The sequence below is a fragment of the Solanum stenotomum genome, chromosome 2, assembly GCF_019186545.1.
Source record: "Solanum stenotomum isolate F172 chromosome 2, ASM1918654v1, whole genome shotgun sequence".
NCBI classification, from domain to species: Eukaryota; Viridiplantae; Streptophyta; class Magnoliopsida; order Solanales; family Solanaceae; genus Solanum; species Solanum stenotomum.
In genome coordinates this window covers 18,480,211-18,551,441 of record NC_064283.1, presented here as the reverse complement: position 1 = coordinate 18,551,441, position 71,231 = coordinate 18,480,211, and the positions used below count along the sequence as shown (strand labels likewise).

The following is a 71,231-nucleotide window of genomic DNA, read 5'->3' as shown; positions in this document are numbered from 1 at the left end:
ATATTTTTATTGCTTTACTGAATTCACATTATTTTATAATTTTGTGAGCATGTATATCTATTTTATAGTTATTCCTCTTCATTCATATGCTTCGTCTGTTACTATGTTCAATGGAATGAACTTCTCTGAATGGCATGAACAAGTCCAGTTTCACTTAGGTGTGATGGATCTTGACTTGGCTCTACTGAATGACAAACCTACTGCCACTGCCATTACTGATAAGAGCAGTGAGGATAAGAAGTCTTTTCATAAATCATGGGAGCGCTTTAACAGATTAATCCTTATATTTATGCGAATGACTCTTGCTAACAACATTATGAGTACTATTCCACAAACAAAAAGTGCCAGGGAATACCTGAAGTTTGTGGGAGAACGTTTTCGTTCTACTGATAAGTCTCTCACTGGTACACTAATGTCTGAACTTACGACCATGAAGGTTGATGGGTCGCGCAGTATGCAAAATCATATCATCGAGATGACTAACATTGCAGAAAGACTTTCGACCTTGGGGATGAAAGTGGATGACACCTTCTTAGTTCAGTTTATTCTAAACTCATTGCCTCTTGAGTATGGACCATTTCAAATTAACTATAACACTATTAAAGATAAGTGGAATGTTAGTGAATTGTCCAGTATGCTTACTCAAGAGAAGTCAAGACTTAAGAAACAATGAGGTCATTCCATTAACCTCATCGGTCAAGGAGCTGGTAAAGGACTTAAAGTGAAAGCCAACAAGTTTAAGAAAAATAAAGCACCTGCTAAAGTTCCACAAGATGCTCATAAGGAACTCAAGGCCGATGCTTGTCGTTTTTGTAAAAAGGAAGGACACTATCAGAAAGGTTGCCTGAAACATAAAGCTTGGTTTGAAAAAAAAGGTACATTTAGTGTCTTGTATGTTTCGAATCAAATTTAGTAGAAGTTCCTAATAATACTTGGTGCCTTGATTCTGGTGCAACTACTCATGTATCCACTATGTTGCAGGGATTCACTACGATCCAAACTACGAATCCAAATAAAAAAATTTCTTGTTCATGGGAAATTGCATGAAGGCTAAAATTGAAGGCATAGGGACTTATCGTTTGATCTTGGAGACTGGTCATCACCTTGATCTATTACAGATTCTTTATGTTCCTTTGGTTTCTAGGAATTTGATTTCTCTTTCAAGACTTGATGTTTCTGGATTTGATTTTAAGTTTGGACATAGTTGTTTCAATTGATATAAGAATACTATTTTTTTTATGGTTTTGGTGTTCTTATTGACGGTTTATATAGATTGAAACTCGATAATAATTAGACGTAGATCACTAAATGAAAGTTCTGCTTATTTGTGGCATAAACGTTTGGGTCATGTATCCAAAGAAAGATTAAAAAGGTTAGTAAAGAATGAGATTCTTCCAAATCTGAATTTTATTGATCTTGATATATGCCTGGATTGCATTAAAGGAAAGAAAGCCAAGCATACCAAGAAAGGTGCCACAAGGAGTACTCAGCTTCTTGAAATTATACACACTGATATTTGCAGACCCTTTGATGTTCCATCTTTAGGTGGAGAAAAATATTTTATCACCTTTATCAGTGACTTTTCACGTTTGGAATTTATCTATTTGTTGAAAGAAAATCTCAAGCAGCGGACGCTCTCAAAGTGTACGTTAATGAGGTTGAAATACAATTAGATAGGAAAGTGAAAATTATTAGGTCAGATAGAGGTGGTGAATATTATGGAAAGTATAACAAATCAAAACAATGTCCAGGTCCATTTGCAAAATTCCTTGAGAATGGTGAAGTTAGTAGGAGTGTTGAACGACAAAGTGTGGAAATTAATGAGGTAAGGGTAAATATTTCATTGCCCATGAATGTACCTACTTCCGCACCAATCACAAATGTTGTTCCTCTTGTTGAAGAACACTTTAACAATGTTGAACAACATTTGGGTGAAACACTTCAAGAAAGAACTAACTCGCAAGTATCTGACACAAATAAACCACAAACAATGCCATTAAAAAAATCGGCCATTTCAGATGATTTTGTGATTTATTTACAAGAGTCAGATTTTGACATTGGAATTAATAAAGATCCGATTTCATTTTCACAGGCCATAGAAAGCACTTAGTCTGATAAATGGTTTGACACCATGAATGAAGAGTTAAAATCCACGGAATACAACAAAGTTTGGGATCTTGCTCAATTACCAGAAAGTTGTAAAAGAATTGGGTGTAGATGGGTCTACAAGACCAAACACGATTCAAATGGTAATATTGAACGATATAAAGTTAGGTTTGTTGCCAAGGAATACACTAAAAAAGAAGGCATTAATTATAAAGAGACCTTTTCATCGGTCTCAAAGAAAGACTCATTAAGAATTGTTTTAGCTTTGGTAGCTCATTATGATTTAGAGTTACATCAAATGGATGTGAAAACTGTTGTTCTTAATGGAGACCTTTATGAGGATGTTTATATGGACCAACCAGAGGGTTTCAAAATTAAAGGAAAAGAGCAAATGGTGTGTAAGCTAAAGAAGTCAATATATGGACTCAAACAAGCCTCACGACAATGGTATATAAAGTTTAATGATACTATAACATCTTTTGGATTTACGGAAATTATCGTTGATCAATACATATGCCAAAAAGATTAGTGGGGGTAAGTTTATATTTTAGTCATGTATGTTGATGACATTTTACTTGCTGCTAATGATTTAGGCATAATTGCGTGAGACAAATGAGTTTCTCTCTATGAACTTTGAAATGAAATATATGGGTGAGACATCCTATGTGATAGAGATAGAAATATTCCGTGACAGATCACAAGGATTATTGGTACTGTCTCAAAAGGATATATTGAAAGAGTTCTAGAGAGATTTAACATGAACAATTGTTCAGCAAGAATAGTTCCTATTAAAAAAAAATTGGGACAAATTTAATCTCATGCAATGCCTAAAGAATGATGTAGAACGAAAAGAAATGAAATCAATTCCTTTATCTTCTATTGTTGGAAGTTTGATGTATGTTCAAACTTGCACAAGGTCGGAATGCTAGGAAGATATCAAAGTAATCCTGGAATTGATCACTGAAAAAAACTACAAAGAAAGTTTGTGGCATGTCATGAAGCCACAATTCATGCATTATGGTTGCAGAACTTTATTTCAGGACTTGGGGTTGTCGACACCATTACCAAGACGCTAAAAATTTATTGTGATAATACTGCAACAATATTCTTCTCCAAGAACGATAAGTACTTCAAATGTGCCAAACATATTAAATTAAAGTACTTTACTGTCAAGGAAGAAGTTCAGAAACAAAGAGTGTTACTTGAGAATATTAGAACTGGGCCTAGCAAGAAGCATAATTTTGTTCCAAAGCTTCGTTTCATTCCAGCAACATGCAAGTCGAACCTTGATTTTCGGAGTTCGAAAAAGAAGGAGAGAAGCGGGGTAGAGGAATTGGTCAACTCATCAGGCTCATGACCTGAAGATTGTAGGTTCGAATCCTGTCCCCGCCTAATCAGTGAAACATTGTTCATTGGGATAGAAGGCTAGTCCCAACCCGTCTACAAAATGAGGCTATTGTTGCAAATCCGTTAACAAAAGGCTTACAACCAAAGACATTTAAAGAATATGTTCAAAGAATGGGTCTTGGTTGTACTTATGATTAATACATTTATGATGTTTTTTACACTCTGAGCTCAATTATGTGTTTCTGATATACATTAATGAATTTCTTGTTTCTCATAATGGTGTACACATTATTGTTTTGAGATATTACAAGATAAGTCTCTATGAGACATTATTGTGGACCATAATGTTATGTGTTTTTATAGCTTATGAACCTAGTATGATAAGTTGCTAATGTAGTACTATATGGAAGGAAGTATGTAGCTTAAAATTTATGTACAACCGCCATAACTCGCAGTAGTAGTTTGTAATATTGTGGTATGTATGATGGAGATTATAGAAGAGATTTATTATACGCGCAACTAATGTTTATGAAATATTAATGTTATATGGTCATTGGGCCAAGTGGGAGAATGTAAGAATTATTATTAATTATTATTAATTATTTCTTACTTATGTCCCAAGTTTACTTGTAACCCAAGTAATACCATAAATAATATTTAATAAGGAATAGATCTCGTTTGTACATTGGTTACTTGATGGACGTATCAGATTAAGTCACAACCTCTATAAATTGGTCCTCCCTCCACCCATTAGGGTTATCACATATTTTCTACAATAATTTCATCGCTGACGGTTGTGGTAACATAAAGTTAGGGCAAGGAGGTAGAAACCAATTTACGACTAACGCTTCCGCTTCTCTCTGTGATGATGTCTTCCGCATCAGGTATGTGCCCCTAACAATCTCTATGTAAGATTATCATGTTCAAGATCTTGAAAGTATTTAATCTTACATTTTCAACAATATTTTGATTGAATCGGTGAGAAAAGAAAATTAATAGTGTATTCAATTCACAAGGAAATATTAAGAAGCTTTTGTGAGAATCTGTTTTTCACGTGTGTTTTTCGAATGAGCTAGTTTGGTGAAAAATGAATATGAAAATCATATTTTATAACATAATTTTTTGTTGATATACGATAGAAAATGCCTTTGTTTCAAATAGTGAATATGGTAGATATTTTATTTTCTGTGAATTTCTTTAATCCTTTATAAATTTCTTCAACTTTTACGGTACTTTCTATATTTTGGTGTTATTATACAATTTGTATTAACTTATAATTAATTAAAAGGTCATGTCATGGGAATATTACATTTCATGTCTCGATATTATATAAAACGTCTTGCCTTATTTCCTTCTTCTACTACACTGCTCATGAGAAGTATAATTTGAAATTTTAGCAATATTGAGCAGTATAATTTGAAATTTTAGCAATATCAAAGTAGGTGACAATTAAAGAAAAAAGCCTCTTCATAAACACACACCTCAAAAGTAAATTTCGTGTGACACTTTTAAAATGTGATGAAAGGCTTTTTTCTATGCAGTGAAAAGTTAAAATATAGGCTTGCTCAAATGGTTGAGCACCTCCCAAAATAGAATGGGGCAAAAAAATTAGTGAAAAGTTAAAATATAGTCACATAATTAAGTAATAAGGATGGATATATAAATGGAATATCGAAATTCTTATATGCTATTGAGATTTTTGTGAGTAAACGCTAAGGAAAAAAAAGAAGCAAATCTAGCTATATACGGATTCTTTCTTCGTTTACTTTTACTTATCCTATTTAAATTTGATACATTTATTAATTAAGAATTTTTTTTATTGACATGACTATTTACCATATTATCTCTATTAATTTATGTTTAGTATTAAGGCTTGAAAAATGATTTATGCTAACTGCTAAGTATAAAACATGGAAAAATAATTGTCTTTTTTTCTTAATATCTAAAAACTGACAAGTAAAAAAATATCTAAAAACTGACAAGTAAAAAGGAAAATATATTTATTAGGGATATGGTACAAGTACCTCCCTAGACTATAACTAAAATCTCAGAGGCACACCTTAACTAAACTAAGGTCCTATTACCCTGATCTCGAACTCATTTTTTTTGTAATTTTGCACACCTTTTGGCTTACATGACATCCAAACTTCTCCTATGCGTTTCAACTATGTGGAGTCACGCAGTATCATACGTAAGCCAAAATGTGTACAAAATTACAATAAAAATGAGTTATGGGGGGGGGGGGGGGGGGGGTAATAGGACTTTAGTTTAGTTAATGTTTGTCTCAGAGATTTCGGTCATAGTCTAGGGGGATACTTGTGCGTTAATGAATAAGTAAAAGTTAACCGAGGAAGTAGTTTATGTTGGAAAACTATATGCATAGCGGAAGCATACCAAAGTTATATTGCTTACATGAATAATAGATAATCAATAACGTTTATGCTAGAATATATATAATCATGCTAGAACACATAAACTACTGAAATTTAATTCAAGAATTACATCTTGAAGCGTGAGCAAGTACCTGCAAGTGAATCCACAAGTTAGACAGACCTTCAAGCGAATCGACAAGATAGACAACAACTTTGCAGTCTTCTACAATGATTCCAAGTTCACATCCAAACTCTCTCAATACTTGGGTGGGCAAGTATCGTATAGAAAACCTCTCTTTTTTCCAGGGTTAGAAGAATCCCTAATTATAGAGATTTCTTCCCAGTCCAAAGAGGAGAGCCAAACGACACGTTTTTTTCTTCAAAAACAATATTACACGCTTGTTTTCTTTTTAAAAGAAAACTTGCGCTTGTCTCCCCTTTTCCCTTTAGAAATAGGATTCTGAGTTCTAGTTAAATATGAGCATTGTAGGGACCACATAATTAATTACTGAGGCTTCCTATTATGGAAATAATTTCAAATAATTAATTTGAATTATTCTTACCATGATAAATTACAAATCATTCCACTCCTCTATTTATATTTCGAAATTTTCCATTAAACACTTATGTAATTCTCCATGTTAAGATTACAGATAACAATCAATAAATTAAAGTACTGATTAAATTCAATGATTAATTTCCTTTAGAGCAATGTTTAACTTATTTCATGTGTCGGATTCATAAATCCACTTGCAAGGTTTGACACGATGAGAACTTACAAGCTTCTCAAAAAGACATATCATCAATCTCTATATCGAGACATGAATTCCATCAATCAACTTATTATTTCACCAATATATATTATTATTATCCAATCTACCAGACATATTGACCTATTTCAGAATATCACCTTTTAATAAATCAAAATGATAATTAATATATACAGATCATAATAGTTATATCATTATTGAGAATATAAATACATTTAACATTTTAGAGAATATGATTTTGTCAATCAGTCTAAAACAACTATATCTACTCGTTCCCGTTCAATACATACAAAATGCATAGCACAATAAGTTGGAACTATACCATTCTCATAATCAAGATAAACTATATATAATCTTGTGCTATAACCGTACCGATGACATGTCCAATTTTCATCTTAGATTATGAACAAAAAACTTTATATTTATAAGAACCGATGATTTAATCATCTGTGTATAAGCTAAAACTCTATACACTAATCATCTACTATATAAGTAAACAGACACCATAAACGAATATATAATCTATTAATTTTTTTTATTTAAACTGAATAAACAATTATTCTATAATAAATATTTTATCTAAATATATGGTTAATATTATATATCCCAACAGTTTAATCATACTTAACAAAACAGTATTCTTGTTTTTTGTTTTTGCTAGTCATTAAGGAATATATATAATAATCAGGTTGATTACTTATTATGATATTCTAGAGTTGATATAGTTCATCCATAGTGGAGATGTGTATAGAGACTGAAATATGGGGAAGATTAATTAGTTGGTCATGATTTGAATAGGGAAAAAGCGAACACCATTAATTTTAATGGAGAAATGTGGTAGGTTGAGGAAATCACACGACGTGAAATGGAATAGTATTTACACCTTTTGGAGGAACCAAATTAGATGGTCAATTTGTTGTTTGTCATCTCAATTTATGTGACATCATTTAATTTAATAAAAAAATTAAGAAATTTTTTTTTTTTTGTCGTCCAAAATAAATCTTAGATATTTATAAGTATAATCATTCATGAAGGATAAAAAAAAGAGTCATAATACTAAACATGATCTTTAACTTGGCTTAAACGGACAACTATGACCTTTAATTTATTTATTTTTTGTGCACAAATAGACACTTAATTAACTTGTATAAAATTGAACAAATAGACACATTTGTCCTACATGACATCCTACGTGTTCTATATGGCATCCTACATGTATTATGCCATGTAGGACATATGTATGTACTTGTTCAATTCCATAACTATTTAAGTGTTTATTTATGCATAATCAAAATTGAAGAGAATAATTATCCACAAAAATTAAATTAAAGAACATATTTATGTGTTATACTTAAAAAAAAAATTATGTCACATAATTGGAACAGTGGGAGTACTATTCTTAGATTCTTTTCTTGTAAACCTCAAGAACAGAATACCATTACAATCAGGAAGATACCTCATAATTAACCCTAGTGGTTTTTTTTTGTCTTTTACTTATTGTTCATTATCTATATTAGAGTGATTATTCTGGATTTGTGTTGCGTAGGGCCTTATTAAGGGGAAAACACTCTCTATGGAAAAAAAAATTCATATCCAGAATTCGAACCCGAGACATTTGGTTAAGAAACAAGTTGTCTCATCCACTATATCGTCACATCATTTGGTGGCACAATTAACCCGGCCTAGTTGAGTCAATCTAGCTCATATCTCCAAATGCTACAATTATCCCTTAGCATGTAGGTTTGGATAATGATGTGATATGTCATGGATGAAGTTGACTAAACCCTTGGTATGTATATAATGACTTAATTAGTTCTTCTCTTTTTTTCTAAAAAAACATTATTATATACAGTCTACCATTAACCTTGTGAAGATCATGCTACTTCATCCATGACATATCACATCATGACCAACCTTAAAGCATTGGTAAATGAATAGAGCCTGTTAAATAGGCAAGGTGGTAATAAATCTTGTATATGGACAGGATATTTGGCTAAATAAGTAACATAGGGTTCACCAATTCCACAAAGTAAAATAGTTGTCCTCTGACATAAAGGTGTTTTTAACTTTTCATTAAACTAGTAGCACTTTAATTATTTATTCACTAACTAATAGCGTCATCAGAATATTGTGGACCATGGAACACAATAGAGAGTTGATTTTAGAATAACTTTTCTCATACATGTACTAGTAGTTAATAATGGAGCACAAACAACAGTCAATTTTGAAGTGATATATTGTTATTTGAATGTAGCTTCGGATTATGCATGTCTATGTGATCTATTTTGACTTTAAAGAAACACCACCAAATCTTTGTACCTTTGATCGTTATATATTCTTCGTGAAACAATATATTATTGAAGATATAATCGAGTATCAATCAGGGTTGTGGTGGAATGGTAAGTACTTCTATATCTTTAACCAGTTCGAGTCCCTCTGTTGGATATGGAATTGTCTTTGTTAGGGAGCGTTTTACCTCAATATGGAACTTTCCAGGGTAAATCAGAATTTAGTTGGACCCTAATGTGAGTACCAGACAGGCAGACACCAAATGGGAAAAAAAATACAATCTAAGTAAATAAGAATTTGGCTCTCTTAACATATTTGTTATTTTTCTATATCCGTAATCAGATCTAAGAAAACAGAATTTGCAATTAAATAATAGCTTTAAATTAATTTTGAAATTAATAACCCTGCATGTTTGTAACATTAGAGTACTTTTGCCCTCCTTCAAACTTTTTTCTCTCTTTTCAACTTCTTTAACGTGGGATTTTTGTTTATACTCAACAAAGAGAAAGAACTAAGCATTCCATACACTAGACTGTGGAGGAAATCAATAAAAACTAGACTAACGTTTGGAAAAAATCAAATTGCGAACATGGAGCTATTATTAACATAATGTACCATGTGAACGAACAAAGATGACTTTGAGTCTACGCTCAAAAATAAAAGACTATTTCAAGCTTTTTCTCCAAATTTAACAAAAAAATGTTTCTATAAATGTATGGCATTAGAAGTGTACATATTTGTTCTTAGCCTTTCATAGGCTGCATACTTTTTTATGAGCAAGATAAGAAAATAAACTTGAAACTTGTTACATGTGTGCTTAAGTTTGAATGAGGAAATGGTAGGACTAATTGGAGAATAAAAACCTCCAAACGAGATAAGAATTTGATGAAGCATTACATCGATATCCAAATGAAAGAAGCAAAACAATGAATCACTACATCAGTATCCCTTGGTGACCTTTGTATAGTTGCATTCTAGGCACTAACTAAGTTGTACCACTACTATTTTGTGATTAACATTTTGTGGGTGGAGAATATTTCACTTTTTTATAAACTTGTAGAAAAATAGAAATAATAGGGAGGGTACACTTCACCTTTTCTACAATTTTTCTAGGATTGGCTACCTCAAATTCACGCAATGCATCATGAAGACAATATTACATTCCAAGTGCTCAACATGAGTCGAATAAGTTTTTTTTAAAAGAAGAAATATTTTGTTGGGTTGGTATGTTGGATACAATTGTTTGTTCACAATTTGAATTTTATTGTTTTAATTAAAGCGAGGGTTAACTTTGATCTTACAACTCTTTATACTCGATATTTCTTTCACTTACACTTTAACAACCTTAGCTTGTTTGTTGCTCTCTATTATTTCTCACTTGATCTCTTACTTTTTTCTTATTTTTGTTAACAACTAAAATATCACCTTTATTTATAGGTGGTGATGAAAGAATCTAATGAGAAATATTTACTATTTTCTTTTGAAATATTCCTAACTATATTTTTCTGGACTCGTACTAATTCTACTTATTTCTAGAACTAAAATTGTTCAACTCTTTAGAATTATTTAAACATTCTAGATTCTCCATTGTCTCGGAGATTAATTTGGTGATGCCTTTTTTTAACTCTATCTCTTGATTTATTCTTTATCGTCACTTTGAGCAATTCTCAAAACTTTGAAATCATCCTGATATTTAGTCACTTGTGAATCTTTTCTTTCATCGACTTTTTCTAATCACTACTCTTTGTATCTTCTTTCAAAGGTAGCCTATTAATAATGTAGACAATGGTATTCATGTTTTCTACCCAAAACCTTGTTGGTACATGCATTACACATATTTTTGCATATTTCTGCTAGATGTCTTTTTTTTTTTTTTCTAGCTACTCCATTTAATTTGTTTTGGCGTATTTAGACCAGTCAATTATCGCCTTACCATATCTTTTTGAAGATAGTCACTGAACTCACATGATGCGTATCTCCCCCTCCCCATTATCGTACATAGACATTTTTTATTCTCCTTCCAATAGTATTCTCCGTAGTATGTTGAAACTCTTTAAGATTTTATTTTAAGAAGTGAATTTACTAGTTAGTACCTTGTGAAGTAATCAATAAATGTTATCATGTATCAATATTTGTTGATGGTTGACGGATTTAATGGTCCAAATACACCTGAGTGCACCAATTTTAGTATCTCCTTGGCTTGATATATACTTTAATTTGGCGCTCTATATGAAAGATAATGTACTTTCCCATACTGGAATCCAACATAAGTAGGGTCTCTTCTAATCTCAAGCTGGGGAAGACCTTCTAATTTTGATTGGTTCATCATGATTGTTAGTTTGCTATAGCTCACGTGCATGTTATAGATCATATGTTCTATTACTCGGAGTTTTCTCCACATAAGTTATCTAGACTAACATGACATATATAGATTGACTCTAATATTCTTTTCTTCATGATTGACGAGATTGCAACTTTCAAATTTTGATATACTTTTACGTCATTCATCCCAAACATGATATAGTTGCCTGAGGTTGTTAGTTGCATCACATACAATAAGTTCTTCATACAAGGAATATGGTAGACGTTTTGAAGTTATTCTTGTCTTGAGTTTTTATGAGGCACGAAGTTGTGCCAATATGAGTTATTTGCAATTCTATAAATTATTTATTGTTACCACTACTCAACCACATTTATATTAATTCACATATTGAACATCTTCTTTATTTTTTATTGTCGATCAAGTAATTGAAGTATTCTGAATCAATAATTCAATCATGTTCATAATCGATTAATTTCTCACTTACAATTTCAAGTGCTAACTCATTTTCTCCATCAGATTGAGAGGTGATCTCTTCTAGTTGTTTTCTTTCTTCAACTGCATATGATGTATTTAAATGGAAAGCTTCTTCTTCGTCTTGCTTGTTTCAAGTATAAATGTCTATATTATCTTTAACTTTCGTGTACCAACAATCCCTAGCGTTATGCCCGCAATTATCAATTTGTAGATTGTTGAAATTTTGGTTTACCTGCTTGTTGACTCGCTAGCTTCTTTGATGTTGATTCTTTAAGCCTCCCCCTGGCAGTGAATCTCTCCTCATTCTTTCTTTGAAGCCTGGTCTTTTTCTTAAGATCACAGTATTACTTTAATCTTTTATAAAAAAAAAATCTTGATAATAGATAGATTCTCCAAGTCTTCTTCATTTGCCAACAAATTTTTCAATTCTGATAAAGTTGATTTTATGAGCCACCCGTGTATATTCATAATTGTGTCTTTATACTATGGCTTCGGATCAAGAATAATTATTCTTCTCATCCTTGTCTCTATAATTAATGATATTTTCTAGATCTGATCTTGATATTTTATCTCATAAAAATTTTTGTCTTTGAAAAATCATATTTTGATGTCAGATTGACAAAAGGTCATTTTCGAACTTTAGTAATTTCACATCATTCTTCTTTGTGAGAATTGTTGATAATGTGTCTCAATATTCTTTTTGTGTCTTGACGCTCTTAATCCTCTGTTGAGAACTCATTCTCAACTGTTACATTAAAAGTATACATAGTCTTTCCAGTTTTACCTTCCACTCTTTTGTTGCATCCATATATGTTGGTGGTGTGGTGTCTGAGACACCAATAATACTGCTTATTTTTTTACTGAAAAAATAATATCGCATCCTTATGCTCCACAATCTAAAGTTTCTTGCGTTGAACTTCTCAACGTTATTGAGGGTGCTTGCAAACCTTCCACTAATTAGTGCCTCTTGACTCATACTCCCTGACAATAGCTTGTAGGATTTCCCTTGAATTGCTAATCTCTCTTGATCCACGAGACTATGATACACTTGTTGAAATACTATTGGATACAATTGGTTGCTCATAACTTGAATTTAAAACCAAACATAATCAAACCACACTAACTATCGATTTGGTTTGGATTGCGGTTCGGTTTGATTTTTTAACCATAATCATGAACAACCCTAGTTTTGGATATCAAGTTGGTGATGACATTTTAACAAAATACATCAAGGGAAAACTTGTAGAAAAATCATAATAATACTTGAAATTTTGAGGCTTGTCTAAGACATTGTTCTTAAAGATATTTAGCAAAGGTATAATACATAAATGAGCCCTTTAACTTGGCTTCATTTCACATTTATGCTCTTCAACTTTGTGAGTGCACAAGTAGACACTTAAATTTGTATAAAGTTAAACAAGTAGACATAAGTTTTATGTGGCATAATACACGCAGGACACCATGTATGATGCAAATTGACATGTAGGATGTCATGTAGGATGCATGTGTCTATTTATTCAACTTTGTATAAGGTTTAAGTGTCTACTTGTGCATATCCAAAATTGAAGGACATAAATGTGAGTCAAAGCCAAGTTAAAGGGCATATTTATATATTATGTCTTTAGCAAATGGTGGTATTATCCTTCGCAATTTCACATGTTCTTTTGATATAAACTAGGAGCAAGTATAACATAAAGTAACAACTGTGCTGACCATTTGTAGTAAAAGCAGGTGAAACATATAATAACTAGTTAAAATTAGGCATAATATATAAACATGACTCTTAACTTGACTTCAGCTAACAAGTGACAATTATGACTTTTAACTTTGGGTGTGACAAACAGACACTTAAACTTGTATAAAAATTGAACAAATAGATACATTCATCCTACATGGCGTCCTACGTGACAATCTTGTGTCCTACGTGGCGTCCTACGTGTATTATGCCACATAGGACATGTGTGTCTACTTATTTAATTTTATATAAGTTTAAGTGTATACTTGTGCACACCCAAAGTTGGAGGGCATAAATGTCAGTTGAAGTCAAGTTAAAAGGCATATTTATATATTATGTCTTAAAATTATATGTACGAGGGACTTGAGAATATTTGACTCATTTGTTGGGGCAATTTACCTTACAACTCATTTCTCTTGCGCGCAAGTCAAATCCCTTTACTAGCCCTAAAAAGGATGATAAAGTAAAAGAAAAATATGTTTTCTTTTGAGATAATATTCACTTTCTTTAGAATAAATTTTAGTCAGAAAATTAATATTTTTCCAAGTTAATGAAGCCTTTTAAATAGTTGGAAGGTATGGTTTGAAAAACTTCAGCTGTGTCAAAGGTTTTCAATTCACTTTGAAGCCTTAGCAAGCTATTAACTTCATCTTGAAATCATTCCTCTAAAGAGAAACGAAGAAGATGGCGGTAACAAGAGAAGGTGAGACAGAGTCTTCACAGTTTACACCAAATACTGATCCATCAAACACAAAAGAGTTCTCCCAAACACTTCAATCTTTTGCTGAGAGTGAGAAAGTACAACTTTCTGTGTTCTCCCAAACACTTCAAACACCCGTGGCTTCTCAGAGAAGGCGCGATTGGGTACTTAATGTGCCCGAACCACCAGGACTGTTATCTAATCTGAAAACTTCATTGAAGAAAACACTACTCTTTCCTCTTGAAAACAAGATTCAATGCCTTGGAAAGCATCCTGTTCCTACACTCGTTTCGATTCTCAACGTTATATTTCCACCACTTTCTTGGTGTAAAGAATATAATGTCACAAAATTCAAAAGGGACATCTTGGCTGGTTTAACTCTTGCAAGCCTTTGCATCCCTCAGGTAACTTAATTAACTAAATTTCCACTAATAACATCTGTCCTGTTTCAATATTGATCTTTTCGTTATTCATGTAGAGCATTGGCTACGCGACTCTTGCAAAACTTGATCCTCAATATGGCCTATGTAAGTGATTCTTTTATACTAGCTAAATGGTGTTATGAAATTAGACGACTAAAACATAATATTACTAACAATTAATTCCTCATCAGACACAAGTGTTATTCCGCCACTTATTTACGCTATGATGGGGAGTTCAAGAGATATAGCAATTGGACCAGTTGCTGTTGTTTCACTACTCTTGTCCTCAATGATTCCGAAACTTGAAGATCCTACCACTAATCCTATTGCATATCGAAAACTCGTGCTTACTGTTACCTTCTTCGCGGGTGCTTTTCAAGCTGTTTTTGGACTACTTAGGTAATATAAGTAGATGTTTACCTCCTTGATTTCTTCGTGAGTTTACCTGATCTTTTGAATAGCTTGATAAAAATTCTCACTGGTTAATTACAGGTTGGGATTTCTGGTTGATTTTCTGTCACATGCTGCTATTGTTGGTTTTATGGCTGGTGCTGCTTGTGTGATTGGACTACAACAGCTCAAATCACTGCTTGGGATTTCAAATTTTACAAACAAGACAGATATTATCTCTGTCTTGACTTCTATTTGCAAATCAATGCATACTGTAAATTCAATTTGTTCCTTTTTTCTCTTTCTCAATTACGTATATTAGATATATATAAGATCAGCTAATTTTAATGTTATGTTTTTTTTTTTTTTTGGCAGTTGAATCCTTATAGCTTTATAATTGGGAGTTCATTTCTGATCTTCATCCTTTCTACCAAGTACTATCTGGCAAGTAACTATATCCTTTTTTATAGCTGTAGTTTCACTCACCGTATTTTTGAAGCGGAATATAAATTTAGCAAGAAAAATCTTAAAGGTTAACTCATAAAATTTAAATTCTAAATCCGACTCTGATCTTATCTGCACTCTTTATCCATCCCAGACTGAATGAAGAAGGTCAACTTTAGTGGATTAAATGAAAAGTTGTGATAGTATTGGCGTAAGTCTTAAAAAGTTGTAGAAAAAAAATGCTAAAAGCAGAAATACTATCAAAAGTTGTGATAATTTAGTTGTTTCGAATAGGAGTAGGGACAGAGTTACTTACGAGTTGGAATGAATCATTAATCTTTGTTTAAATTTTGTATTTTTATTTAAAAATCATTATATATTGTGAATATATGTGGCAAATTTAGAAGGCAGAACCCATAAACTTTAATGGGTCGTTTGATACACACGATAAGGTGGAAATTTCAAGATTAAGTTTGAGATTAAAATTATACTTTGTTTGGTTGAAAGTATAAATTTAGTCTGAGATGAATTTATACATTCAACCAAATGTGTAGGTATAAATTTAATCTCAACCTCAATTCTGGATATCCCAACTTATCCCACTCAACTTGATATTATTAGTCCTGAAATTATAATCAGGAATTCAGGACTATAATCCTCGAACAACTTTGTCTACGACTCAAATGACCACAAAATTAAATTCTGGCTTCGCTTCTGAGCATAAAATATTATCTACCATGTGATTTGGTCTATACTTAAAAACATTTATCGTTTTTTGAACACCATGTTGATATTTTCAGGCAAGAAAGTACAAGAAACTGTTCTGGTTAGCTGCAATGGCACCACTGCTGTCTGTAATAATGTCAACATTACTTGTTTTCTTGACAAGAGCTGATAAACATGGAGTTAAGATAGTGAAACACATCACTGGAGGGTTGAACCCAAGTTCACTCCATGAATTACAATTCAATTGTCCACATACTGCTGAAGCTGCCAAAATTGGGCTAATTGTTGCACTTGTCGCACTCACGGTACGTTATGATTGAAGCGTTGTTTTATTAAGGTTAAGATGTTTAAATCTGAATATATATCTAAATATTAAGAGTTGTCTACTAAAGATTGTTTGTTTTTTCAATAGTAGAATGTGCAAAAAAAAATCATATTTATTTAAAATTTAATAAAGTACTAAATTAATTTAATATTAATTGATAAAATCTTTTCCGTTTCTAAAATTATAAGGTTGTTGATGGTGGTGATGACTAGTGGTTGATGGTTGTGAGTGTCGATTTGAGATGGTATTGACTAATGGTGGTGTTCTAGTGTTGATAGTACTAACTGGTTGATAGTGGTGACAATTAAGAATATAATAGCGGTAGATGATAGTGATAGTTAGTGATGGTGGTAAATGATGACAGACAAAGCTGGCGATAGTGATACTAAATGATAGTGGTGATCATTGGTGGTAGTTATTGTGGTAATATAAGGTGGTTATTGTAAACGATGACTAGTGATTGTGACGGTTGAGCTTAGTTATTGTAGTTTATTAAATTTAAAAAAAAAAAAGATTCTTAATTATGTTGAACGTACAGGAAGCTATTGCAGTTGGACGATCTTTCGCTACTATGAAAGGATACCGTCTTGATGGAAACAAGGAAATGCTGGCTATGGGTGTTATGAACATTACTGGATCATTAACTTCTTGTTATGTTGCAACTGGTCAGTCTTTTATTTACTTATTATTATTATAATTTACAAATAATAATGTTTATAATTGTTCAGTAATTATATTTTCCTTCATATTTTTTTAACTTCTTTTATTACTTATTAAATTGCTTCCAACTTGTTACTTACCAAAGTTTGTCTCATCCCAACTTCAATGAAATGCATAATCGAGATGATTTAAATGTAAAATTGAAAAATATAATAGGAGTATTTTAATGATATAGCAAACATGTATTATATATTTAATAATCATAGTTATATTTTTTTTAAATTACATTTTATATCTATACTTCACTTTTTCTAGCATCTCTCCCAATCTCGCTCACCCCTCTCTTCCCTCTCTCCCTTTCTCGTCCCTCTCTCACTACCTTCTATCCCTCTCCCTCTTGCCTTTCTCACTACCTTCTTTCCCTTTCTCGTCCTTCTCCCCCCCCCCCCCCCCCCCCCCCCCCCCCCCCCCCCCCCCCCCCCCCCCCCCCCCCCCCCCCCCCCCCCCCCCCCCCCCCTCCCCCTCCCCCCCCCCCCCCCCCCCCCCTCCCCCCTCTCTCTCTCGATCGCTCACCCCTCCCCCCCCTCCCCACCTATCTTTGTATTCTATATTTCATTGTATGATACTCCATAGCAAGACATACAATTCAGGGAATGAATAAATAGGAGGGAAATACTTGTAGCAATTGTATCACTCTAATGGTTATATCAACCTACAATCTTGTATTATCTTGTATTTTTGTATTGTGAATGAATGTATGCAATACAAGAGCGAAAAAGTACAAGAGATACAATTTAGTCACGCTCAATGTTTATATCAAATTACATTAGTTACCTAAATTAAATAATAAATGGAGGTGATAATAAATGTTAATTAACCATAAATAGTCATGATCTTGTAGAAACAAGTTGGGGTAGGACCTTTTGTTTCTTTTCTATTCTTTGTTTTCAGTGTATAGTTGAAAATGTCAAAAATATTATGGGAACTTACATAAGTCCCACTAATTTAGAAGCTAATTTCTTAGATACACTCTAGTTTGCAATATTATGTATCTTATCAGATTTTGGTGCGTCCAGAAACATGTATCTCAGGATACATGGGGTCAAAATTAGGTGTAATTTGTTCTAGATTCATTGTATCTCAGTGGATTCGCATGTATTTGGGATACATACAATCTCCCTCGCCTCTCTCTTATTTATCTGGTATCCCAGATACTTGTGAATCACACCAAATACATACAGATACATGTATCTAATGTGTATCTAGTCATGCGATTCGCATGTATCTAGGATACATAACGAATCTTCCTCGCCTCTCTCCCTATTTTAGTATATCTGATAATAAAAATACATGTATTTAAGTGTATCTTCCTCAATAAATGGTAGGGAAGTCTTAATAAGTGGAAAGCTACATAATATTTTGAAAATATATATAATAACTGTATATATAGTTGTAAAGTATGTCTAATTATGTAGTTTTTCCAAATATTACATGATTGACAATGTACTAAATGCTGCATGCAATTGCAGGGTCATTCTCAAGAACAGCAGTGAATTTCAGTGCTGGTTGTGAAACAGCAGTGTCCAACATAGTGATGGCTATAACAGTGCTTATATCACTTGAATTTTGCACTAGGCTATTGTACTTCACTCCAGTAGCCATTTTAGCTTCTATTATTCTATCTGCTTTGCCTGGACTCATCAACATAAGTGAAGCTAAATACATATGGAAAGTTGATAAGATGGATTTTCTTGCTTGTGCTGCTGCTTTTCTTGGTGTCCTTTTTGTATCTGTTGAGATTGGCCTTCTCCTTGCGGTATGTAACTTTCTTCTTCAATTTTGTACAAGTTTAATTTGTGTTTAGAAAAAAGTAGTATTTATATATCCGATATACAATATTATACATTTAGGGGTGGTTTGGTAGCTGGTTAGGAGCTATATTGTTTGTGTATTGAATCACATGCATAACTAATATCATGTTTGGTGGCAGTTTTTTGCTATGTATAAAACTAAACACACCTAATATTGTATTTGGTTAACAATTTAAAAACTCGTATAATATAATTTTGAGGAAATATGTGTATAATTTTATTCATGATAAAAGATGAAATAATCAATACATCAATAATTAAATCATGCATAGCTAATCCCTAGATATATAGATTAATACATAACTGTAAATAATGTATCAATCTTGTATAAAAATGTATAATGATACTCTATAAGAGGTGTTTATACACACTTATATATTTGTAAAACATTTTACAAACTTATATATAAAAATTGTGTTTCGCCTCTTACGAAATCCAACCCATGGAAATCGATCCGAAATGGGTCAAAAACACCACCAGATAGCTCAAATCTGAGCCGAATAACTTTAAATTTTAACCACAACTTCATAATGCCATCCTCAATCATCAATTTGTAAAAAAAATTCAACTAATAACAAAATTCTTTTGTCAATTTCAAGCTTTTAAAACCTCCACAAATGGTTTTTTTTTTTAATTTTCCATCTTAATTGATCCTATAATATTTAAATCTGTGATGACAAACATGAATATCACTCTCAATAAGTTTTAAAGCATCAATAACTAGAAATCATAATCACAAAGTAAGAAACTATTAAATATGTCACAATATTTATGCGATTAAACTTTTGAAATATGATCGATCTTCCTAGTTTTTACATGTTAAATTTTATTTCAGGTTGGTATATCATTTGCAAAGATAATTTTGAACTCAATCCAGCCTGGGACAGAAAAACTAGGAAGGCTTCCAGGAAGTGATTTGTTTGGAGATATGGAACAATATCCCATAGCTACAACAACTCCTGGGGCTCTTATTGTTAGAGTCAAATCTGCTTTGCTTTGTTTTGCAAATGCCAACTTTATTAGAGGAAGGTATGCCCTCAAAATTATAAATAACCATATCTTTTTAGTGACTGTCAAATAAGCGGGTTGTATTAAATTTTTACAAATTAAAATAGATAGAGTCATATATAATATGCTTAAAACTAGTCAAGATGGATAGATCAATTGGGGCTTAACAATGGGTTATAACCCCTACTCAAATCATTTTTTAATAAAATAAATTTCTTTAATTACCAAATCAAACTAACAAAAGCATTATCTTTTATTTATAGTGTTGTTATTATATTCTAAGCAAACCCCAAAAAATTATTTACAATATTTTGATATATTAACTTTAATTGTATTATTTGAGCAATATAGGTTGCCCAAATTGGCCAACTTTAAAAATGGACTAACTTGGTCTATAATCAAACATTTGAGTAGGTTGGGTGAGTTACATTTTCATGTATTAAAATTGACACTATATAAATATGTTCGATAACTTGGCTATAATTGACATTTATGTTCTTTAAATTTGGGTGTGCTCAAGTAGACACTTAAACTTGTATAAAATTGAACAAATAGATATGCAAATTTGTCATACGTACATTACACTTTTGTGTCCTACGTGACGTCCTACATGTATTACGCCACAAGTTAAAGTGTCTACTTGTGCACCTTCAAAGTTGGAGAACATAGATATCACTTGAAGCAAATTTAAACGACATATTTATGTATTATGCCTATTAAAATTTGACACCCTTACTCCCATTCTATGCAATCGAACAAGTTAATTATGTTATGAGTATATTATTCTGTTTGTCTTTTTTCTCTTATATCTATTGACTCTAACAAATAAAGGATTTAGCGGCAACAATATAATTATCGTTATATTATATTTAGTGGTAATAATAATTATGAGTATTTATAACCAACACTTTATATATATATATATGTGTGTGTGTGTAGTTGAAGGCTTTAACGACTTTGAATGTAATGACATTAACTCAAATACTGCTAAATGCTTTTGCGGAAATAAATATTGCCACTAAAAAAAAAAATATTACCACTAAATATCTCTTTTGTAGTAGTGTGATCCTAATGCCTTTAATTTGTTGTTTATTATCCAGGATATTAAACTTAGCACTGGAAGAACAAGATGAGGGTGTCATGGATAGTGCTAATCAAGATAGAGTGCAACTAGTTATTCTTGACATGTCAAGTAAGTATTGTCCAAGTTAAAGCTTGTTTGGTGTAATTTATGATGGCATAAGTTATTGTCTATATATAGTTCTTGAAAAAGCTTCTTGACTAAAATGTTAATGGATGTAGATTTGCTCAATATTGACACATCTAGCATAGCTGCTCTTGAGGACCTGCAAAATGACCTAGAATCAAATGGAATGCAGGTGACTAGTAATCCTCTTCAATTATATGTCTAATTCTTGAAAAAGAAAAAATGAACAATAATAAGTATGTGTGGTCAGACCTCTCTATAAAATTCACCCTCTATAACAACATTTCTCAATAACAGCGTCAAGTTTTCTTTGAAACCAATTTGACATGTTATATCTATAATAACATTTCGTTGTAGCAACCAAAAAATATCTTAACAAATGACGTTGTTGAATATACACAACATGAATCAATTAATGTTTATGTTTGTTTTGCAGTTGGCACTAGCTAACCCAAGGTGGCATGTGATACACAAATTAAGGCTAGCCAATTTTTTGAAGAAAATTGAAGGGAGGGTCTTTTTGACCATTGGTGAAGCCATTGAGGCATGTTTGACTAGTAAGAACATGCTTCCTATTTGAAACTTGTTGTTTGATCTGCCAATGTTAGAACACCACAATATTCGTCTTTTTGAAGTTAATGTTCTCAATGGTGAATCGATCAATCTTTGATTCTCCTTTTGTGTGTATATATTCAAGAGGACAATAATAAAAAGGAGCTAATAGTATTATTGCTCCCTGTCATGTAAGAACGAATTAAGTTGTGGCGTTCAATCTTAGCTTGGATTGAACATTATGATATCATGTTATAATATATGTGTATGTTTGAAGTTTCAATCTGTTATATATGCTTTGAATACTGCTCAGTGTGAACTTTTGTTGAACATATTGCTATACTTTCACAGTGACAGAGCATATATATAAGATCAAAAACCATATATCTGAATGCTATTTTGAACTCTGATGTTGATCAATAGGCTATTCAACATGGGCAAAACTCCTTGAAATCATCTATCATAAAAAATTAAATCAAGTACACTCCCTAACTACTTTGGTTCAATCATACAACCAAAATAGGAAAAACAAAAGAAGAAAAATGGTAAAAGTTCCTTTTATTGAAATGAATATGCAAAGACAGCATACTTTTGCTCATTGTGGCATTGTACAATACAATTGTGACTCATGAATCTCTCTGTTTCAGTGATCTTATCCGAATTATTGTCTTTAATAATACTAGAGCAGGAAATAAAAAACAAATACAATTTACATGGCTTTAAGGTTGAGCAAAGTTGGCACTGAGAGACTTTAAGGTTGTCTTTCACCATTCTTGCTAGCTTCATCAACAGGACCAGAATTTTCACTTACTGTTCCTATGCCAAAACTAAATCCCATACCCATACAAAATCACATTCCAATGCCACCATTTTATTACTATAATTGCCACCATATCCAGTACTGCCTTCTCCTTCATCATAACCAGAACCACCACCATTCTCATCATTAGTATTTCTACCTCGTCCTTGTCCGCCACCTCCTCCACCACCACCTCCACCACTACCTGATTTTGGTCTTAGCTAGTGCTTTGAGTATATCACGGTCAGCATCATAAAGCCTTATGTGTGTTATCTTCTGTAATTGCAAAAAAGCAACCAAGTCTGCAGGTGAAAGCAAATTGGAAACATCTGACCTATGTCCACTCCCACATATGGCTCATTTTTGTCTTGCTGCATTTTTATCTCTGCAACACATTAAGAACCATATTCATAAGAAAGAAAACACAAAACCAAGAAACCCCACAAAAAAAAAAGACGTTTTTTTTTTCCCAAGATTGTTTCAAATATGTTACCTAGTACAAAATTTGAACTTGATGTGGAGATGAAGTAGCAACAGAAGAGAACAAAGAAGAAAGGAGGGAACTTTTTAGTATTTGCCATTAAAGAGAAGCTTGAGGTTTTCTTGTGTCATCTTCTGTTTCAGGTTCAGGTAGGGATTGCGTTATCTTGGGAAATTTTTTTGCTGTTACTAATGAGAGGGGCAATTGACAAAAGGGATTTTGACTTGCAAGATCTAAATTTGAAGTAAGCTATAAGAAAAGAAACAAAAGCATATTAATAATTCTTGCAAGTAAAATGGACTTTAAGGTAGCTTTTGCTGCATTATTTTCGCAAATACTATGATCAACTAATGAGACTCAATATGAGGGAGTAATAAAAAGTTCTGCGAAGATAAAAAGATTGTAAATAAAAACAAGATTTTTACTGGAACACTAGGCTACTACTTGGAATTCAATTCTTTAGGATGCTTCTCAAATTCCAGAAACCTGACTTTGCACTTGTGTAATGACTGGAGTGACCCCATCAAAGTTTTCTTTAGAGAAAGGTGAAAAAAGTAAAAAAGGGGTAAAATAAAAACATGTGGAGGGAGAGGCATTGGCTGGCCGACACAAAAAAGAACTCTAAGACATACACAACAGCTTTTCTATTAAAGCTATTTCAGAAATAAAATACAGTGACCTTTATTTTTGGTACTTGAGTTTTCGATTTCTCAAGTTCAAGTATATGGCTTCTTAAGTTGCATGATCTTATCACAGCCAGATTACAAGAGAAGATTTCCTTTTCTCTCAGAACTATGTGGTTCCAAGTACATAGCTGAGAATCAAGCTCAAGCATTGCTCAAGTGAATTCATGAGTTCAACCTAGAGTCAAGTTGATAATGAATTGACCAAAACAGGACAAAAGAAAGCTAGGATGCTTTAAGGTCACTTGGATAAAAAGTCTTTAGAATCCTAATGCACAATTAAAAACAGTGATGCAACAGAAACTCAAGATTACAACTACAAAAAAAAAGGTTTCAATATATTTGCAGCAAAGCTATCTCGAGAAATTATCCTTTAGTTTGGGTCAAGCAAGCACCGGCAGTAGACACTGTTTAAGATGTTCTAAACTTATCAGTTGTATGTAGGAGAATCCCATTTTTTATTATTAATATGATGTACAGTTATTCATCTAATTAAGAGTCATACTATTCTTGTAGTAAGAAGTCTTATGATTGTCATGTTATGGCTCACCTTTTCAAGTCACATTTGCTAGCCCTATGTCAATTGCCATAGAGTCTATGTAAGTAATAGTTGTGCGCTTGTTGACAGGTGTAAAAGGCAGGAAGTGCACTTCTTGAGTCTTACCTCTAGCCTAGAAAATAAATATAAAAACTCAGGTGTTAGTCAGTCAATGCACTTCTCTGAACATGAAAGTTGCTAATGATTCCTACCAGAAATGACAGGATGAAATTGCCTCTAGCTCGGAATATGTATGAAATAAGTGAAAGTAGGATCCACAAGCGAAAATTAGGAAAGATAGAAGAAATGCAGCTAACTGGTAATACAACATTATTTTACAATTATACAGCACCAGAGGTGGACGTATCCATAAAGAAGCAATTAACTAAAACAGGACTTCTATCAGAAATTTTTAGCAACCCATGATATCTTTCATCAAATCTAACTCTTTCTACCACTAAAACTTTACACCAATCACAAAATTTCAACTAGGTTCACTTTTGAGCCCATCGTAATGGAAGTTCCAAAAAAGTAGTTACTAATACTTAATGGCATATGGGTAGATTTTATACACAAGGAATTTGAACAGTACAAGTCTAATAATATTAAGTTTTTCCACTAATTATGCAAACTGAAACCTATCAATCTATGAGGTAAAGTATAAGTTATTACTAAAAATGTGGTAAGATGAAGTCGTGTGTTACCTCTTATGGACATCCCTGAACATGTCAATCAATCTTAAGCAAACCAAAAAACAAGTCTCCTGAACAATCAGTTTGTCAACTCCAGAAGTGGCAACTTTTACTTTCATATCTTGACATATCATGAGGCATTCACAAGCTTTGTGCGTCGAGTTACGGGATCAACTTCTACTCGAAGCCCAAGTCTAGCAAGTTCTGGAACATCTACAGTTCCTTGAAGCTCCAAATCAGTAATAGCCCCTTGGTTTTCTGCATTCCCTTCCAATAGGTTTCGCACACACCAGATTCCCCACTCCCTTAAGAAAGGATTATCTTCATCTATAACACACTGTTGTAGCAGTAAAAGGATCCCATTTTTATCCCTAATCTCATCTTGGACGTACCTTCGCCTATAAGCACAATTCCCAATGATGGAAACAATATCTCTCCGGAAACCTTGGTATGGACAACACCTAAATGAAGAAGATATTATCCCCTCCGTTATCTGATCCTGCTTCATTGCTTTCCTAATTGTCGTTGGAGGTTCAAGATCCCGAAGCAAGTTCAAAAGAAATTCAATAAGCCCAGAGGAAACAAGTACGTCCACGACATCCTTTGAACTTTCTTCCTTAGAGCTTGTCATGTGATCAGAAGCGCAAATATCTCTCAAGATGGTGAGAGAGTATCCTAGAACATCAATAGGAGCAAACCCCACCGGAAGATCACTTTTCCCTCTTATTGAAAAGTCAACGACCACAAAAGCACTCTTCAATATCCCAAAGATACTTAGAGCAAAATCATGAGAAACAACAATATGCTCTATTTGGTCATTCACGATTTCTGAAAGTATACTCAACAGATAAGGCTGCTCAATAACAAATTGATCAGTTGCATGTGTAACAACACCATTGTTCTGAATGGAAGGAAATGAATGTAATTTGAAGAAAATTGATGAGATGTAAGAGCCCTCAATGCAAAGTTTTGAGAGTAACAACTTTAACCAAACTTCTTTAAGATCAACTGCAAAAGAGTATGAAAGCATAAGCTTACCATAATAATCAAATAACAAAAGTTTTGAATATATCAGAAGTTACAAAATTCACTGATCTTTACCAGCTGATGCAGTCCGCAAAATTTCTATCAGAATGGGAAACCCTTGTTCTGAACATAAATCTGTTAGCAGTCCATCCGTACCATCACAGCAAGTGTAAATGACCATACATAAAGGATCACATATTTCCCGGCTTCTAACTCTAGCAATCTTCAAGAACTTATGAGGAAACAATTGGTACCACACGTCACATTGACGTTCTCCCCCACCCACTGAGTAGTTTCCTAGAAGTTGCAGCCCAACTCGAATAATCATACAATCAGGATCAGGAGTAAGTCCTACAGATGTAATAACATCCACAACAATTTCAACTCCTCTTTGTTGAAGAAACTCATTCTGATTTCTTATTTCCCCAGCACACAGATTTCTAAGTACCTTAAGAGACGATAAAAGCAGCTGACGGTAAGAGTTAGATGACAGAGACTGGCAGAGATGGAGGACAGTGGTGACAACATTCTTGGACGACAGATCTAACCGTCCACCCTCCTCCTTGGCAAGTTCTATCAGCTTCTCGAATGCCGTTTCTAAAGAAGATGAGTTTGACACAAGTAATAATTCTTTGGCAACATTTTCCGGGATTGTAACCTCTGCTACAATTTTATCATCTACCGTAAGCTCCGGTATAACTTTATCATCCATTATCTAAAAAGGAATGCAGAAATTTGATCAAATAAATGATAAGGGTCAGTTCGCTAAAACAACATTTATTGCCTTCTGGTGGACTATAAACACTTGAAAAAGTGATGGAGAACTGCATATTGTATTGCATTTGTTGGGTTTCATTTTTTTTTCAGTTTTTTCGGTTTTCGGTTCTTGCATTTGTTGTACAGAATACCATTTCGGTTCGGTTTCACAATTCACACACTAACTAAAAGCGAAAATAAAAAAAATAAAAAACGGAAGAAGAAAATATAAATCAAGAAAACAAAAAATAATCATATATCATACCTGGACTGGTTGGCTGCTGCTGGTCGCGGCGGTCGGCGGGAGGTGCGGCGGCGCACTGCTGATTGCTGAAAAGTTGACAGTGATGACCTAATTTTTATTTTGTTGGCCTATAATACTTATTATTTAATACTCCCTCCGTCCCTTTTTAGTTGTCCACTTTAGAAATGGCACACAGATTAAGGCAACAATGATTAGCACAGTGAAGTTACAATTTTACCCTTATGACAACTTTTCACTTCAAAATTACAACCACTTATTTGAATTAAAGTGAAATAAATTGGAGGGAAACAACATACACTTTTACAATTTTCAAAAAGTGTAAATAAGGGTATAATAGGAAAAAAATTGTTGTCTTTTCTTGATTTGTCAAAATGGACAAGTAAATAGGGACATCCAAAAAAGGAAATATGGACAAGTAAAAAGGGACGGAGGGAGTATTAATAATTAATATAATATTAATATATATTATAATATAATATATTTCGGTTATACCGAAAAATACAAAATACATACCGAAAATCGAATTGAAATATCAAAAATGTGAAAACATATATTGAAAACCAAAATACCGAAAAAAATCGATTTTCACCATAAAAAAAAACTATTTGGAAATTTTACAAACAAACTTTCAAAAGAATTAAATACAAGGATAATATTGTCACGATCCAAAAAAGGACGTGATGGCACTCGTCTTATTCCACCAAAACAAGTCAACCTAAAACTCAACCCTTACAATAAAATGCGGAAATTTTTATAATCAACTCAGCAATACCCCAAAAATCTGGTTGTCACGTGTACAAGCCTCTAATGTGTTATAACAGCATTGAAGAAAAAACAAGTTCAATGACATTATTTCTAGAATAGAACAAGATCATAATTAAGGAGAAAGAAAGTCCGCTGAAATGAAAAACAACTACCTTACAAACCTCCATAAGAAGCCTCAGACAAGGAGAAGAGAAAATATCAAGAAAGTCCGGACTAGTAACCTACAAAAAAATGTAGTAGCAAGGGGTGAGTACCAACCACACGGTACTCAGCAAGTAAACTTCTAAACACAAACTAAGGGGATAGAATACGGGTACTCCTTACACCCCAACCGAACCTCCACAACTACAACCTACATAAAACCAACCCAAACTAACAGTTCACAATTTACAAGCACATATCTCAACAACAACATTCTAACAATCACATATTCTCAACAACAAGCTCCATATTCATCAATCAAAGTTCCACAAAAAGACACTTACAATATCAGCAACACACAAGATCAAGTTCATCAAATAGAGGTAATCAAATATCAAGTACTTCCAACCATCAATAAAACAGATACTCATCAAGAATGAAGTATGTCATGGGATGCAATGCAATATGACACCATGAAATGATATGCCTCAGAATACCAAGTACTCTCTCAACCGTATATACATGATACTCCTCGAAAATACATCGAGAGTTCATGACCCATGGGGGACTCACGAGGTCCATATACCGACACGGAGGATCTCCACGTGTCTGTGCGGACTATCTCCACGCACTATCATAAATCAAACAAATTTCGCACGGACGATCTCCACGTGCCCAAATTATAATCTTAACATCTCACCATCCCCAGCACGGACGATCTTCACGTGCCCAACTTATACTCAATCTCATGTCAATGCATGTGCAGAATATGATTTCAATAAAATGGATGATGCATCTCAATCAAATATCAATATGATATGTAGTCACCTTAGCTATCACCAGTATACGGGTTAAATAAAGAACACAATCACACATAATAAATCAAGTCAATATATAATATCAGTTAATGCCCATATGCTTTGGCATTCTCGGATTACAATCCGCATTCTATAGTAATAAACTTTCCCTTTATACACCGGTACTCGTACTAATGCCCATCACAAACAATTCTCAACACATCACACACAAAAGATTAATCACATTGCCTTTTATTATCCCTTTTTCATCTTTAGAATTAATTAATGTGGACAAGTCAACCCATCACCAAGTCTCATTACACCCAAACATATATTACAAGGAAATACACGAATTACATACACTTAACAAGGGTTTAGAAATTCACTTGCCTCAAATAGTGGAACAATCACTTTGGGACTTGAATTTTCCCTTTTGTTGGACTTCCAAATCAATACAATCTATTCAAATAGATAACCATAGTAAGATTTTGAAACTAACAACACCCATATTACTATAGGTCTAGCGTAGACCCAAAATCTCATACAAACCTAAAATCAAGTTCCTAAATTTTGATGTCCATTAACATGTTAATTCTCATGTTTTTTTCAAATTTCAAGGCTAGGGTTAAGTTTCAATATATCAAACCTTGAATCATAATGTAATAATCTTAAGAAAATTCTTAACGGAAATATGGATAATAAATTACCAAGATAATATGTTAATTCACCGTAACTACCAATTGGAAAACTGAAACCCTTTAGAACTAATCCACTCACACTTATTACCTATCTCCCAATTCACTATCTCATGATAATGCAAAGATAAACCCATAAATTAATTCTTTTGTCTCATAGGAACCTAACAAGAACTTCAACCTACGCGAACAACATACATATACAAGTAATAGCCATTCCTACTAACCAATCATAATCACCACAAGTGCTACTAGGTAATGATTACCAATTCACAATTTTCTTTTCATCAAACAGAAACCTTACCTCAATTATCCATGATGCCTTTTGGTAAATGTGTGCCCGCCGCAACAGTTTTCCTCTTTTCGTTCGTGCTTTGACTCTCAAAAATGCCAGCCTCATTTAACTCTAATTTACTCGTATATATGGGCCAAATGGTACTGAATATTCAATAACTCATGGACTTGGCCCATTAATTAGTAACTAAAATACTGATTTGAAATTATCCATTAATTAAATAATAATAATAGATACTCAGATACTTTAAAATTTCCAACCAACTTCACACGCTAATTATACATGATTCGGGTCAACTATCGAGAGGGGTAAAACGATAATTTTATATAAAGAAAAATCCAAAAATGACGTTTTGGGTCATTACAAATATAGGAAAAATTTAATTTACATTTCTTGATTTAGTAAGATGGACAACTAATACGAGACAATCAATTTTAATATAATGATCAACTAATATAAGACTAAGAAAGTAATAGAAAGTTCTCACAATATAATGATCAACTAATATTGGACAGGAACCGAGGAAATTGTAAAAAGTTTTGCAAAGATAAAAGATTGTCAATAAAATCCAGATTTTTACTTAACAGTACTAGGCTTCTTCTTGGAATTCTTTGGGATGCTTCTCAAATTTCAGGCTGGCTATCAGAAACCTGACTTTGCATTTGTATAATGACTGGAGAGACCCCATCAAAGTTTCTTCAGAGAAAAGGTGAAAAGAAGTTCTAAAAGGTGGAAAATGAAAACACATGAAGGGAGAGGCATTGGCTGACACAAAAAAGAACCCCAAGACAAATACACAACAACTTTTAAAAACTACGGGCCATAAAATTCAAAATAATTATATATTCATATCTCAATTCAAGTAATTCAAGAAACACTCATTCTCTCAAAAAAAAAAAAAGTTACAGCCCATACCTCCTTTCGTTAGATACAAAATCAGGATCATATACAGTATTGGTATCATTAAGATTGATAATTATACATTGTATAGGTATCATTAAGGTTTCTTGTTCAAAAATTGTTCATTAATCAATGATACTATAATAAAAAGGAGCTAATAGTACTATTGCTCCCTGTCATTGTAAGAACGAATTAAGTTGTGGCGTTCAATCTTTAGCTTGAATTGAACATTATCATATCATGTTATAACATATGTGTATGTTTGAAGTTTCAATCTGCTATATATGTGAGTCAATTTCGCGTACATTGGGGTTCAGTTACATACATCTAATGCCAGTTTAACGCTCCTTAGAATGATAGCTAGCTTTTCACTTGGCTCGAATCAAAGAATATCAGCTGAAATTTATTCATTGAGAGGTACAAACATTTACAGAGAACTCCACAACTTGAAGAATCAGTAACCAAAGAATACAGAATCGTTAACTTAGAACCAAGTGAATTTTCCATCAACAGGCACATAGGGGACCAAAATAATTCCTCCAGGCATTTTCCAAGAAAGTTAACTTGTAGGTATCTATGCACCCCTTATGCTTGAATGATCCGATAAATGAGAGAAGGATCGATTCATGTTGTTCATCGGAAGAGAGTCTGCGAATGCTTTAGTAAAGTATTCAGAGGCTTGTTTTGAGCTTTACACAACAAGTTCCTCACACCTGCAGTCACCTAATGAATAGTCCAATAATTCCAAAATCTAAAGTCAGAAAATGAACTAATACCATCATGCATATAGTAAAGAGTTAACGAAAAATCAACCTTTCCCAAACTTTGTCTTGCATAAGGAACAGTTCTTTGATATCCAATAGCACTTGTCGATGGAGGAGATTTCCGGCTTGTTTCTTCTCTGCATGGAAATTTCCCTCTGCTACTACTCCTTGTTGTTATTGAGGAAGGACTACTCTGCCACTTATCGATAGGAGAAGTTGGAATATTATGCTGATAAGAAACAAAAAAAAATAACCTCATAAGTTTTATTTTCTTGATCACATAAAAGGTCGTGTATTTAATTTGATCAATATGCATACATACCACTTGGCTTCTACTTCTTGTAGTAATGCTGGATGTGCCTTGACAGTTCCCAATTGACAAATCTGGTAGACTTGATTCCTAACAGTAGAAATGAATCGCGATTAAGCAAAATATAATCAAACTTGGAAATGGTTTTGCCACGATAAGATAAGTTACAAAACATACAAGAAATAGAACTGTTGCACAATGTTTTAGGACTTCCAAATTCATCCGAACATCGTCTAAGCTCCTGCCATTCACGTTAAACAATCCAAATTAGGATCCATTTTCATGATTTTTTTACCATAAAGTTCAAGCTTTTGAGTCTAACCTGTGTTTTTGCTCCCCGAGATCAAAGTAAGCTGCTAACGAAGCCATCTACAATAACGAATAATTTAAGAAGCAATAGTCAAAATTGAACTTTATATTGAGTGAAATGTACATGGTATACCTTCATGTTTCCAGCTCTTTTACCAAATTTCTCAGATAAAACACCTAAGGAATCGATAATTCCAACAGGCACAGGTGCAGGGCAACCAATTTCAGCGAAAGCTGCCTTAATACGAACACAATCGAATCTCTGTATGTTATGACCTGCCCAAATCCTACCATCCAAAATGTTGAAGATCTTTTGTGCAACTTGTTCAAATGAAGGTGCATCAGCAACTGCTTTTCGCGTAATACCATCGACTCTCCCTGACTTTAATCCAACAACTGACAAGTCCCCTGGCCTAATAAGGGTGCAGTAGCTCTCAAGTTCAACAAGCTTTCTTGAACAAACTACCATTGCACCAAACTCCAACACCCAAAATTTCTGTCCAGGTTTCGATGGAACGTTTGTTTCCAAGTCGAAAAACACAATCTCTGAGGACCTTTTGTTGATTGAAATGTTAGGAGTTGCCATTTTCTTTTCCTTTTAGGGGTTCAACAAGTTGTAAGATAGTTTGTTATTTGATGAAGTGATGGAAATGATGGTCCATTTGTGTTATATATATATGAAAAAAAATCAAAGAATGTAAAGATTGAAGAATATTCTTTCATGTGTATGAGAGACATTAATTGGTAGATTGTATTGTAAATCAAGTTAGACTATGTTTTGGTGTTTGTACAAAGTTGTCCTTAGCTTCTACTTGATGATATCCTTTTAAAGGGAATTCCAGTTAGATAGGTAACATTCCCTCTCCTACTCTCAATGGTATTGTCAACCTGATATTAGTTGGATAAATTGTCTTCGTTGTTACGTATTATTTCATAATGTATCGTATCGTATTGTTAATTTCACACTTGTTATTTTATTCTTAATGAGAAGTTTAATTTCATCATCACACAAATGTTATGGCATGTTTAAGATCATAAGTTTCAATAGTTTTATAGCCACACACAAATGTTACATCATGTTTTATATCACAAATTTCAAAAATCTTCATTTCTTTATTAACCTCTTCATCAGTTCAAACTATGTCACACAATTGAAACGCGGAAGAAGTAGTATAAAGAAAGTACAACTTTATAAAAGTAGTCCTAAAAAGTTAAAAATATTAGTTAGGCTAAATAAGTTTTAACTCGAGAAAGTACAACTTTACATTGGACTCAAGATGAACATAATAAGAATAGAAAGATTACACGTTTTGAATAGTAATATAAAAAAAACATGCAATTACTATTGCCTTTTTGGTGGTTTAAAAATATTAAAATACGTTTTTATTTTATTTTATTAATTAATGAGAAATTGAAACAAAAGGAAGTCCAACAAGATAAGTAATTCCCTGTTCCCTTACGTTAGTTAACAGAAAAAGTTGGCAACACATGCTCACAAGTCACATGGTACCATATTATCACACGTTAACTCTTTTTTGATCCGTTAAATTATGTCTAAATTTTTCATAATTCATAAAACTACTTCCTTTAACGAAATATGAGATATAATAAATAAATTCATCAAAATATGAAATACAATAAATTAGATCTATCAAATGAGATGTTGTCAATTGAACTTCCTTGTCACACCACCAAGGTTGTGGGATTGAATAGGATTTGTCAATTCTTAAAGAAAGGTCTCAAGTTCGAGTCTTCTGAATTAAAAAAAACTAGTAAATAGAGGTGGAGTCAAAAAACACTTTTCATATAGTTTTTGAATAGCTAACATTTTAATTTAAATAATCAAATTAATGTAATCTAATTTAGCTTTGAAAATTAGTCAATTTGACTTTCGAAAAGCACAACGTAACAACTACAAAGGAACAAAGGGAGTACTATATATATAGAAAGAGAATTGTTCTCGAAGTTAGTGGGTGCACATGACCCCGGCCTCACCACGTCAGTACGCCTCTGCTGGTAAGGAACCTTCGGACATATTTTCCAATTACTTACAAAGGGCATAGTTAAGTACAAATTAATAGTTGAGGGGTAAAATTGTGACTAATTCTACATCACTAACTCGTAATTTTAGAGATAAATGTCACTCAATTATTTTCATTTTCAATCATCAGCCAAGAAATTGCACACAAATTTAACAATTTCAGTGTACATATAATGAGAGAACATGGAGGGTTGGGTCAGACTACACATTATTTATGCATGTTTGGTTGTAGCAGAACCCAAATAAGCAAACATTACTGATGCATGTTTTACACTGGAACAGGAGGTTTGAGAGTAATCAATGCTTTCTTGATTCTCTCCACAGCTGCCTGCAAGGTCGAAAGCGATGCTGCATAGGAGATACGGACACATGTGTCATCCCCAAATGCATCCCCGGGGACAAGCGCAACCTGTTTAAGGTAAGAGTGAGGCACATGCATTAGGGAATGGAGAAAAGAAATGAGTGGCAAGGAGCTAGAACCTTTTGAGAATGAATTCATAAAAAGTAAAAAGAAGAGGGGAGGGGGGGAGTAGCAGGTAAAGTTGCTGCCATGTGACCAGGAGAACACGGGTTCAAGCGTTGAAAACAGCCTCTTGCAAAAATGCAAGGTAAGGCTGCATGCATACAATAGGCCCTCATGGTCAGGCGCTTCCCCGGACCCTGTGCATAGCGGTAGCTTTTAGTGCACTGGGCAGCCCCCCTTTATTCAAAAAAGTAGAAAGAATATCTCTCTAGCGAGAATCGAATCTGCAACAATGGGCTAAACATTAAGACCTTCAGCTGCTGAGCTAAAGTTCATATTATGTTAAGGGGATTCAAAACTTAATATCTATACACTCATAAATGAATTGACCTTATATACACAGTGTAACTTTCTAACGATGAACCCATAGTTTTTTTTTTTTTTTTGATAAAGCAAACAACGATGAACCCATAGTTCCGCCCCTAGCAAGGACCTAATGCACAGCTGTCAGATTTTTCTAGAATTGTCTTTCTGGATTTTGACCAGATTATATTTGCCTAACAATCGAGAATGACATAGTTAAGATGGAAAGCTTTTCTGCAGAATCCACAAGTTAGATGCTCAAGTAGATAACGCTCACATGGTCAGTATTAAGAGTTGTTTGAAAGCTGCAGTATCCATATTTTCTGAATAAAGGTCAAGAGACTGTATCCTTGAAATTATTTTTAGTGCAAGCAACTTTGGTCCTTTAGGTAACTAAACATCCTGCACATCTGTCATTTTGTAATTATGCTTATTAAAGTTCAAAAAATGAAGAATCTTACTTGAGATTTATCCAGTAAATATCGGCAAAGAGATTCTGAGTTGTTGACGGTGCCAAATCCATCAACCTCTACTCCGTAATAAGAGCTTAAATCAATAAATAAATAAAATGCTCCCTGCAAAAGAAAACAGGAAGTTTGGGCTCAATTTATCAGGGTAAGAGTGCAAAAAGGAAATAAGTGAGCAGAGTCTACAACTACTCGATGCACATAATCCTGTTTCTCTACTTTTCAAGTCCTCCATCAAGAAACTTTACTATTAAGTACACTCATATTTCATACAACTGGACTGTTACCCGAGGCTCTGAAATTTTGACACCATCAATTTCCCCAAAGCTCTTGACAAGGAAATCTCGCCGCTCACGAAATGCTTTTAACATAGTTGCAACTGCTTCTCCACCAGCATAGCCCAGTCCCAGAGCAGCCACACCTGCCTTTTGGGAGATGCTACTTGCACCTGATGTGAACTGCAACAGCAGAGAAATAGATTTAAAAGTGAACTCTCACATAGGAGGAAATAGACACTGGATAATATGAAGACTGTTATTTAGACAGTGAACACGTCTTTTACTATTTTCCATGGGTCTATAGTGAATAGGTTAAAATTCTGCCCAAATAAAAGACCACATTCAATGAAAGTACTTCAATGGCCACATTAAACACACCCCAATACATATGGTCGGATGAAAACTGGTTTTGTCAATCTTGTTAAACAAAATCCAATAATGAAACTCAGTTTCCAGACCAGTTAACTTGTTAATAAGAGTTCCGAAGGAAAAATACCACATTCATTTAAGTCGATAAACTTATTAAGAACAAAAGATATTACCTGGCTCTGTAACTTATTACATGCAGAAATAAAGTGTTTAGGACCAGCAATATAGCCAAGTCTCCAACCAGTCATTGCAAAGGCCTACAAGAATGCATATATTATAAGGCACACCTCCAGATATATATTCCAATATATGTAAAAGAAATAGTCATTGCCAAGGAAGAACTAAGGAATTATAATTTTCATACAATAAGAGCTGCATTACCTTAGAGAAACCATTTACAGTGAGAGTCCTATCCCACATACCAGGCAAAGATGCAAAGCTGGTATGAGTTGCTGGTGCATAAATAATGTGTTCGTAAATTTCATCTGATATAACCTGCAGACCAGAAAGCATTTTTTGTGGGGCGGGAAGGGGTTAGTTCAGATTCAAAGAACAGATTGGGATCATATTCAGGACGAGTTAGATATGATGAACCTACAAGAAGCCTCGGATGCCTAGCCACAATCTCAGCAATCTCCTCAAGCAATTTCCGAGGGTAAACAGACCCTGTTGGGTTGGATGGAGAACAAAGAATCAGAACTCTTGACTTTGCAGTCAGTTTAGATTCAAGAAGCTTTGGATCTAATAGAAAATCTTCAGATATGCTGGTCGGAAGAATCACAGGCGTTGCATCTGCCATCCTTGCCATTTCAGGGTAACTCACCCAATAGGGAGCTGGAATAAGAACCTGTGCCGTGTATGTGGGTTAATAAGCCAACAAACTTCTGAAGTACTTATATCTCAGAGCTAACAAACAATCTTCAGTACATAAACTGTCACTATGGCAATACTAATTGAGTGATTTCTATTGTAAAATTCCACTGCTTAACATCCATATTCGAGGAGGAAAAACTAAAGAGTATCAAACCTTATTCCCTGCATCTGATACTTTAAGATAGAGAGAAGACAAACGGTAGATACTTCACCAAAATGAAAATTCTCTTTTCAGGGGGAAGGGGAGGAATGCAGAAAACTGATTTAAGTAATGGTACTATAACATTATATTTCCCGTCACAATTTTTTTTTGATGACAAGGGAAACCCGCAGCCGCTACCCTTTGGGTGCGCACAGGGTAAAACCCCCGCTCCTATGCAATAGCTCGCAAACCACATAGGAGAGGTAACCCGCACTAGGCAAACCTGGTGCGACAAGCTCGACCCAGAAGGCAAACCCCTTGCTTTCGCTGGCAAGGGGTTTCAAACTTGAGACCTCCAACATGGAAGTCCCAAGCTCAAACCACTAGGCCACCCCGAAGGGTGTATATTTCCCGTCACAATTAAACCAGCTATAGTATTTTTCTACCAAGAGATTAAACAATAGAGAAAAGGTGAAATATGCTGGCACTTCCTTTAGTGAAAAACAAAATAACTCTTTTGAGTTAAAATTTTGTATCCAAACAATGAGTGCAGCAATCAAAAGAAAAAGAGGCGTTTAAAATATCAAACAGTTATCAACTTTTTAAGTCATTCACCACCAAAGTGAAATTGTGGGAAGACCCGTTATAACAAAAAAATTATAAAGAAGACATGTTATAATAATTCAACATGGAAATGACAATTATGTGGAAAGTTAATAAACCTTGGATGTGTAGAGTTACCTCATCCCCTGGAGAACAAACTGCAAGCACTGCCTGAACACTACTTTGTTTTGCCCCATTGCTTACCACAATCTGATCAGGAGTGTATGATAGCCCGTTCTCCTCTACATCAAGAAATTAGATCAGAAAAGTAAATAGAAACAAAAAACTGTGTAATGAACATAAACTAGAGAAATTAGTACCTTTTAATTTCTGACAAATAGCCGATCGAAGTTCCATTGTACCTGCATTTGGTGTATACCTGGTATGACCTTCACGAATTGCATTTATGCCAGCCTGAATAAGTGAGACTAATTTAGTAAATAGAGAAAAGAGTAGAACATTGATTTCCTCAGAATAGGTACAGATCAGGTTACGTGATTACGAAATATTACCTCTGCAATTGGGGCTGGAGTATCAAAATCAGGTTCACCAGCTGCTAACCTAATAACAGGTACACCAGCTTGCACGAGGGCAGTTGCCTGATCAGTTATAGCAACCGTTTTTGAAGGCTTTACTGAATTTACCCTGGGGCTGAGAGAGAGATCAACCTCAACTCTGTCCATGTTCTGTGCTGTGACAACTGAACCTGTTCCACGTGAGTATAGCTGTCTCTTTGACCCTGAAGATCTGCCAGACATATATAAACAAATATTCTGATTCAGCAAAAACATATAGGAGGAGTATTTTTTTACAGAATGCTTACAATGGTTCAATGACACATCCTTATTTCATGTTATTAGAGAACAGCAAATATAGGAAAGTCCATGTTTTTATGTCTTTGTCAGAGAGAGGATAAAAACAGTGAAAAGATTTCTCCTCAAGCTCGTGTTACCTTTCTATAAAAATGATATCTCTTCAAGCTCTCTTTCTTTCCTTTTCCCCTTTCTTTTCTTGACTGGTAATAATAAGTTCAAATAATAAAAGTAGCAAATCGCATTTACATGTTCATTCACACATTTCAATATCACAACTTTTCTCACTTACGGTTAAAAGGTTAACCTTCTTGGGATGGCCTAGAATGAAAATCAGGTAATACACCAAAATTGACAGGGAGACGCTATCTTTGCAATTGGAAACATTTTATAAGCAGAACCAGGGTAGCTAAAGATTGAATGTCAAAAAAAAATAAAAAATAACACAATAGATTAGAAAAACAATAGTGAGAGAACAAAAGGAAAAGAGAAGGCTTGTTGTCCCCAATAAATAAGAAGAAATATTACACATACGTCACCATCATTAAATAATGGTTAATTGGTTATACTTGCAATTCTTTATCAAAAAATAATCATACTTAACATCTTTACCAAAAAAGGATTATACTTAAGGTTCTTTATCAGAAAATGATTATGCTTAAGATTCTTTATCAAAAAATGATTATGCTAAGATTCTTTATCAAAATATGATTGTACTTAAGATTCTAGCAGTGGCTCTCTCTGTAGCATTATCTTCTTTCTTAGCCACTAACTATTAATTAGAAAACTAATAACAGTGATGACATTAATTAGTTTTGTGGCCCAAGGTTTCATAGAGTGTCAATTACTATAAGAGTTTTTGACCAAAATCATCCCTATTATTTCACCCTAGCCTCCATTACATCCTTATGCTATCCTACTTAACCAGCAACATCCTTTAAGTTTACCAAACTTCACCAAAATCATCCTTCTGTTAACTTTTCCTTCCTTTTCTAACAAACTTTCTTTTGTCATGTGGACCTCATACTTTTTTTCCCTTATTAATTTCATACAACCTAGCTCTTTAAAGAGCAGAAACAATTAACGGTGATCGACATAAAAATCAATAACAATATAAAATTTTCTTCTCCGATTTTTTTCACTCTTAGCATTTTCTCTCCACCAAGACTAATTCCTCAATGCTACAACTCTGCAGCAAATGCTGGAGTGCTGCACGAATCTTTTTAAGTACCCTCCTAGTTTAGTTTTCATGATCATCCATTCTCTTTTCTTTTCATACACTACGGATAGTTCTACCTCCAGCGACAGATCTTTAAACAACGTGGGAATAGATCCTCTAGAAGGAGAACCAGCTTAATTACTTGTGAATCCGGTGATACACATTTCTTCCCAGAAAAGTCAAGACGATACATAGACTCCAACACCGAAGCAATTGATGTCATTTTGGGGATTGAACACTCTTTTGAAAAGAGATGAATACAAGATTAAAACTTTTAAAACCCCAGTATGATATCTACAAGTGCAAAGTATACAAGTAGCTATCAGGAGTCATAAGAAACTAGGCTATTCTTGTGTATCGGGATTCTGCTATCTCATCTATCTTTCTGGTGTATTTCTCTTCTCAACTCCTCTTTATTTCATTCAAACTTTGTTTTAGTGTTTCATTGCTATTAGTGGCTTGTAATTCTGTTTAGTTAAAGCGAATATAATCAGTTAGTTTATTGATTTGTCTGGGTTATTACACATTGACTCCAACTCCGAAGCAATTGACGTCATTTTGGGGATTGAACACACTTTTAAAAAGTATATGAATACAAAATTAAAATTTTTCAACCAACCCCAGTATGATATCTACATGTTCAAAGTATATAACCTTCTAACTGTGACTTCCTATCCCCTTCCTCCTCCCTAAAGATCGAACCTCTACTGCATAAAAATCGAAACTTTCACCTTCCTAAGCATTTTCTCAAGTCCAGAAAACATACTATCAATAAGATTCCTCTAACTAAACAAAAACTAAATCCACCAACTTTAATATTTTGTTAACAATTCAAAATTCTTTGAGGTAATTACAATTAACAACCAAGAAAACAACAAGGTAAGGGATTAAATTACCTGAGAGGGAGACCTTGGAGGGTAGAAGAGAAGGAGATTGATCTGGGGTTGAGTGAATCTGAATGAAGTCTAGAAATGGTGGGTCTTGAACCAATTCTTGATGAACCCAGTAGAGAAGAAGATGAAGCAGCAGTCATTTGGTGGGTTCTATAAGCAATTTCAAAGTTGGGTTTTCAAGTGGATGATGAAACTTCATTTGGGCGATGGAATAAATATTTTTATATAGAGAAATGGGAGTGGGTTGGTAAAATTAGAGGAAGAAGCCTAATTGTTGTTGGAGGCTGATTTGCTCTTTTTGGTTGGTGAAGTTGTTTCTTTTTTCTTTTCTTGTACTTATTACTTTTTTTTTTTTTGTTTTAGAATAAATCTATCATGATGCTCTTCTTCTTCTTTTTTAAGAAATTTTTTATAAGCCAAAGTTGATTTTATTTTTATATAGAGAAATGGAAGAGGGTTGGTAAGATTATTAGAAGAAGAAGCCTAATTGTTGTTGGAGGCTGCTTTGCTCTTCTTGGTTGGTGAAGTAGTTGTTTTTTTTCTTTTCTTATTTGCTTTGTTTTTTTTTACATGTATGGTTAGTTTAAATATAATAGTTATTTTAATAATTTTTTAAATTTTATTATATAGTATCGTTTAAATTTATTATTAGGTAACGATAAAAAGACTCATTTTATGTAACGATCGATTGGGTGTGATCGCGTTGTTACATTAATATTTTCTTCTCATTTTGTATTTAATTACTATTGTTTAATAATTATTTCATCTTTTACTTTACATTTTCATAGCAGATCTATCTCGTACCCTACTTTTCTTAGCTTTATCATTCAAATTATAAATGTGTGACATTATATAACAACAAAGAACGATACAATTTATCCAAACACTATATTTATTAAACACTATAGTAATAATACAACATAATACGATACATTATAAAACAATACATAATTAGCTAGGACAACAAGTGTGCTTGAGTTGTGTACTTGTGTGCTTGTAAGTCAAGGATATGGGGAACCATTCTAGTACTTTCTTTGTTTTAATTTGTTTGTTTTACTCTTCTTTTTTTTATATATTTTACGTAGTTAAAAATTATTTGAAAAGTAGTACAAATCATAATTAACAACATAAAATGTTCGATTATATATATTTAAAAATTACGTTAAAAATACTATAAATCGGAATAATTAACAGCTTCAAATGTTTTTAAAATATCTCAAAAATTTGGTTGACTCTCGCAATTCTACCAATGCTACGTAAACTGAGATAAGAGAAAAAATAAATATTATTTGAAAACTACATAAAGAGTACTATAAATCACAATAATTAACAATTTAAAAACGTATAAAAAAAATTGATTGGATCTCTAAATTTCATTTGTGCCACGTAAACTGAAACAAGAGAGTAACACATATTATTTAAAAATGACGTAAATATTATTACAATCAATAACTTCAAAAAATATATAAAAAGTTTAATCGACTCTCCAAATTTCATAGGTATCGCACAAATTGGCACTTTAATCTATTCAATAATTTATTTTTAGCCTTGAAAACAAATTTTGTTAAAAGGACAATACCAAATTCAAAATTCATTGTCAGTTGATACAGTACTCAAATACTAATTTGTTCTTTGTAATTATAAAAAAATTTAAGTTTCAGCAACCAAAACCATACTTAATCAATCGGCGTTAGTTGTAGACAACTAGATTTGGAAGTGTGATTTCCAAAATATTTGCTTTGTATATTCAATAGTCAAATCTAGAGCTCTAATGTATCATTAATTAGTAGTAGTATTTTAAATTATTTGAAATTAGTACATTATATTTTTCTTCTTTCTTTTTTCTTGATATACACGTAGGTTAGAGGTTAGCATATTTTTATTTATTTATTATTTACCAAAAAATATTCTCAAAATTAGTACATTTTTATCTTTATTTAGTAACATTTTCAATTGAAGATATGCAGAATCTTCAAATCTTACAAGTAGTAGTTAAAAATAGATATATATTTGTTTGGAATTTATATTGTTTTGTCTAATTATTTGTTCTCATTTAAATTGAACATCATCTTAAAACGATATCTTCAAAAAGTATACATAAGTAACTCTTAGAAATAGAAAAAAGCACGGTCACCATCATCATCAATTACTTTTGTGGTTTATTGTAAGTTGAACTAACTTGAAATTTTGGGTGAATGAATCAAGTAAAATTCAATATTACAATTTTTTTTTATAACTAAATCAACTTTGCTAAAGAATTTGACTATGTACAGTTTAACTTTTAAAACGACATAATATATCAATACAAAGATTCTGAACATCATCACTCTAATAAGTACTATTATAAGTGTATCAATAGAAATCTTACATTATAAATTTTAATAACCAAAATAAAATCGAATTGCATCTCTTCTTTTTTAAAAAGAATGATAATCTCAAAAAACCCTCATCTCTTTCACTCCTAAACCTCTCTTAGGCCCACCCATCCCCGACCCACCCCCGATCGGCGCCCACCCCATCCATTACGACCGGCGCTGCCTCAATCAGCAACAGCAGGAGGTCGCGCCACCTTCCCCGACCGGCGCGCCCCGCGCCTCGATTAGCAGCAGCGCAGAGGCGGCAATAGCAGCGCAGAGGCGGCAATAGCAGCAGCAGCAAACTCCGGCAGAAGCAGCAGCAAACTCCGGCAGATTAGGTAATGTAGTCAAGCTCTTTTATTGTAATTCTTTTTATAGGGTTGGATGATATTATTAGTAGTATGTATTGCAGAAAGCTTGAATATAAACAATAAATAAGTGTCATCAATAGGTTGGGTTGAGCAGATTGAAGGGGTAATTCAATTGAGTTTGGTTGTTGTTCAATGTGGATCCTTTGATTGAGTTTATATATTAAAATTTGAACACTTTAGTGTGTTCAATTGAGTTTGGTTGTTTTTTGATGAAGTAAGAAGGATATCATTAACAAAGCATCAAGCAGATGCACAGATTACAAAAGAAAGAAATATCAGCTCCCAAAAAGGCAAAAAAAAGCTATCTAAACAGCTAACAGCAGAGATCTATGGAGCTGATAAATTCTAGGAAAGAATCGACACTACACTAAGTACAGGAGAGAGATTAACCCAACCAAAAAGAGTATTCAAACATCTTGCTTTAAAGGTAGAGATGGGAGTTGGGGTGCCATCAAAACATCTTTTGTTCCTCTCCGTCCATAAGCACCACAAAATACAGGCTGGAACCAAAGACCAGATCTGCTTGACGGACTTCCCAACTTTCCAAGAACTCCAACACACAAAAGCCTCTCTCAATGATCTTGGCATGACCCAAGAGAGTCCAAAAAGTGAGAAGAACATGTTCCATAGGCCTGTTGCAACTGTGCAATGAAGGAACAAGTGATTAATAGTTTCTGAGTTGCACAAGCACATGTAGCATTTGTTGACTATTTGGAATTTCCTCCTCATGAGATTATTCTGAGTCAAGCAAGAGTCTTTTAGAGTAATCCAACTGAAACAAATAACTTTAGGTGGCAACTTAGTTCTCCAGATTAATTTCCATGGCCATTGATCAATTACGGTCTTCTTGGAGCTTTGTTGAAGGTAGCATGCTTTAACTGTGTAGGATCCATCCCTGCTATGTCTCCAGATAAGTTTGTCCCTGCGTTGACTGTTGATTGCACTAGTCTGAATGGTGGCCATAAGGCTAAAAACCTCTTCCAACTCCCAGTCATTAAGATTTCTCCTTAGGATTAGATTCCACACATTGTCTTCCATGTACTGCGAGATGGTTGAGTCTGGATGAGATGCAATCTGGAAAATGCTTGGAAAAACATTCATTAGAGGAGTGTCTCCTAGCCAAATATCTTTCCAAAATTGAATATGTTCCCCATTTCCCACCATAAGTGAGGCATCACCGAAGAATATTCCCCACAGGTTCCTTATATCTCTCCAGACCCCCGTGCCATAAGAGGTACCGACTTTATTAGAGCACCAATGACTATCACTACCATACTTTGCTTGGATCACTTCCTTCCACAAGCCAGCCGCCTCTTGATTGTATCTCCAGTGCCACTTCAATAGCAAACACTTGTTATGTAAGGCCAAGTCTTTTATCCCCAATCCTCCATATTGTTTTGGCAAAGTGACTTTGGCCAAAATTTTGTACACACTACCAATAAGACTGATAGGCCTAAAATCCTTAAGTTCTATCGCACCTTTCTTTTTAGGGACAAGTGCAATAAAAGAGGCATTAAAAGATTTCACCATGTGGCAATTATTGTGAAAGTGATTGAGCGCACCCAAAATATCTTGCTTGATAATTCCCCAACACTTCTGATAAAACCCCATAGAGAAGCCATCTGGCCCTGGACTTTTGTCTGGGGCACATGAGTTGATTGCATTCAATATTTCTTCTTCTTCAAAGGCCTGCTCCAAAGCATTCTTCTCTTCAGAACTCAAACTGCCCAGGCCCTCAAAAGAAGCAGTAGGCCTCCATGATTCATTTTCAGAGTATAACTCTTGGTAGAAGTCAAGAATTACCTCTTTCACTTGCTCTTTTCCTTCAATGAGGTCATCTCCTACCTGTAATCTGTCAATGTGGTTATATCTCCTGTGGGAGTTGGCTATTCTTTGAAAGTATTTTGTATTCCTATCCCCCTCTTTTAACCATAGACACCGCGATTTTTTTCTCCAAGAGGTTTCCTCTGCCTTTGCTAATTGTTGAATCTCTAGTTGCAATTGCAATATTTTGTTCTTTTCAACTTGAGATCGGACCCTTCCTTCAGTTGCTTGTTCTGTCAGCAGAAGATCATCCACGGCTTTACTGATTCTGGAATTTAGCTTACCAAAGACCTCCTTGTTCCAGGTAACAAGGTCTTTCTTCAAAAATTTTAATTTTTGGGAGAGTATAAAGTTTGGAGAGCCATTTACTATATAACCTTGCCACCATTTTTTGACCATATCATGAAAACCTTCATGCTGCAGCCACATGTTCTCGAATTTGAAGTAGGAAGGATCAGAAGTCCAATCGCCACTCTCTAGGGCTAAGGGACTGTGGTCGGAGAGAACCCTTGGTAGGGCCACCTGTTTCACAACTCCAAAGAATTCATTCCATTCAGCGGAAATTAAGAACCTATCAATTCTGGAAGCCTGCAGAAAGTCCTTTCCCCTTGTCCATGTATAAGTTGCACCATGCAAGGGGAGATCAATAAGACCTATGTCTTGAATAAATTCAGAGAAGTCCTTCATGTCCTGGGATCTCCTTATACAATTGTGCCTCTCATGTTCATATCTACATACATTAAAGTCACCACCTATGACCCAACATCCATCCCAAATGCCTCTGACAGCAGCCAACTCATCCCATAGGTCAAACCTTTCTGGAGTTGAGTGAGGTCCATACACCCCAGAGAAACAGAATCTGAAGTCCACCTGCAAACCCTCCCACATGGCCGAAAGGGTATGCTGCCCTTGGTAAGAGTCTAAGCATTTCCATTGTCTTTTGTCCCACAAAATAATAATGCCACCCCTGGTACCACTTGCTTTCAGTTCAACCTATTCGACCCATCTTGATCCCCAAATATGTCTTGCTATTGCCACAGAACAACACTCTGTTTTTGTTTCCTGTAAACACAAGATGTCAGGCTTCCATTTTTGAATAAGTAGCTTGATGGTGCTTCTTTTGCTTATATCATTAAGCCCCCTTATATTCCAACTGATAATTTTTGCTTTCATTCCGAGAAAGCCTTGTGGAACCTGCCCCTACTTGACCCTTCTCCTTTCTCATAATTAATTGTGCACTGCAACTTCTTGGCCACAATCTCACCCTTTTCCTTTGATCTTTTCTTCTGTTGCTCTTTCCCCTTTGATTTCTGCAACTGTAACTTCCTCTTTTGTTCCATTCGCAGTATCATATCGAAGATTTCGTGCTCAAACCCCACTGAATTGACCCCAAAGGCTTTACAAGCTTTAGTCATCACCATCTTGGTCCAATGGGAGGTTTCAATAACTGTCGGGTGTGAAATAACCTGTTCCTCCAAGCTGTCACCAGACCAGGGTAGTGACAAAGTGTCGCTACTAATTGGGGAAGAGAAACCTGAATCTTGAGAATACCCAATAGAGAAAGCAGAGTGGATAGGAGGAAGAGAGAGAAGAGATAGAGGTCGCATGCATTCGGCTTCGTCGTCTGCGTCTCCCTCCCACTCATCAAGAGAATCAGTTTGTGTTAGGGGAGCCAACAATGGCTTTTGAGACAACATAGCATTCGACTGTCGTTCCGAAAGCTTTTGTGTCTCTGCCACTATAGATTGGGCTTGGGCTGGCCTAATAGCCTTCCACTCCTTTAATATCTCCTTCTTTTTATTGAGATGCAAGTTCCCCTTTTTCCTCCTTGAATAATAAAGATGGTCTGAAGTCTTTTGCTGCAACTGGGCCTTTGACTTAAGTTGGCCCAAAGTTGTCTTAGAATTTTTAGGCCCAACCCTAGGGTCCTCAGCTGATTTGAGATTTGAATCAATAGGCTGCTCATTCTGAAAAACATAAACTTGGTCTGGAGTCTTCTGCTGCAATTGGGCCTTTGCTTTAAGTTGGCCCAAGGTTGTCTTAGGATTTTTGGGCCCAACCCTAGGGACATCAGCAGATTTCAAATTTGAATTGATAGACTGCTCAGTTTTCGAGACACAAACTTGTTTGGACCGCTGGTTAAAACCCTGTTCATCAGAATCACCGGCAACTGAGATTTTCGAGAAGGCATCAGCAATAATGGATATTTCATAAATTTTGCCGCCTACTCTCAAATCAATTTTGTGTGGAGGTTCTCGTGCTACTGCTGGAATACAAACCCGAGCCCAGAGAATATGATTTCTCTTCTTTGTGTCCTCATCTGCACCGATATAACCACCACAACAGTCCCCAATAAATTTCAGAGACTTTTCCGACCATGCGTGAAGCGGGATGCCAAAAGCCCTAATCCACCTCTGATTTGCTACTAATTCTTCTTTAGAGTTATCCGTCCCTGATTCTGGAGACCACCACTCAAGTGATAATCTTCTCCCATTCCAAAACCATTCCCCCATTATTATTCTCTCCGTTTCTTGCCTAGATGGAAACTCGAACATCATCTGGTTATGTGTGAGCTGTAAGACGCGCAACCCTGCCGTCATCTTCCACCTTTTCAGGAACCACTGATGGATGACTGTTGGATTTGGACTCGAGCTGAAAGGGTCATTGAAGGTTCCAACTAAGTAACACTGCAAGTATTCCTGTAGATTCTCCAATTCAGAATGAGACTGAGAGCTCATAACTGGCCATTTCTGGATGTTTGCAGCATCCATGAAAGATTTCCCTGGGGTGACAAACTTCCGGAGAGCTGGGTTAACTGGCTCACCCAAAGATCTGATAATTTTGTCAGCTAAATCACTCCACCCTACATTGTAATCCATCTCTGGGATGATAATAGCTGATTTTCTTTGGCCCCTCAATGTTTCTACTCGAAGAAATCTCCCATAAGAGTTGAAGTTCTGATAAACTCTGAACAGAACCCCCTCATTGAGCCCGCCCCATCTTCTATAAAGGTCCCCAACACCTTTGGAAGCTAATCTCATAACACTGCATACCCATCTTAAAATGACTTCGTCGATCTTAATCTTACTGACAAACCGACTACTGAACTCCTTGAACAAGAACCACCTAAAAGAACCTTCACTGATATCATTTATTTCAAAAGACTTATCACTGGAAATGAAAAAGCACACCCTGTCACCCATACTAAGAGATCGTATGATTAAAATTCCACCGCAAAGTAAATAATTTTGTCCCCCATGGTAAAAAAAACTAATTCCGGTAGGAGTTGCCGGAAAAGGATCAAACAAAGTAAGAGAGAGAACCTAGGACAGGTTCCAATTGAGTTTGGTTGTTGACATGTTCTCTTTGATTTACTGTTAAGTGCCAAACTTTCCCCCATAAGGATGTTGATTTTGGCAAGTTGGACAGTCAATATATTGAAAATGGTAAGAGAATGTTAAGTGCATGTTGAATTTGTGTCTAAACTAGTATGTTGCTGTTTCAGAGTATCTATGTTTCAGTTGCTCTAATAAACTAGTGGCAGTTGCTCTAATAAACCAACCAATACAACACATGCCTATGTCATCATATACAATTCTACCTTTCCAATATTGGACAGTCATACCAATTACATGTGTATGCCTGACAATTTGATGTCAATGCTGATTTCTAACTCATTATACTGATTGTTCTTTAGAGATCTCATATATGTACAAGTATGACTCAAAAACTTGTGTTTGTGCATGAAATAAAGGAGTCTGCAAATACTTCAAGGTGTTCTAAACTCAGACTGAAGTACTGAATGGGTTTGACTACAAACTTCAATTGCATTAGTATTGCTTCGAATAAAGTATACCATCCAGTTGAATCAATTACAGTCTAAATGTAATAATCTGAAATTTGATGCAATATGAAGAGACTAAAGTTACAACTACAGTTTGGTTGTTGTTTATTGTCACGACCTGATTTCTCGAGTCATGATGGCACCTACTATGCCCTACCAGTAGGTAAGCCAACCCGTAACCCAGAACATCAAGCAATGAGCGAAAGGCCAGAAACTAGCGAAAACAATAATCTAAACAAGGACAACAAGGCGGAAGCAAACCAAAATAAATATATACAGAAATTCCTTCCAGAACCTGAAAGTCACTAGTACAGAGCTATCTAATAAAGAGTACAAGTCCCAAAAGCGGACCACAACAAAGCGTGTCTCAAAGACAACAAGACTAGCTAAAACAAAAGAAAGAGACAAGACAAACCCAAAACGCCAAGTGCTCGCCCTAGTCTCCGAATCACAACTGCAAAAGAAGGCTGGAACTAATTACCGTTGGTAACTGGTACTGGGACCTGCATCACGAAGTAGATGCAGAGTGTAGCATGAGTACCAAAACAACCAGTACTCAATAGGCATCACAGGCCGACTAAGCAAAAAGGGTAAAAACAATAAGAAAGGATAGAATCTAGACACAGAAAGGTCAAAGCGGATATGAAAAGAAAGCATACGAGCATACCAGAAATAAATTTAGTACAACTAAACTAAACCTAACTGGACCCCCATAAGCCCAAAAGGTACACTCGTGCTCAAGTTTAAATAAAACCTAAACGGACCCCCATAAGCTCGACAGGTACACAGAATAACTAAGTCTAATGAGAAAGAAGAAGACCGGGTTTCCAGCCCAAAGTAACCAAGATAATCCATCAGACTCCACCAAGCCAGCAGTGCACTCCCAGCCCAGCTAGAAAGAGTGACCCTAGGGGGCACGCAACCAAACAGTCCACTCCCAGCCCAGCTAAAAAGAGGGACCCGTGAGTAAGGTAGATATCGCGAGTCGTCCTACCATGCAGTCAACTCCCAGCCCAGCTAGAAAGAGCGACCCGAGGACACCCAACCAGCAGCACACTCCCAGCCCAGCTAGAAAGAGAGGCCCGGGGGCGATCGCTGATATCACCTAGTCTACCTAGCCAGTGATACGCTCCCAGCCCAGCTAGAAAGAACGACCCCGAGGGTGATGGTATCTCTAATAGGATCTAATCCAACAACAACCACCATGGAACACCGTCTACTCTAAGAAATCACAGAAAAGGCTCCAAGCCTATACTATCTCAATCCCACACCTTTAGTGATGTACCAAACCTTCGAGAACGTGTCGGGACTAGAGGGAGAAGATACAGAAGTGCAGCAAGCAGCGATAACGCCTAATCTAAGGCTCAAACTATTAGACTCAAGTCTGCTACTCTAGTCTACAAGGAGCTAAGTCATCTGAACGACGTCGGCATAAAGTCAAGGCTATCCAGCCCACACGGGTCATAAGTCTAAGGCAATGCTAGCCTAACCTAGACTAAGGACATCATGCTTACGGTTAAGGATAAACAAGACATACAACACATAGTGCATACAAGCATACAATAACATTTAGCACATAAGCATGCAACTCTACTAAACCGGTTAACATGATACTACACCCGAAATATGGCCAATCGATTCTAACATAAGGTATCTAATCAAAGTAAAGTAGGAAACTGGTACCCACCCCCAATTCACTCCAATCGACATGCTTTTACATAATTAAGCTCAATCTAAAAGAAAGAAAGTCGTAGCCTACCTTAAGGCCGACCGCGCGCACTCCAAATCACTTTGCCGGAGCTTTTCCTTCCCGAACGACCCTTGAACGCTGCCACTCTATCAAATATAGGATCACAACGTTATACGGTCGTTTAGACACCAAAATCACAACAAACGGATACGGGTCAAATTTGGAGTCCAAATCGGAATCGTGGGACCCGCACCGAACTGTTCGAATTTGACTCTGTCAAGAGACCCAAAATAGTACCCCGTACTTGTGTTCCAAAATGGAACACAATTCGGGGCTCAAAACGTAGCAAAACCCAACAAGCAAGGAAAAATCACATTTTAATCAATTTAAAAGAGAACATGCAGCAGTTTAAACTCGAAAGTTACGAGAATCGAAAGGTGCCTAGCACTCCTTGAACACTCTACGACAAAGCCACGACAATTCCCAACACGTGGGACTTCGAATCACCCAAAACCGAGCTAAAATGAGTGAGATATGACCAAAACAAGGATGCCAAAAACAAAAGCTCGAAAAAGGGCCTAACAGTCAGGTTTATAACCAAATTTACCTCGAACGACGCGCACCCGATGACTTTCGAACACTCTACAGCGAAGCCATCGAAAATACGAAGCTCCCGCACTTTGAATCGCCTAATTCGGTTGAGAGATGAGAGAGTTATGAATGTTTTAAGTTTGGAAATGGTTGCTTATATTTTCTGCATTTATAGCAGATTTTTCTGCAATTTCTTTCCAAAACTTAAAACTCCGACGGGGTGCTTCGAACTCGTTCGGAGCCCCGTGCACACAAACGAGATATACAACCATACCAAATTCAATATTCCGGACTCAATGGCGCAGTCGAAATTTCCATAAGAGGTCATCTTGACAAAAAGTGGGTCCCACACTCAAGTGTCATTTTAAGTCAAAAACTACAAAAGGGCTCGGAAAAATATCAGAAACCTCGGGACACAAAAGAAGGGTCAATCTAGACCAAACTCGACATTCCAGAGCTAACCGCGCTGACGGAATTCTCATCCGAGCGTGTTTACTCAGAATGTTGACTAAAGTCAAACTTAGACTTAAACTTAAAGTTAAAACGCCTAATCGCACTGACTCACACTGAAAACCTCGGGAGTCATGCCGACCATGCTACTAGCCTAAAATGACCCTTCCGGAGTTGATGGAATCGTCATAATTGGATTCTGATGTCATCTTCTTAAACTTTTGATCGAAAACGATCGTTCAAGGTTCATAAGCTCCAAAAATACTAAAACTCGCACAAAAGTCAAACGAACGACCAAGTGACCGAACTATTAGTCCCAGCAAGTCATAAATGACTTGGGGTCGCTACAGGAACGCTCTAAACGACACACCGAAGGCAAAACACAGAAATGACCAAGAGGGTCATTACATTTATATACATTAAAAGTTGAACACTCTTGTTAGAATTCTTGGTTTCTCAACCCCGGACACAATCATGGTAACATATACATTACAATAACTAGTGGAAAAAAAAGAGCAAGTATTGAAAATAGGAGAAACCTATTTTGAATTATCAAGAAAAAGAAAAAACAACACAAACTTGTTTACTAACTGTCAACTGTTAATAATGACTGAAATCTCTCTATAATGAGCACTAAAGAAATTTTCAATTGTTTCTTTTCGTGCTAGGCAACTGAGGAAGCTCAACATTTAAAAAAGTTGATAAAAGACTACTGCTTCTTTCATCAAAGTAGGAGATACGGTTTGGTGTTTCTAAATTTCTAAAGTTCAAGTACAATTGTTTGTTATAATGTGTTTGTGTCCATCTAGTATTGATACTTAGCTTTAATTTTGTGATAATTTGTTTGTGTCCATCGAGTGTTTGTTTAGCATAAGTACCAACACTAGTTGATCCTATTGATGACAAAATTGATTTTCTTGCAAGATCGATTTGTGTCCATCTAGTGTTGATATTAAGCTTTAATTTAGGAATAATGTGTTTCTTAAGCATAACTACCAACACTAGTTGATTCTATTGATGACAAAATTGATTTTCTTGCTAGATCGATTTGTGTCCATCTAGTATTGATATTAAGCTTTAATTTAGGAATAATGTGTTTGTTAAACATAAGTACCGATAAGTTATTTTTAAATATCAAATACCGTATCAAATACAAAAAAATTAAAATATATATCAATATACGATAATATCAAAATCACAATATTAAAATTTTTGATATGGTATGATATTTTGGTATATACCATACCATGCAAATCCCTAATTTGCGCCTCAAAGCATTTCTTGAACACTCCAAAACTTGTCACAAAAATGCCTTTGAAAACACTGATTTAAAGATGCAATGAAAAATTCAATTGGTCCACAAATTTTGTAAATTCCAAATAAGCCTCTTGACCTCAAGATCCTCTCTATTCACTCTTATGATATAGACTAGTTACAAAGAGCCCGTGCAACTATGCAAGCACAAATTAAATATACATAACTTTATTTATCTCAATTTATGTGGCACAAATATAATTAGGAGAGTCAATAAATTTTTGTACGAGTTTTAAATGTTATAGGTTATTAATTATTGTAATTTATAACATTGTTTAATGTAATTTATAAATAATATATTTATTTGTCCCAATTTATATGGTACAAGTGAAATTTAAAGGGTCAATTAAATTTTATATTTTTTTTTCAAATTATTAATTATTATAATTTATAATACTATTTTTTTCGTAATTTCTAAACACATAACATACTAAAAAGAAAAATAAAACAAATAAATTTAAACAGAGAAAACTTTAAATATAAATCGAGAAAATCTTTATAGTACAATTTTTTAATACATAACATACTAAAAAAAACTAATAATAAAATAAATAAATTAAAACCAAGAAAACACTACATATAAATAGTAGAGGAAATTCGAGCAGAGTGTAAAAGTCACAACTCAACAACATAGGGTTCATCAAGAATTGGTTCAAAACTCACTGTTTGTGGAGTTCATTCAGATTCACTCAACCCCACATCAATCTCTTTCTCTTCTAACCTCCAAGGTCCCTCTCTCAAGTAAGTTTCTCTGTACCCTTGTTTTTTGGTTGTTAATTGCAATTACCTCAAAGAATTCTGAATTGTTAACAAAATATTGAAGTTGGGAAATTAAATTTTTATTTAGTTGGAGGAATCTTATTGTAACAGCCCGTATTATGCATATGCTAGTTCTATTCATGTGATACTTGACATAGCCTTATAGTATAGTAAGGTGAGGGACCATGTTTCTTATATGGTTAGTGTTGGTTCGTACTGCTGCATCCTATGTGAACTTGTCACAACTTTAAGATTGTCATAGTTATTATATGCATAGTAAGCACAAGTTACATGTTGGTTCTCTCGGGCCTTTAGGGAACCGGCGTCCGTCTTAGTGGGAACTGAGGCGTGACACTTATTGTTAGTATGTTTTGTGGACTTGAGAAAATCCTTGGGATGGTGAAAATTTCGATTTTTATCTAGTAGGGGAAAGAGAGTTTCGAGAATATTTCCCAATTTTATGAATGTTTTAAGTTTATGAATGTGAGAATTAATCTGTTAGTGTTTCTTTGTTTACTTGTTAGATATCAAGAGCAGTTTCAAATTCCTTTTATCAACGAAAACCTGTCTGTTGAAACCCGCTTTTGCGAGAAAATGGGGTGTGACACACTTTAGGGGGAAAAGTGAAGTATAGAAATAGCCAAGGACTAGGTACAAATTGGAAAATAGTGCATACAGTAAGGATGTGTAATGCAAAGAACTCAGAACACATACATACAGTATCTTGTACTAATACTGAGTTTGTACAATTATTTTCTCAAGTATCTGGTTATCTTATTAAGAGTTGGCGTTATATCTAACAGGGAAATGAACACGGAAGAAAAAAGATTTAATCAAGAAGAGGAGGATGAGGAGGAAAATGGGAGAGGTCGAGAAGCATGGGAAAGAACTTATGCAGATGAAAGATCATGGGAGTCTTTGCAAGAGGATGAATCAGGACTCCTTCGTCCAATTGACAACAAAACTCTATCCCATGCTCAGTATCGACGACGTCTCCGCACTGCAACTGCTGCACGAATTCAGAAGGGTCTGATTCGGTACCTCTACATTATCATTGATTTCTCCAGGGTATGTAAAATCCTATATGATTGCAAAATAACTGCAGTATTGTAATTGGTTACTGACATTTAAAGGTTTTAATTTTTCTTTTGCAAGATATGAAAAAATTATTTAAGCATTTATAGTTATCTGTTTGTAAATGAGTTATCACCGGAAGAAGTTAATCAGGTTCAATTTCCCAGACAATCTGCTGATCTTCTTCCGATGCTAGCAAATTGTTTCTTAAGGAGGAATACAATAGGGTCCTTTTTAAAGAACCAACAGCTCTTCGTTTTATGGATTTCTATTTGCATCTAGGGCTGAAGATTTAGTGATTGCAACTGGTTGATTATGCTATGAGATATTGATAAAGCCAAGTATATTTCTTTTTCTTGTAATGGCTTTGAGAAACCAACACTCTGAGTAACTTTTTCAGAAAATCATGCTACTCTATGCCTATGCAATTGGGTCGTCTTTGATAAGTTTAATGAATATTCAAGTGAATACCTACTTTCTGTTTTGATGTCACCATATTTCTCTAAACCACGTTTTGAAATTCTAAAATTGTGAATTGAGTGTATAAGACAATTATTGCCTTTTAAAAATGTCCCTTAATTCGGTTGTGCTTATCACTGCATTGGACGTTTTCTTTTATCATTGACAAGGTGCTGCAACAGACAATCGTAATCATTTGCATGTAAGCTTCTTGCTGATAGTTCTCCTTTCAAGATGTCAGCATCCTTTTTTTTGTGACATTTTCCTAGTTTTCTTTTTTTCACATTGCTCGAAAGTTTTTCTGAGCATCGGTTGCATCTACTTGATACTTTTCCTACATGCTTGTATTCCGCAACGCCCACGCCAACTTGGAAAGCTAGAAGAAAAATTGAAATGCTTTGAGTACTAGAAATCTAGACATAATAGTAGAGACTTTTAGCGTTCATTTCAACTAAGTCTGGATGACTTTAAAAATGACGTTTGAAAGAGAGAGAGACAGTAATGTCTCATAATATCTTGAACTTTTACATCTTTTGAGTTAGTAATTGCTCACCTGAATTTTTAATTTTAGGCAGCTGCAGAAATGGATTATAAACCAAGCCGAATGGTTGTAGTTGCTAGACAAGTGGAGGCTTTTATAAGAGAATTTTTTGACCAGAATCCCCTGAGTCAAATTGGCTTGGTGATCTTGAAAGATGGAGTAGCTCATTGCTTAACAGATCTTGGTGGCAGTCCTGAGGCTCATATCAAGGCATTGATGGGTAAATTGGGGACCTCAGGTGATGCATCCCTTCAGAATGGCCTAGATCTTGTGTGTGATCTCCTAAATCAAATCCCATCGTATGGTCATCGTGAAGCCCTTATCTTGTATTCAGCTCTTAGCACATGTGATCCGGGGGATATACTGGAAACCATCCAAAAATGCAAAGCGTCCAAGATAAGGTGCTCAGTAATTGGTCTCTCTGCAGAACTCTACATATGCAAGCATCTCTGCCAAGAGACTGGTGGAATGTATTTTGTTGCATTGGATGAGGTAAGGAATAGATAGTTGAGCTCTGAAGTAGTGGCAATACGAGAACTTGTGAAACAAAAACTAATAGAATAAAGGAAATCTTTTGCTGGAAATTTAGGAGAAATTTGGTTCTAATAGCCTACTATGTAAAATGTCTCATTGAATGATGATTAACTATATGTGGCAAGCATAGTATTGTTAAAACTTTTTATAATTTGATTCGTTGTTATTGCTCTGTCAGCCTCATTTAAAAGAGTTGGTATTGGAGCATGCCCCACCTCCTCCAGCTATTGCAGAGTTCGCTGTTGCAAATTTGATCAAGATGGGGTTCCCCCAAAGAACAGCAGAGGGTGTCATTTCAATTTGTTCATGTCATAAAGAGGCTAAAGTTGGTGGTGGATACACTTGTCCGAGATGCAAAGCACGCATATGTGAGCTGCCTACTGAGTGTTGCATTTGCGGACTGACCCTTGTATCTTCTCCACATTTGGCAAGGTCATATCACCATCTCTTCCCAATAAGGCCATTTGATGACGTTTCACCCTCAACTCTGAAAGATTTTCACAAGTTACCAAAGAATTGCTTTGGTTGCCAACTGAGTCTTCTAAATCCTGGTAAGAGCACTCTTCTTATTTACAAAATCAAAACTATCTTGAGGTAAAAGATTTATGCCGAAAAACAAGGAAATCTGTCTTATTTTCTTACTCTTGAAGATTACTCTGTAAAATAACCACTGAAGTGAATCTGCAATCCAATGAAGCACGTGGTCACACAATATATTTGTAAAAACGACTTGCATTTTTTGGTTCAGAATTGAAACTTCCAGTGGTAAAAAAGATTCATGCCAAAATGAGGAAATGTGTCTTTTCTGTTTGCTCTCAAGATTGCATTGTAAGTAACCTTTAGAGTGAATCTGGGACCCAATGAAGCACCTGAGCTGGTCTTCCTTATCAAAATAAATAAATAAAAATGGAACACCTGAGATTTGCATTTGTTTTGCAGATATTATCATTATCCATGTATATGCTAGGATGTTCGATAATTTGATAATTTTCAAGTAGAGTAGTTTATCAGATTAACCCTGGGTACATAACCCTGACCTGAAGCATCTGCTGTTGCTAAGGATGTCAATGAAGTTCCTTTCTTTTTTTTGAAATTGGTAAAAGTTGTATTCATCAGCATTCAGGGCTATGCTGGCCACCTCCAAAATTTACAAAAGAGTCATGGATAGTTACAAGGAACCTATAAAATCCACTAATTGGATTTCTTCTTCTATATTCTGTTCTTTAGGGCTATGCTGGCCACCTCCAAAATTTACAAAAGAGTCATGGATAATTACAAGGAACCTGTAAAATCCACTAATTGGATTTCTTCTTCTATATTCTGTTCTTTACGCCAAAAGCCTAAAGTAGTATGAAGTTCCTTTCTTTAAGTTCATAGCTGCAGAGAACTGTAGAAGGCATTTACATAATTGTTTGTCATCTGAGATATCTTGTATGTGCATTTGTCCGATTTGTAAAGAACGAAAGAAAAAAAAAACACACACTAATCATAACTGAGCTTTTGTTGAACTGAAGCAAAAGAAATGTCTCTAGTGTTCTACAGAAGAAACAAGATGTTTAGTTTCTAGAGCTTAAATTATTCACGTCCAAGATAATAAGTTCTTTTGTGTTACAATTCTGTGCTTCTCGCTGGTTGTTTGTAATTATGTCCTTTGAGGACTGTTTTGAGGCAAAATTTCAAAGCAATGTTGAAATTTGGTCTTTTAAGGAAGTAGCCTGTTGAACTAGTGTTTGTATTCAGTCAGACTCTTTTTTTTTTTTTTGCCAAATTTCTTGTAACTTGTGATGAAATTAGGAAATTATTCTGTAAAATGAGTTGTGCTTGGACCAAACATTAATTGGGATCATAAAACCTGGAAAGGAAGCAATTTGTCTCTTCTTAATGCAAGTCCTAATTCATAGACAACCCCTTAAAGTTCCCGCGGCTTTTCATTTAGACACTTTAATTGAAGCTGTTACGCAGCAAACACCTAAGGCGTGTTCGGTATGATGGGAAGTGTTTTCTAGGAAAATAAGTGGATTTCTTACTTTTTTTTAGATGAAGTAATTGATTCAATTCATGTCATCAAAAAGATACGAAGTAGTTACAAAAGAGTGAGTGTGTTCGGTACGCAGGCAAAATTTTTTATCCTAAAAGCATTTGTATATAATTTGAACAATACTATGAGAGGTGAAGGTGAAGTGTAGGGTGTGTGGGGTGGTGGGGATGGGGGCTACAAGGGTGATGCTGAAGATGAGGTGTGTTGGAAAGTAGGAAGGACACTATCAATGTGGAATCCCACTTGTGTAACTTGTTTACATTTTCCAAAAAAGTGTTCGTCCAAACCGAACAAACTCCCTAATGAGTAATGTATATCTAAAATGTGCCTATTGAACACGTCATGCTTAGCTAGTAAAAAATAAAATGTGTGAGTTTACATGTGAGGATGTGGCAAATTAGCAAATTGAACAAAACCACGTGACTTTTGAATCCAACTAATAAAAAAAGGAAAAAGAAAACACTAGTTTTTGTATTCAGCCTGAATGTTTTTTTTTTTCCGCCAAATTTCTTTGGACTTTTTTTGAATCAGTTGATAGTATTCATTGAATTAGAGCAAATTTCAATAGTTCTGGAACAAGCTTCCACCACATCCCAACTTACAAAAAAGAACAGGTACTACTACTATAGCAGAAATATATACTCTACAAGAACCATAGAATAATGATGATGGAGATGTATTGCGGCCTTCTCCTGTTCATCAACTCCCTCATACTAATTACACCATAATTTAACCACCACACCAAGCAGAATTCCATATCCTTTACCAACATTAACATAACTGCTCTTCTTTTCTTGACAGCAAGACTTTTGTAGACTCATCAAAACTCAGAACCAAATCTCCCCTCAACCCCCAAAACCACAAAAGTCCTGTCCTGTCTCTTGAGAGCATCCCCACAACATCCATAGCAGTCATCCTCTTCCTACGAGCATGCTCAATATAAGCAACAACATCACAAATCACATTCTCCATGAAGATCTGAGCACCCCCTGAGTCTCCTCATAGATTAGCCCACTGATACACTTCACTGCCCCTCTACATGCCAAATGCCTAATGGATGGCTTTGTGAATCAATGAATGTTATCACAGAGGACCTTACGGTGAAGCTTTGCTCCTCCCTTTCCCAAACCTTTTCCTCCCTTTCCACGACCCGACATATTCAGTCAACCTTTAGTTTCTCTGAAATTGGAAGCTTCTGAATTTCTAAGAGCGTTAGGGAGACAATGATGAAGACAAATTTCTTGTAACTTGTGTGATGAATTAGGAAATTATTCTGTAAAATGAGTTGTGCTTGGACAAGACATGCTTGGGATCATAAAACCTGGAAAGGAAGCAATTTGTCTCTTCTTAATGCAAGTCCAAATACATAGGCAACCTCTTACAGTTGCCGTGGCCTTTTATTTACACACCTTAATTGAAGCTGTTACCCATCAAACACCTAATGTATGTCTAAAATCTGCCTATTGAACACGTCATGCCTAGTTAGTAAAAATAAAATGCATGAGTTCACATGCGATGATGTGGTAAAATGGCAAATCGAACAAAGCCATGTAGATTTTGAATCCAACTAATTGAAAAAGGAAAAAGAAAACACTATCTTTAGAAAAAAAAAAACCTCCCACTTTGTCATCTTCCCCAACCTCATCCTTCCCTTGTCTGATTTCTCTCCGGTTCATTCCTCCATTTTCTTCCTTACCCCATGAAAATCTCTCCATAAATTTGCTCTCGAAATACCTCAAAAAACAAGAAAAAATAGAAATATGTCACTCTATTCTAAACAACACTAATCATGCCTATAAATACTCAAGTCATCCCTACCTTACTCAGCTGCCCAACAATACAACTAAACTTCAATCCCAAGCAAGTTGGGGTCGGCTATAGGAATCCTCACTAACCATATTACTTCAGTTAAACCATCTGAGGCCAACATTATATAAAGTAATAGTAATAAAATCAAGCAACATAAAAAGTACTAGAAGTTCTTTATATTTTGCTACTGTCATATAAATTTCTGAAACGATAAACAACTCTGATTATAGTATAGGACATAAAGTAAAAGTGTTAGCATGACTAAAACATATTCTTAATTAATAGGTATCTCCTACATAGATCTTTTTCTTCCATTGTGCCCTATCTTTCACTAAGCCTTGCATGAACCTCACTAGATTGTAAGTCTTTCAATACAACTTCCTTCCAAGTGATTTAGGTACCTCTTCCCTTTATATTACTTTCTCTCACCACATATCTACAAACCGGTGGATTTGAAGTTCGATGCAAGACATAAACATGCCATCTCAAGTGACCTCTTATTTTTTCCTCGATGAGTGCTACTTGAACCTTCTTGTGAATGCGATTGTTTCTAATCTTGTCTAGTCTTGTGTGACTGCCCGTCCATCTTAATATCTTCATTTCGATGCCACTCATCTTGATGTTTAACTTTAGAGACCCAACAATAGAGTTGTCTTTTCTCAGGCAAAGTTATATAAACCATGTTTCAAGGCTACAAAATCACCGACTGTCGATGGAAGCTTTGTTAGACTGAACAAATGAGGTTTCATCATCTTCTTTTTCTTCTACTTGTTCATGGGTTGCCATCCCCTTAGTTTCGGTAAATTTAAGTGTTGATACAATAGTGGGTGTCAGGGGTTTTGCTTGAAATTGGAAGGCCGTCAATCTGTGGGGTTGGAATGGTGTAGTGAATCACCATTCACTGCACTGGGTATGTTGTTGTTGAATGGTGTAGTGAATCACCATTCACTACACGGGGTATGTTGTTGTTGTTGAATGGTGTAGTGAATTTGCACCGAGTATGTTTTTGTTGGTGTTGAATGGTGTAGTGAATGGATGATGTGCTGTAGTAGTAAAAGCTGGGCGTTCTATTTATTAATGGTGTTCTCTCCATTGATGAGTCTTGGTTTCTGATGGTATTTCTCTTATTGGAAACTGAAGGATCGCTAGTTGGTATTTTTTGCTGGTGGGATTCTATTTTGGAGGGAGAGATGAAGGCTGCGGTGGTTTCTGGTGATTGGTTGCATGTCCAAACTGATTTGGGGAGGTGGTGGCAGCAGCAGAGAGGAGCTGGAAGAGAAAGAAGAAGAAAGAAATAAAACAAAAAAATTACATTACAATTTATGCGCTGAAAACTGTGAAAGTCACTCATTCTGCCACATTAATGTGAGGTGTTCAAACTTCAAACGTCATATTTTGGATATATGTTAAGTTGTCTAAAAGATAATAACCTCAATCGAGGTGTCTAAGTGAAAAGTCGTGGCAACAAGAAGATTTAAGGGGGATGTCCATGTGTTTGGCCTAATGCAAACTTAATGTACAGGAGTCTCACTTTTTGCTTGTTCCACTTTGCTCTTCATTCATCAGGATATTCTCACATTTTGCTTGTTTCACTTTTTTCTTTATTTGATTTGATGCAGGAAATTTGCCAGGTCCGCAGGTTGCTTGTCCAAACTGCAAACAACACTTCTGCCTTGATTGTGATATTTATATACATGAGAGCTTGCACAATTGTCCAGGTTGTGAGAGCTTAAGGAATTCCAAGACCATTAGTGATATGGAAGAATGATAAGGATGTCTATTTCTGAAGTGGTTTATTCCTCAAACGGAACAAGCTAAATGGCAAAATGTAATGTTATGTTGGATGCCCTTTCCAAGTACCAGAAATCTTGTTTCACAGCATGTCGTGAGGAAAAGTCAAGCTGGCTGCTTTCATAGGATTTTTACTGTTGGATCCAGCCAATATCTATGGAACAGCTATGGGAGACGCCACTAATAATCTCAAAGGTAAAACTTGTATGGTCTAATCCAACGTTTGGAGCAATGCAGGATCACGGCATAATGTATATCATTCATATGTCACAAACAGATTGTTGTTACTTTGTACCCTCAAATTCTGACTTAAAAAGAAGAAAAAAAGGAAGACAGCGATGAGATCTGTTTTACGTTTGAGCCTCAGGATTTTGACATTTATTTACTGGACAATCCACTGATGAAATGACTTCTGAGTGCATTTCCAAGGGCAGAGGCCTTTGCTACGGGTAGATGAGTATAATTTATCAGCTACTGTTAATCCAAAAGATATCGTTCAGGAGGACAATTAACATTACAATAGCTCTTATGATATGTTATGTCCATGTCACCATTGAGAATGACACTTTTGCTGGAATACCTGTGCTGGTTTTTGCATACTATAAGTTGATATAAATCAAACACACTCGAGCCTGCATCGGTTTCTTGGGTTCGATTCAATTTTCGTTGTTTGGTTTCAGCTCAGTTATTTGGTATGGACTGGTATGCAGGGATTCAAAATCAAGTTAGTATTATATATTTACTTTTGTTAATTACTTGTGATATCCAAGTTCACAGTCCTTGATAACAGTGCCATGCTGGATTGCACAAGATGCCATTGAATTTGCTTGTGAAAAATACATTTATGCTGTGTTAGTATTGAGTTTCATTTTATTTTATTTTTCCTTACTTGGTCTCTCTAGTTCATTTATATGATTAGTTAAAAGGGGGAAGGGTCAGTACTTGTCCCTTTGCTATTGAAAATTTTAAAATATTATCCTCCGTGTTATAATATCATCAGTATATATATATGTCCCTAACGTTATACAAATGACTACTTTTGTCATTCCTTTGTTAACCTCATCTATTTTAACCACTTGGCGTGCCAGTTCACCCCACCAACCTTTCTCCCGCGACCATTCACAGTCACCAACACAGTGTTGATATAAGAGAGAATCCGCCAGCTAGATGAGCAGGGGAATATTGTTGCAAGAAGTACCATCACCATTACTATAAATCATTTAACAATCTTTCGAAAGTTCTTTAAAAAGGTAGAGAACACTTTATGGTAAGTGATTTTTTCAATTTATCTTTAAAACATCATAATATTGCTTTTGGAAAAAAGAGAATTGAACTAGAAAACGCGTTAGATTAATAATTTGCTATATTCGTGGGTAACAAATTTAAATCAAGGTCTTCATAATGAGAAGAAAAAAAAGTCATTTGCTTTATATATAGCTTATTCATTCCCACAAGGCCATAATAATATATTAATTAAAGAAACATAAAATATTTTATTAATTAAATATAAATGATCTCATAATCAAATGCCCCTTCAGACCCACTTAATTATTTTATACTTCTTCTTCCCCCTTCAGATAATAACTTGCCTTATAAAATTTAATATAATATAATACAATATTTAAATTCTTTGACCAAGAACTTATTAAATGCACACATACTTTGGTACTACTTGTCTACAGTTTCCCTATATAAATTTACTTGACTTAGTAAATAGTTGAACCAGTCTTTAACTTATAATTGAATTTTATTTTAATAAATAACAATAACAAACTTAAATATCCAAGAAGCTAAGCTAAGAGTGACATAAAGTAACTTAAAATTCTATGAACGCAATGTATTATTATACTTATACTATCAAGAGAAATATATATGTACATAAATGTTTGATTAATAGATGAGTGTCTGTCGAAGACTTCCTGTCTAGCTCTACATATCAGGTTCATTGTGTCACGACTCACGATCCAAACACATAATTAATACGTATTTTCTGTTTTGATCATATAAATCTCACAAATTTCTCTCTCAAGTTATATATGCCATTATCAAACCCAAAAACATATGTAAAATTTATGAAGCTTGTCAGCCTAAAAATCTATCAGTTCTTCGCTTTAATTCGGCTTTGTCGATGACGTCACACATTAGGATATATCCAATAATCCTTAAATTATATGGTCCCTCAACCTTATCAACTATATGTTTGACCTTACTAAAAGTCCTAGTAAAAAATTATAGTATGACTTTTTAGCTAGGCCTGTAATACATTATTTAGACAATGACTTGGATTGTAAGGACCAATGCAAATTGCAATACTTTTAAACAAAGACTTAAATTCTTCTAAATCAACTGGAAAATAAATTTAGTATTTTACTATACTCGACTTAATTGCAATTACTAAAATAATTTGACACGTTACTATATTAATTGTATCATGGAATGAAATTCAGTATTCACAAAAAATTGTGACCTGAAATAAGTTGGGCGTTAGTCTTTGTCAAAATATGTGGAATTTGTAATATCTGCTACAATAATTAAAAGTGATCTAATATTGTAAATTAATTTTTTTTTATATTGATGATGTATATAACTTAAATCTCTTTTTCAGTAAACTTTACAGAGACAAAAAAATCAATATTTCAAAGAGAAGACTTGGCGTTTAATTTGAGTGTTCATGTTTTTGCTTAAACATCTGTATAAAGATTACTTTGAATAAATCAAATTGCTTGCCAGCAAGCTAACAGTTCTTTTAGAAGTATTCGACTTCTAGATCGTTGAATAAATTAAATAGCTTTTACCAAATCTTTAAATTACATCAAATTAATTAGCCTAATTTTTGTGATTCTTAAAATTGATAACAAGTATGATCAAAGATAGTCAAAAAAGGATTCTACTGAAGCCTCAAAATAACAAAATAGAGAAATCCTTTTTTTTGATATCAGAGGTAGAGTTAGAGTTAGGAGTTCTAAGTTCGAATTCACAATACTAGTGTGAAAAATATTTTCACCACCTTTTCTTATCAATTAGTTGTCAATCAGTTTTTTTTTTTATATATATATTCTAATACAATTATAGAATATACGAAAAAGATAATAAGTTCGTGAACCCACGTACCCCACCCTTGCTCTATTCAATTCGATTGTCATTCTAATACAGTCCAGTCATATAACTGATTAGTATATCCTGGCAAAATACCTATGCATTTACTAATAGAATAAGACAAAAATGAATAATGCGTTTCATATTTGGCATAGAAATCGATGCCAGAGAACGATTTTTCCAAACTATATAGTATGTCCATGTATTGATTTAATTAAGAAAATGATAAAGTGACCATGAGAAATTATATAAAGTGATTATTTGAAGAAAAAAAAAAGGAGAAAGGATTTATATTATGAAATAAGGAAATGCAAATGAAACAGAAATAATAATATAATATTGAGGAGAGAGAGAAAGATTCTTTTTTAGAGAGTAAAATAGAGAATTGAGTTGAAGTTGGTTGTCTGAAAAAATAAACAACTCTATATATGGAGAGTCAAATAGAGGGCAGGGTTGGAGATTCCCTTATACCTTCATATTAACATTGAGTTGATATCTTTGAAAAATGTAGTGAGTAAATATATTCTAGACCAGGAGCGGCTCTACAGCTTTGAAAAAAAAGCGATTGCCTTAGGCCCCAAAATTTGAGGGGCCTCATTTTTTTTTTAAAAAAAGGTTATAAGTAGTTTTTTTTTCCTCAAAAATATCGAGTATTACTTGTAGAAAATAAAAACATTTCATAAAAGAGTAAAGAAGTAATAGAAGTTCGATAAATTATGAATACTATGTCTCAAGAAAGATTAAATAATTGGCTATAAAAACTTCATAAAAAATATATATTCGAATTTAAGACCTCCATTCAGATTTGTCTTTAGGCCACTGATTTATTAGAGACGCCCCTGTTTGAGACTCTATTAATTAATAATAAAAAATATATATGGTAAATTCACTATATTAATTATTATTTTCTTAATAAATATATCAAGTAAGAAATTGACAAGTAAATCGAAATGGAGAGAGTAATTAAATAAGTTTCATGAATATTAATAGTGGAGTTGACCGCGAAATTATGGACCCAAAAATGTTTTTTTCACTTATAGTAAAAGGCAAAGAAAAGTCGTTTATAAAAATAAGAAGACTTTGGGCATATTATTCCTTTCAAATTTTCGAAGTCTTGATTAGCAAATGACAATTATGGAACTTTCAGATTATTTTGAATTGGGATTTGGGGGTACTATAATCATTAATTTGTATGAAAGAGAGTTTTTCAAATTATAAGGGAGCAAACAAAAATAGAGCCATTTTAGGAAGGGGTAAAAATATAATATTATTATTATTATTATTATTATTATTATTAATAGGAGATGGCATATGGGGGTTGGAAATTGTAAAATTGATTTAAAAGGAAGATTTCCATGAGAAACCGCGTTGTGTGTCAAGTAGAGAACGTAAAAGGATATATTTTTGTATACTTCCCTCTATCCTATATTAGTTGATCACTTTTTATTTCGCACACGGTATTTAAGAAATCATAAATAAAAAAAGATAATTTTGCTAATTCACCACTTAAAGACTTTTTGAAAATTTTACAAACAAATGTGAACATTTCAAAAAGAATTAACAAGAGTAAGATATATAAAAAAAATTAATTAATATTTTCTTGATTTTATAAGGTGATCAACTAATATGGTACAATTATTTTTAATATAATGATCAACTAATATTAGACGAATGAGGTATATTATCAACAATTAATGGCCTCAAAAGTAAAATATTTTTATTCATGTAATTAAAAAAGATCCATCCAAGTAACGTGTATCCTTTTCTTTTGGTCGTTGGTCCCTCATCTTTATAAACAGGATTGTTTGATCTTTAAGTTTTGTACATAATAAATTGAAAATTAAAAAGGAAAAAGAAGAAAAAGAGCAAATTCTAGTTGAAGCTTTAAACAGTGGAGAAATATTCTCTAACAACATTTTGGTGGAAAAGTTATAGAGGAATTACAACTTTTTAGAAGTAAATTAAAAGTAACATAACTACGTACTTTCAAATAATTATTTAACAAGTATAATAATGAAACTTTAAAATAGGAATTATACCAATAAAAACGTAATCTTTTCAATTCAAAATAATCTCAAATCTTCTCTCACCTAAATCATACGTTAAATTATTTAAAAGTATTTTTATACATTTTTAATAACAATAATAATAATAATAATAATAATAATAATAATAGTAATATTAATTTTTATATATATAAAGCTGGATATAGATAATTTGACGTGGCACATATTTTTTACCAACTCTTCTATTTATCTTTTATATCCTATTTTGACAATTTATATTTGTTTTCTACTTTTTTTTAATTTGTATTTTCAAAAAACTAAAATGTTCAAATGACCACCCAATTAATAACCTTCCTTTAAAACATTCCTTAAACTATAATTCTTCCTACAAGGAGATATCAAATCATGTACTATATTATTTTTAAAAATAACATAAATATTATTAAATTAAAAAATTAAGTAAACAATTATAAAATGAATGATAAAGTATAAGTTCCTATGAATAGTGAAAGTAAATTTTCTTATGATTACTACTAAAGTTAGTTAGTTCTAAAATCTCTTAATTACACCTCTTAAATATACTTTCTCCTCCCTCCTCATAGTGAATTACTTAGTTATTATTATATTTTTGGAGTTTTTACTTTAAAATAATATAAATAAATATTGATATAAGATATAAAAGATATACTAAATTGAATGTTTTTAGTTGGAGTATCATTTATTTCATTTTCTTAGAATGTCTCTCTGGCCATTTTCTTTTCTCTCTTTTTCTTTAAATAAAATTATCTTAACATACTCAACTAATTAAATTTCTTATATAATTATGAGTCTTCAATAAGGGAGGACATCATACAATAATAGAGGATATTAATATTAATTGGGTAATAATTTAACTGTTTTTTCAATTTTTTATTTAAAAGTCCAATAAAATCTCTACACTTCCTTTCTCCCCACCATTTAAATAGTTACTATACAATAATTATGAGTGTTAAATTACATTCAAATTATTATTTTATATTATATTGAAACACACCCTAAACACCAAATAAACTAAAATTCAAACAAAAAATGTCATTTGTTTTGAAACAAAAGAAATAACACAACAATAATAACATTCGTCATTTATATTTGCTTACGATAAAAAACATGAGCAAGCTCAGTCAGACAAAATTACGAATCATTTCATTTTTATTAAAAGACAAGGAAATAAGGAATATCCTGTTGATGATCATCATGTAGACCCCATCCTACACACCACATTTTTAGTCAATTTTTTTAAAATAAAAATGTCAGTGTCCCACTAGCAACTATTTTTTTCTTTTAGTCTAAGTCGCCTCTATATGAAACTTCATTGCTCTTTCTTCCACAATCCAAGAAAATTTCCAATTAAAATAGACCTTAGACAATTTTATTTTATTTTTACTAGAAAAAAACACAAACAAAAAGAAAAACGAGTATATTACCAACTCCCACGTTGTCTTAGTCAAAATAATCTGCCATATTTGATTGACCAGGCCATTAAGAAACTACTATATATATATATTAGATCCACAAACAAATCATCTAGACCAAAAAAAGAACATAGGAAAATAACAAAGTAATAATTTTGTTATTCAAGTTCAATCCAACATGGTTGAGCATAATTTTCATCAACAAAGTCATAGTTTTGTTAAGTTGGTGATATTTCTATGCTTGTTATTTCTATCTGCTAATATTTCAGTTGAAGCACGAATTCGTCATTATGAATGGGAGGTTAAATATGAATACAAATCCCCAGATTGTTTCAAGAAACTTTCTATTAGTATCAATGGTAAAACTCCAGGACCTACTATTGTTGCTCAACAAGGTGACACTATTGTTGTTGAAGTCAAAAATAGTTTGTTAACTGAAAATCTTGCTATTCATTGGCATGGAATTAGACAGGTAAATATACATTTTAAAAAAATCCCTTTTAATTATTTTTTTTTAATCAATAATTTTGATTTTATATATCTTGTGAATATTGTAGATTGGAACACCATGGGCTGATGGAACAGAAGGTGTGACACAATGTCCTATTGTGCCAGGGGATACTTTTGTATACAAATTTGTTGTTGATAGGGTAAGTTTTTTTTTTTTTTTCCCTTTGAGTTGCATTTAATCGAAGCACGAGAAACAATCATGTTTGCAGTACAATTATAATGGAGATTTGTTTTTGCAAATTTTGTGCAGGCCGGAACATATTTGTACCATGCTCATTATGGTATGCAAAGACAAGCAGGACTACAAGGAATGATCAGAGTATCATTACCTGATGGAGTTTTAGAGCCATTTTCATATGATCATGATAAGAGTATTCTTCTCACTGATTGGTACCACAAGAGCACTTATGAACAAGCAACTGGTCTTGCTTCATTGCCTTTTTCTTGGGTTGGAGAGCCACAGGTAAAAACTATACTCAACTTATTCATTCTTCGTTTGTCTGATTTTGACTTGACACAAAATTTAAGAAAGTATACAAGACTTTTGATCTTTTATGTCTAGAAATTAAAGAATTGAATAGAAAGGAAAGAGATATTTTGTTTTTTAAACAGACTAAAAAGAAAAGTAAGACAGAATAAATTAAAACAGAGGGGGAATATAAGGTTTTTGAAACGTTGTTCAATAATGTTTGCTAATTTTTAATTTGCTTTTTTCAGTCAATCTTGATTCATGGAAGAGGAAGATTCAATTGTTCTATTCCAAGCATAGATCCTACTCTTTGTAATGCTACAAATCCTCAATGTACACCTTATTCAATGACTGTTGTTTCTGGCAAGACTTATAGGCTTAGAATTGGCAGCTTGACTGCTCTTTCTGCTCTAAGTTTTGAAATTGAGGTATTTTTCACAATTCCCCTATGTCAACCTAAGTTGCTGGGACTCTCCAAAATTGCTGCCTCACTCGTGTCGGATCCTCCAAAAATGCACTACTTTTCGAGGATCTGACACGCAGCCGTCAACATTTTTGAAGAGTCTGAGCAACATAGATGTCTAAAAATTTAACTAAATAAATAAGTTTGTTTTTATTAATTGAATTTTGTGATTCAGGGGCATAACATGACAGTTGTTGAGGCAGATGGTCACTATGTGGAGCCATTTGTGGTACAAAATCTTTTCATTTATTCTGGTGAAACATACTCAGTCCTAATTAAAGCTGATCAAGACCCTACAAGAAATTATTGGGCTAGTACAAAAGTTGTCAGCAGGAATAGTACTACTCCAAATGGTTTGGGTATTTTCAATTATTACCCAAACCATCCTAGGAGATATCCTCCTACTATACCACCCCCGGGGCCACGTTGGGATGACGTTACCCCCAGGATGGCTCAGAGTGTTGCGATCAAGTCCCACAAAGATTTCATCCATGCCCCTCCTCTGACATCAGACAGGGTCATTGTAATGCTCAACACACAAAACAGGGTGAACGGGTATGTACGTTGGTCAGTCAACAACGTCTCGTTCAACATGCCTCATACGCCTTACCTGATCGCCCTTAAGCACAACTTATTACATACTTTCGAGCAAACCCCTCCTCCAGACAGCTATGACCACAAGAATTATGACATCTTCAATATCGCGCCTAATGTGAATGCTACAACTAGCAACTCGATTTATCGATTGAAGTTCAACACAACAGTGGACATCATATTGCAAAATGCCAACACAATGAACCCAAACAACAGTGAGACACATCCTTGGCATTTACATGGACATGACTTTTGGGTAATGGGCTATGGTAATGGAAAGTTCAACCAATCTATTGATCCAAAGAATTACAACTTTGTGAACCCAATAATGAAAAACACAATTCCAGTCCATCCTTATGGATGGACCGCATTGCGATTTCGGGCCGATAATCCAGGAGTTTGGGCCTTCCATTGCCATATTGAGTCACATTTCTTCATGGGAATGGGAGTTGTATTTGAAGAAGGAATTGAAAAAGTTGGCAAATTGCCTACTTCTATCATGGGCTGTGGAGAAAGTAAAAGGTTCCACAGGCCTTAAATTCTTTAACATTATTGTCCAAAAGATTACTTTAGTTTGATATTGTTTGGATTCTTTTGATAGTTGCCAAAAATCAAAGGCCAGTAAAAATTGTGTTCCTTTTTCTTTTAAAACCTCTACACTGTAAAAAAAAAACAATACAATTCACTCTTTTGCTGCTACTCATGTGTCATAATACTACATCCTTTTTTGTCTTAT

At 34.2% G+C, this 71,231-nt stretch overlaps 6 protein-coding genes and 1 non-coding gene across 11 annotated transcripts; 4 read left to right on the top strand and 3 right to left on the bottom strand.

Annotated features, from left to right (window-relative positions):
- The first annotated feature begins 3,424 nt into the window (after window positions 1-3,424).
- Window positions 3,425-3,498, top strand: TRNAM-CAU (transfer RNA methionine (anticodon CAU)). The gene has a single exon. It is a non-coding gene; the product is annotated as a tRNA-Met (tRNA).
- A 10,483-nt stretch (window positions 3,499-13,981) lies between these two features.
- LOC125855215 (low affinity sulfate transporter 3-like) lies at window positions 13,982-22,048 on the top strand. The gene is made up of 12 exons (XM_049534908.1): window positions 13,982-14,520; window positions 14,595-14,643; window positions 14,730-14,937; window positions 15,031-15,202; window positions 15,304-15,372; window positions 16,173-16,403; window positions 16,962-17,088; window positions 18,613-18,899; window positions 19,790-19,983; window positions 21,063-21,154; window positions 21,265-21,341; window positions 21,606-22,048. Exons 1-12 carry the CDS (start codon window positions 14,101-14,103, stop codon window positions 21,747-21,749), a joined length of 2,070 nt encoding a protein of 689 aa, XP_049390865.1. The 5' UTR covers window positions 13,982-14,100; the 3' UTR covers window positions 21,750-22,048.
- Window positions 22,049-22,270: 222 nt separating this feature from the next.
- Window positions 22,271-27,048, bottom strand: LOC125855224 (uncharacterized). 4 transcript variants are annotated; one of them, XM_049534919.1, is made up of 6 exons: window positions 26,962-27,048; window positions 26,016-26,655; window positions 24,927-25,922; window positions 24,235-24,355; window positions 23,014-23,250; window positions 22,271-22,905 (listed from the first exon to the last, which is right to left on the bottom strand). In XM_049534919.1, the coding sequence occupies exons 2-3, from the start codon at window positions 26,650-26,652 to the stop codon at window positions 25,045-25,047; spliced, it is 1,515 nt and encodes a 504-aa protein (XP_049390876.1). In that variant the 5' UTR covers window positions 26,653-26,655; window positions 26,962-27,048; the 3' UTR covers window positions 22,271-22,905; window positions 23,014-23,250; window positions 24,235-24,355; window positions 24,927-25,044. The 4 variants fall into 4 exon arrangements, with proteins under 4 accessions (XP_049390876.1, XP_049390878.1, XP_049390879.1 ...); XM_049534921.1 differs by lacking the exon at window positions 23,014-23,250; XM_049534922.1 differs by lacking the exon at window positions 24,235-24,355.
- A 3,878-nt stretch (window positions 27,049-30,926) lies between these two features.
- LOC125855235 (protein NEN4) lies at window positions 30,927-32,563 on the bottom strand. Its single transcript, XM_049534938.1, has 6 exons — window positions 32,071-32,563; window positions 31,951-31,997; window positions 31,806-31,869; window positions 31,641-31,718; window positions 31,368-31,547; window positions 30,927-31,277 (listed from the first exon to the last, which is right to left on the bottom strand). Exons 1-6 carry the CDS (start codon window positions 32,521-32,523, stop codon window positions 31,188-31,190), a joined length of 912 nt encoding a protein of 303 aa, XP_049390895.1. The 5' UTR covers window positions 32,524-32,563; the 3' UTR covers window positions 30,927-31,187.
- A 1,514-nt stretch (window positions 32,564-34,077) lies between these two features.
- LOC125855225 (bifunctional aspartate aminotransferase and glutamate/aspartate-prephenate aminotransferase) lies at window positions 34,078-40,717 on the bottom strand. Its single transcript, XM_049534923.1, has 10 exons — window positions 40,464-40,717; window positions 38,049-38,283; window positions 37,857-37,950; window positions 37,675-37,778; window positions 36,517-36,765; window positions 36,300-36,413; window positions 36,092-36,175; window positions 35,559-35,729; window positions 35,266-35,379; window positions 34,078-34,387 (listed from the first exon to the last, which is right to left on the bottom strand). Exons 1-10 carry the CDS (start codon window positions 40,598-40,600, stop codon window positions 34,247-34,249), a joined length of 1,443 nt encoding a protein of 480 aa, XP_049390880.1. The 5' UTR covers window positions 40,601-40,717; the 3' UTR covers window positions 34,078-34,246.
- A 2,395-nt stretch (window positions 40,718-43,112) lies between these two features.
- On the top strand, window positions 43,113-62,790 carry LOC125855230 (general transcription factor IIH subunit 2-like). 2 transcript variants are annotated; one of them, XM_049534928.1, is made up of 5 exons: window positions 43,113-43,155; window positions 54,464-54,728; window positions 55,765-56,226; window positions 56,447-56,819; window positions 61,735-62,790. In XM_049534928.1, exons 2-5 carry the CDS (start codon window positions 54,468-54,470, stop codon window positions 61,881-61,883), a joined length of 1,245 nt encoding a protein of 414 aa, XP_049390885.1. In that variant the 5' UTR covers window positions 43,113-43,155; window positions 54,464-54,467; the 3' UTR covers window positions 61,884-62,790. The 2 variants fall into 2 exon arrangements, with proteins under 2 accessions (XP_049390885.1, XP_049390886.1); XM_049534929.1 differs by lacking the exon at window positions 43,113-43,155 and adding an exon at window positions 53,512-53,642.
- A 5,676-nt stretch (window positions 62,791-68,466) lies between these two features.
- On the top strand, window positions 68,467-71,194 carry LOC125855218 (L-ascorbate oxidase). The gene is made up of 5 exons (XM_049534912.1): window positions 68,467-68,931; window positions 69,017-69,109; window positions 69,220-69,432; window positions 69,687-69,866; window positions 70,077-71,194. Exons 1-5 carry the CDS (start codon window positions 68,638-68,640, stop codon window positions 71,031-71,033), a joined length of 1,737 nt encoding a protein of 578 aa, XP_049390869.1. The 5' UTR covers window positions 68,467-68,637; the 3' UTR covers window positions 71,034-71,194.
- Window positions 71,195-71,231: the final 37 nt, after the last annotated feature.

What these genes read in the sequence shown, in the direction of transcription:
- LOC125855225 (XM_049534923.1), bottom strand. Translation starts at nt 40,600, where the DNA reads ATGACTGCTGCTTCATCTTCTTCTCTACTGGGTTCATCAAGAATTGGT. An exon ending in TTTGTTCTCCAGGGGATGAG is followed by an intron (nt 36,766 to 37,674) that starts GTAACTCTACAC and finishes TACACGGCACAG; the next exon opens with GTTCTTATTCCAGCTCCCTA. An exon ending in CTGTAAATGGTTTCTCTAAG is followed by an intron (nt 36,176 to 36,299) that starts GTAATGCAGCTC and finishes GCATTCTTGTAG; the next exon opens with GCCTTTGCAATGACTGGTTG.
- LOC125855218 (XM_049534912.1), top strand. Translation starts at nt 68,638, where the DNA reads ATGGTTGAGCATAATTTTCATCAACAAAGTCATAGTTTTGTTAAGTTG. An exon ending in CTTGGGTTGGAGAGCCACAG is followed by an intron (nt 69,433 to 69,686) that starts GTAAAAACTATA and finishes TGCTTTTTTCAG; the next exon opens with TCAATCTTGATTCATGGAAG. An exon ending in CTCTAAGTTTTGAAATTGAG is followed by an intron (nt 69,867 to 70,076) that starts GTATTTTTCACA and finishes TTTGTGATTCAG; the next exon opens with GGGCATAACATGACAGTTGT.
- LOC125855235 (XM_049534938.1), bottom strand. Translation starts at nt 32,523, where the DNA reads ATGGCAACTCCTAACATTTCAATCAACAAAAGGTCCTCAGAGATTGTG. An exon ending in AAAGAGCTGGAAACATGAAG is followed by an intron (nt 31,998 to 32,070) that starts GTATACCATGTA and finishes TCGTTATTGTAG; the next exon opens with ATGGCTTCGTTAGCAGCTTA. An exon ending in CAAGAAGTAGAAGCCAAGTG is followed by an intron (nt 31,548 to 31,640) that starts GTATGTATGCAT and finishes GTTTCTTATCAG; the next exon opens with CATAATATTCCAACTTCTCC.
- LOC125855230 (XM_049534928.1), top strand. Translation starts at nt 54,468, where the DNA reads ATGAACACGGAAGAAAAAAGATTTAATCAAGAAGAGGAGGATGAGGAG. An exon ending in TTATCATTGATTTCTCCAGG is followed by an intron (nt 54,729 to 55,764) that starts GTATGTAAAATC and finishes TTTTAATTTTAG; the next exon opens with GCAGCTGCAGAAATGGATTA. An exon ending in ATTTTGTTGCATTGGATGAG is followed by an intron (nt 56,227 to 56,446) that starts GTAAGGAATAGA and finishes TTGCTCTGTCAG; the next exon opens with CCTCATTTAAAAGAGTTGGT.
- LOC125855215 (XM_049534908.1), top strand. Translation starts at nt 14,101, where the DNA reads ATGGCGGTAACAAGAGAAGGTGAGACAGAGTCTTCACAGTTTACACCA. An exon ending in TGATCCTCAATATGGCCTAT is followed by an intron (nt 14,644 to 14,729) that starts GTAAGTGATTCT and finishes ATTCCTCATCAG; the next exon opens with ACACAAGTGTTATTCCGCCA. An exon ending in TTCTTGTTATGTTGCAACTG is followed by an intron (nt 17,089 to 18,612) that starts GTCAGTCTTTTA and finishes ATGCAATTGCAG; the next exon opens with GGTCATTCTCAAGAACAGCA.
- LOC125855224 (XM_049534919.1), bottom strand. Translation starts at nt 26,652, where the DNA reads ATGGATGATAAAGTTATACCGGAGCTTACGGTAGATGATAAAATTGTA. An exon ending in TTTGCGGACTGCATCAGCTG is followed by an intron (nt 25,923 to 26,015) that starts GTAAAGATCAGT and finishes ACTCTTTTGCAG; the next exon opens with TTGATCTTAAAGAAGTTTGG.